The sequence below is a fragment of the Staurois parvus genome, unplaced genomic scaffold (assembly GCF_062004578.1).
Source record: "Staurois parvus isolate SC_StPar_1 unplaced genomic scaffold, SC_StPar_1.0 ptg000407l, whole genome shotgun sequence".
Lineage (NCBI taxonomy): Eukaryota > Metazoa > Chordata > Amphibia > Anura > Ranidae > Staurois > Staurois parvus.
In genome coordinates this window covers 576,392-648,480 of record NW_028318203.1, presented here as the reverse complement: position 1 = coordinate 648,480, position 72,089 = coordinate 576,392, and the positions used below count along the sequence as shown (strand labels likewise).

The following is a 72,089-nucleotide window of genomic DNA, read 5'->3' as shown; positions in this document are numbered from 1 at the left end:
TTTCTGGTTCCCCATTATTGGTTCACATTTCACAATTTGTATGTATGCAGATGATGTTATGCTTTTCCTTACTAAACTGTTGGTGTCATTGCCTGACTTCTGCTCATTATTGAATGACTTTGTAACAGTATCAGGTCTTACTGTAAATGTTACTAAATCAGTAGTTCTGCCTATTAATGTTCCTGATTCCCTGGGTGCATCTCTCCGCAATTCTTTTCCATTTCGTTGGGCCACAGATCAGATTTCATACCTAGGTATAAACCTCACCCCCAGATACTCAAAATTATTTGCTGCTAATTGGCCACCATGTGTGTCACGCCTCTCACCTCTATTGAAGATCTGGCATGGATCCCCTATCTCATTCTTGGCAGAGTCACGGCAGTAACAATGAATGTCTTCCCTAAATTACTTTATTTAGATCACTCCCAATCCCTGTCTCAAAAACGTTCTTAGATCACTTTCACAGGATTATTAATAATTTTATTTGGCGTAACAAACGCCCTCGTTTTACTTCATCGGTCCTCTACCGGTCACAATGGGCGGGAGGCCTAGGTCTCCCCAATTTCTGGCTTTACTACCTGTCAGCCCGTTTCGCACAGCTATCACAATGGGTGACTATTACTTCCCAGGTCCCATGGATCAGATTTGAATCTCAGTCTATACATCCATTCTATTTACCAGGTGTATTATGGTCCAAAATTCCCCCCCCCCCTCGTTATTGCTCTATAACTCCATTGTTGCCCAATCATTGATGTTTTGGTCCCGTTATAAACTTAAATTGAATCTTGTCTCCTCTGTCTCACCAGGTTCATCATTTTTTGGTGACCAAAATTTTATTACAGCATTCTCATCTTCACAGGTATTCCGTTGGTGGTATGATAGGTCCTTTATTAGGTCATCTGACTTTCAGAGAGGAGGATCTTGTATCACTTTTGAGATGCTACGCATACTTTTTGATATTCCGCTTCGTGAATATTATCATTATCGACAGATTAGACATTTTTTTAATTCACATTTTGTTCTTACACCTTCATCTCCAATTTCATTTTTTGAACGTATTAGCCGTGACTCTCCTAGGGGCAGGGGTCTTATTTCAGATTTGTATCGCCAATTTGTGGTTACTTTCTTTCCTTCACCCCCTCTTTATAGACAGAAATGGGAGGCTGATAGCGATGTCACTTTTTCTGATGAGGATTGGGATTCCATGGTGGATAATGTGTGTAAGAGCTCTAGATCTTTCTGTCCATGAGACGGCCCTCAAAGTAATAACCAGATGGTATCATACCCCATCTAGACTACACGCCATGTATCCAGGGACGTCCCACCTATGTTTCCGGGGCTGTGGCCTTGCTGGTACTCTAGTGCATATATTTTGGGCCTGCCCAAGCCTCTCATTGATGTGGCACAAAATTTCTGAAGTTGCCTCTGCAGTGGCAGGTGCTCCGGTGCATCTGTCTATGCAGTCCTGCCTACTGGGAGCCCCTATCTCGGGAGTTCAGACTGAGGTTATGAGGCTAATCCATAGCATTTGTATATCCACCCTATGGGCTATTGCCCTACATTGGAAATCCCTCACAGTACCATTGACCACAGTTCTGCAGAGTTGATGCGGTGATGCTCATGGAGAGAATTCATTATACTCTATTGGATAAGATGCATTTATTTGACAGAAAATGGGAACTTTGGAGAACTCACAGGCATTTACTAGATCAATAAGGACCATTTATGCTTTGATTGATTGAGTTACTTTGTTGGTCGTTTTATAACTCTGCCTCCCTCTCTACCTATATTGCTCATGTACTTCATTTCTTTTCTCTTTTCCCCTTTATTCTACATAATTTCACCTTTGAAATGAATACTGCAGTTGTTCCTTGTTTCTCTTGTATATTCTATTTGAAGCTGTAATACCATTTTGAAGTCTATTTCTTAAAAAATAAAAACGTTTGTAAACAAAAAAATATATATTTAGTATAATTCCACAATTTTTGCAACTAACAGCTCAATGCTGTTAGCTAAACCTTCTACCAATAGCTGGACAACAAAATAACAAACGGATCACCCTTTCATCCAGCTGTGGTCTAATGCTGTTTAATGCCCATGATACCCAGCCAAGCATAGCCTCTTTGAACAATGCATACACTTACCAACTGCTTATATCTGCAGGCTGACATCTTATTCCCAATAGTCTATCCTTGGCCTGACTCCTCTATACAACAGATGTTTAATATCCTGTTTTTTGGCCTCTGTGGCTTCTGAAGATGTTCACTGCTCCCCCACATTTTCCTTGGTAGCCTGAGTTGGGCCTGCCCAGGACTGTTTTTTTCCCGTCCATTTATATCCCAGTGACATAGACAGATGGACAACCTACCTGTTTTCACATCATGGCCTTTTGGCCTCCTGACCTGTTTTGTCAGACATTTCTCTCTCTTTACTAACCTTGCTTCCCCCACTTCTCTCCTCTTTCTTTCTTTTATTCCTGTCCCAGGAGTGATGATGTCGCCATGATGCGACACCTACAATCAGCTCTGCATCTGTCCTTTATCATGGCTCCAATAAATATACTTACCCTGAATGTTCGGGGAATAAAAAAATTAAGGCCTTCAAATCCTTTGCCCATGCCAAAGCACATGTGGTGTGCCTGCAAGAGACTCATTTCACTGCTAGCCATATGCAGAAATATCTCAGCTCTTCCTACCCACAGGTTTATATGGCTTCTGCCGCAACTAAACACACAGGTGTACTCAAAGCTTTCCACTGCTCTACTCCATTTACACCCAAGGCAGGGATCTGGGACCCAGAGGGCCATTATATTTTCTAGTGGGTCACCTCCTTGACTCAGAGGTCACTATAGCTTCATACTATGCCCCAATTGCAGTCCTAACTCCCATTTGCTACAAGTAATAGATTCCCATAAATTAGGTACACTTTTACTATGTGGCAATTCCAGCCAGCTAGTTTATCCCTTTTTAGACAAATCCCCCATAACCTCTTATCCATCCACATCCTCCTTCCAGCAACAACTCCAACAACACTCTCTCATAGACACATGGCAAGAAGCTAACCCAGCTAGAAGACACTATACATACTACTCATATCCACATAAAACTTTCTCCCACATTGACCATATATTTCTGACTAGAGGTATGTCCCCAGCCCTCCTATCCTGAACCATCATACCTTACCCCTGAACTGGTCACAAAGCTGTCCTCTTCACCCTCTCCTCCTTAGTACCCCAACAAACTAGCACTACATGGAGTCTAAATGGCCCACCCATCCCACAGACTGGACATTGAACTAGCCATCAAAGAATACCTGACACATAACACAACTGATGACATCTCTCTCCTGACCTTTTGGGAAGCCCATAAGTCTGTAATTAGAGGAGCCTGTATCAGCCAAGCCTCACATCTCAAGAAAGGACAGCGAGCAATCCATCACCGCTTAGAAACCTCATTTCATCAGGCCAACAAAGCCTTCCAATCAGACCCCTCACCTTCTCATAGATTGTCCTGGACAAGACCAGGCTAGAAATAGATGTTTTCTTGACAGAATCAGATGAAAAAGTTCTACGCCAATCCAGGCATGAACATTATATGAACGCAAACAAACCTGACACTTTTCTAGCCCTGGGACTGCGAACCTCAGACCACACACACAGACTTGTCCATTTAAAGATTACAAAAACTTCACACACCAGCCATCCTAATAAAATATTACAGGTCTTCCACAAACATCTAGCAGAATTATACTCTGAGACCGGCTCCTATGATGAATCGCAGGCCACTGGACTTTTCTCAAGCCTATCTCTACCAACACTCTCAGCTTCTCAATGTTCTTCCCTGGAAACACCTATTACAGAACTTGAGGTCCCGAACTCCATCAAGTCCCTAAAGTCTAATAAGCGGCCTGGCCCAGACAGCTTACAGCCCTATATTCCAAAATATTTACTAACCTCCTTCCACCTTTATTGGTTAATGCATTTAATGCCTTACTCAAAGGTTATTCTTTCTGCTCAGACTCCCTAACAGCAGTCATTTCTATGCTACCTGAACCCCAATCAGATCACACCACATGGCTTCATTACACACCAATCTCCCTTCTTAACTTGGATGTTAAAATCCTAGAAAAATCCTATCTGCATGGCTGAACTCTATCATAGGCACCTTGATACACAAGGATCAGATGGGTTTTACCCTCCCCCCTGCCAAGCCGAGACCACAGAGTGATTTTTCTAGAACATGCAGCTTGCATACGCCGCATACCCGGCGGTTTCCTTTCCTTAGACATAAAAAAAGCCTTTGACTCCAATGGATATCACCCCTTTACACCTCCCCAAGGGCTTACTTGAGTTATGCGGGTTACAAGTCAGACTTTTTTTCCATACAAAGGGGAATGAGGCAAGGCTGCCCCTTCCCCCCCCCCCCCCCTCCTTTTCTAGCGAATGAACCTTTAGCACAGCTGATAAGAACTAACACAAATATTAAAGGATTAGAACTTGGCGGTCATCATCATAAGTTATGCTTTTTCTCTGATGACAATCTCCTCTTCATGTCTTCTCCTTTGATCTCAGCACCCAACCTTCTCCAATGCCTGGATCAATGATTTTGGACCTGGTTGTGAATCCCAAAAAGTCTACAGCTCTTAATATCTCTCTACCCTCCTTAACTGTGTCACATCTACAACGTCCTCCACCCTTCTCTTGGTCCAGTCAATATATTCCTGATTTAGGACCCAAGCTGATGGCAGACCTCAATATTCTATATTCTGCTAACTACCCTCCTATGTTAACACACCTTACTAATCTTATGACCTCCTGGTCCAAACTACCCCTCTCATGGATGGGTTGTATCACGGTTGTAAAAAATGACAATTCTGCCCAAAATATTATACCTTTATTGGGTCCTACCCATATATATACCTTTTTGTTTCCTCTGCATATTAGTGTCGCGGCACCACTTATGTATGGGGCACCATTAAACTGCATCTGCCCAGGTCCATCCGTACCTCACCGAAACTTAGAGTGGTCTGGGGCTTCTGAACTTTGCAAAATATTTCCAAGCTGCACATCTTGCTCAACTCCCTAATTATCATGCAGTAAAAGTGAATCCCCCCCCCATGGGTCACTATAGAGTCAGTAGATTGTGACTCCTTATCAGTTGCCAATTTACTATGGCTACACTCCAGAGACCATCGCTCACCCCAATACCCAATTACTCAACACTACCTGTCACAGCTGCCCCCCCCCCCCCCCCCCAGCCCCTTCTCTGTCCCTGCTCTCTCTCTGCCGTCTCTCATCCATGCCCCTCCCCCTGTCTTGGAAATTTGCTTTGAACGAATTTCTCCTTACCGTGAGTACTCGCAGTTGGATGCACAGAAATCCCCCATAAAGCTGTGCGAATCTCGCTGCAGCCGTATTACGCCTTCCACTTACCACAACTGCAGCTAAACTCCACGATTCCTGCGCCTCCAACTGGTTTAGCTCTTTTGAGATGTGGAGAGAAAAGGAGCTCCTGTTACCTAAGAATAATCGGGCGACACTCTCGGGTTGCTGTTGGAATTCACATAGAGGCGGATCCAACCCCAGCCTCCGATTTTTATTTAAAAGCAGACACACGCCCCCCACATGAATAAGGTCAATCCTCTCCCACAGAACAATGCAATGGGGAGTGCCTATACACAGGATGTACATTCCGATTGGAGCGTAGCCTTTCCTCTTATCTATCACCTGTCCTCCCCCCATGAGCTCTCTGAGGTCAGCAGACTTCCTCCTCTCCCCCCATGAGCCCTCTATGGAGAGCATACTTCCTGTCCTAGCTCCTAGTGGTATGTTCATTCTCTGTACAAGCATCCCCTAGATTAAACATCAGTCTGTACCTGGATGGGCCCGATACGATCTATATTAAAACACATCCATCCAGATAAAGTTCAGGTCGGTAGTAGTTGTAGAGATATCCATGTGCCTACACGCGGAGTTCACATTGCCTGGTGCCTAGACATATGAAGTCCATGTGGTACTATGCTGCTGATATGTGGATACAGGCCCGTGGCCTACCGCCGTGGTGGTATACACGCCGGTCTATAAGCGCAGATCTGCCATCTCATCCATTACCGAGCTGAGTACTGTAATACATACATTGTACATGTGCATGGCCCAATTGCAGCCTTCAGAGCTTTAATTATACACACGAGAGACATATGAATAACAAGAATATATGACACATTTAAAGTTCAACCAACAATACAAAATTTCCATGACATTCCCTCCTGCAAATATGAAAGGAATTCCTAAGGCAAGCTTGAGCCACTCTAGCTCTGCCCCCCCCCCGGTTGCCTAGGTGACTAGGGGGTCCGACCAGTTTTAAGAAGCTGATGCAGAGCTCCCGAGGTATTCACCGCTGGGTAGCTGACGGAAGGAGCCCGAGAGCTGTGGCCTGGACCTTTCGTGGCCAGGCTTGGCAGAGACCCAAGGCTTCCTAGGACCCCCCTTCTCCCAGAGCTGGGGAAGTGTGTTGGTCCTTCCGTGTCATCCTGGACTGGCGTATTCACCCTCCCTTCGAACTCCCCTAGTCGGTGACTGCCGTCTGTTTGTCTCAATAAAGCTTTGTGCGTTTGCCATCTACTCTGTGTGTTCTGTCCTGCCTACGCTCGTCACACTACCCATCTATCTGGGACAGTCTAGAGTTCTGATACACCTTACAGTCACCCCATAACCCACTCATGGCATACCTCCTCATTCCAGGCTTTTATCCGGCATGGATGCCTCCATCTTCTTTTCATGCTTGTCCTAGAGCTAGTCTAGTTCAAACTTACAATTTCACAGCACCAGACTCCTTTATACCCTTCCAAACCCTATGTGACTCCCACAAAATATCTAGACCTGAACTTTTTAGATATCTTCAGATCAATCACTTTTGTTCCTCCCACTTACATACCAACCCCCTCCCTCCTAGACATGACAAGGTTTGAACACTGTAACGGGGTTCGCTCGGCAGTGGGTGTGTGTGACCCCCTGGATGGGTGCACAACACAAAACACAGGCACAGCACAACAGTGGAGGTGAAAAAAACAAAAAGGTGCAGTTTATTTACAATATTTACAGAAAAACGTAAAAAAAATAAGAAACATCAAATCCTGGCCAACTTGGATACTTACTGTACAACATAGCTTCCCTAGCTACCCACCAGGTATAGCCTGATGCTATACCTAGCCCCTGTTAGTTGGAGGCTTAGCCACACAGGCTTTTGTCTCACTGCACACAGATAGGATGTTGCTCCCCAGTCAGTTCAGGCACAGATCTGGTTCCAGGTTGGAGCAACTCACAAAGCAGGCTGGGGAGTTTTATAAAGGCCTTAATGAGCCCACTATCTTCAGCTGGGCTCATTACCTCAGTGCTGAAGGACTCAGCACTTCCCCCCTAGTGGAGCAAATCCCCATATAGTCTAAACCTTGGACAGATGTATCGTCCATCCAGGACACAACCAGGTGATTTCACCTGCCTACTGTCACATAACATATGTACATGTGACCCCCATGTCAGAGGTTTGATTTCCACCTTTATATACACAGCTACCAGCTCCACCACCTTACACTTCATCCCATATACAGTTGTGTTCAAAATAATAGAAGTGTGTTGGAAACAGTGACTAAAGCTGAAAATCCTTCTAATAGCTTTTATTTCCATCCACACAAATGCATTGGGAACACGACACATTCTATTCCAAATCACAACATGAAGAAAATACATCAAATTTGTGTTGTTCCTCTAAAAACTATATAAACTGAGAAATGTTTGAAGATTTTGCTTTCCTTTGAATGACTTCATGAATATTTGGTTGTAGTCGCACTGTTTCTGAGAACTGCTGTACATCTGTGTTGCATGGAGTCACCCAACTTCTGGCCCCTGTGATCAGGTATTCCAGCCCAGGATGATTGGACCACATTCCACAGTTCTTCTCTATTTCTTGGTTTGGCCTCAGAAACGGCATTTTTGATGTCACCCCACAAGTTTTCTATTGGATGAAGATCCGGGGATTGGGCTGGCCACTCCATAACGTCCATCTTGTTGGTCTGGAACCAAGATGTTGCATGTTTACTGGTGTGTTTGGGGTCGTTGTCTTGTTGGAACACCCATTTCAAGGGCATTTCCTCTTCAGCATAAGGCAGCATGACCTCTTCAAGTATTCTGATGTATTCAAACTGATCCATGATCCCTGGTATGCGATAAATAGGCCCAACACCGCAGTATGAGAAACATCCCCATATCATGATGCTTGCACCACCATGCTTCACTGTCTTCACAGTGTACTGTGGCTTGAATTCAGTGTTTGGGGGTCGTCTGACAAACAGTCTCCGCCCACTAGACCCAAAAAGAACAATCTTACTGTCATCAGTCCACAAAATGTTGCGCCATTTCTCTTTAGGCCAGTCAATGTGCTCTTTGGCAGATTGTAACCTCTTCAGCACACGTCTTTTTCCCAACAGTGGGACTTTGCGGGGACTTCTTGCAGATAGCTTGGCTTCACATCGGCGTCTTCTAATTGTAACAGTCCTCACAGAGAACGTCACACCTTCTTTCATCTTCCTGGAGCTGATTGTTGGCTGAGTCCTCACAGGGAACGTCACACCTTCTTTCATCTTCCTGGAGCTGATTGTTGGCTGAGTCCACGCCATTTTGGCTATTCTTCTATCCATTCCAATGGTAGTTTTTTCGCTTTCTTCCACGTCTTTCAGGTTTTGGTTGCCATTTTAAAGCATTTGCCATCATTTTAGCTGAGCAGCCGATCATTTTCTGCACTTCTTTATATGTTTTCCCCTCTCCAATCAACTTTTTAATCAAGGTACGCTGTTCTTCTGAACAATGTCTGGAACGACCCATTTTCCTCAGAATTTCAGAGAGAAATGCACTGTAACCAGCATGTCCAACATTTGCTGCCTTCCTTCCTTAAATAAGGGCAATCATTGCCACCTGTTTTTCAAAGAATGAATGACCTCACTAATAGAACTCCACACTGCTATTATTTTGAACACGCCCCTCAATGAGTGATTCAATGACACAGAATCAGCAGCATGCATGTCATGACTGTTGGGTCTGTTGGATTTCTATGACTCTACTACACCTGCTAGGAAATTATTTGCCATGTAGAAATCTCATATGATGTCCTCCCAGAATGCGCTCTCCTGCATGCCCCCGGGGCATGAACCTGGCGATCTCCATGATCGCTGTGTCCTATGACACGCTGGTCATCGGGAATTGCAGTTGCCGGTTCTAGACTGCACTTTCCTCACGCTGTCAGAGCATGAGGAAGGTACTGCCAGCAGTTGTCAGAGGAGGGATCATCAGGGCACTGAGGATCCGTGCCCTGAGGATCGGTGCCCAGCAGCGCCACCCACCAGTTCTGCCCACAAGTGCCCAGCAGTGCCACCCTCCTTTGCCCAGCAGTGCTGCCAGTCACTGCCCACCAGTGCCACCCAGCAGTGCCGCCTGTCAGTGCCCAGCAGTGCTGCCAATCAGTGACAACTATCAGTACCCATCATCAGTGCCTCCTATCAGTACCGCCTATCAGTGCCCATCAGTGCTGCCTTTCCGTGCTGCCTATCAGTGCAGCCTCATCAACGCACATCAGTGAAGGAGAAAAATGACCTGTTTCCTAAATGTTATAATAGAAACAAAGAAATTTTTTTTTTAAATTTTTTGCTCTTTTTTTGTTTATAGCACAAAAAATAAAACACCCAGCGGGGAGTAAAGACCACCAAAAGGAAGTTCTATTTGTGTAAAAAAAAATGATAAAAATGAGTACAATGTTGCATGACCGCACAATTGTCATTTAAAGTGTGGCAACGTTGAAAGTTGAAAATTGGCCTGGTAAGGAAGGGGGTATAAGTGCCTGGTAGGCAAGTGGTTAAGGACCCCACTGGCACATTTTGGGGGGGTAACCGAAATTGACAGGTACCCGCTCCCACTTCTACTGCAATCACCTACATGATCAGAAGCGGAAGTTGTCCTCCCCCCTCCCTCCCTGTAGTCTTCTGGGACACATGAAAGGTCCTAGAAGACTACAGGACCATTCACAAAGCACAGAGATACTCGCACATGCTCAGTGGGCACCCGGATGTGAAGCTGCAAGCGGTCACAGCTGGGTGCCCACACTGAAGATGCCGGCACTGGAAACACAGGGCGGCCAGTGAAACGGGCTGTGGGGAGGACACCACGAGATCGAGGGACAGGTAAGTGCCCGTCTTTTAAAAGTCAGCAGCTACAGTTTTTGCAGCTGCTGACTTTTATTTTTTTTTATTTTTCACTGGAACTCCACTTTAATGTATGAAGATATTATTTGTACTGTACAAATTACAACCTGTACGTTACCTCTAAGGGTTGTACCCCTTCTGACTTACTGTTGGTGAGTCCTGCAATCACATTGTTATCAGCTCCTTGTAAAACTATTATCTCTTTCCAATAAAATCTATGAACAAGAGAAGATATGGACCCCACAATTCCTCTATATACTCCACAATTCTCCCATGTGGACACCTCGTAAGTGGTTCTCCAGTATAGACTCCCAGTTTGGGGAACTCATTTAGAAGAAGCTGTCAGCTAGAATCAAACTCACTACTCTACAGTATGGTGAAGACCAAGGAGGCCTAGCAATACCAAATGTTAGACTTTATATTATAGCTGCCCAACTTCAACATCTTACCAGGTGGGACTTAGTAGACACATTAGATCCCATCCATCGGTTGCTACTTCCATCAGATACAGATTTCACATCACTCTATGTCAGGGCTCCAGGTATGACCAGAGATGTGTGGACTGACACAGGGAAACGCAGGCTCAAGGATGGTGTAAAAGTAATATAATTTATTTAAGGTTACACAATACACAGAACACAGTGCAAAACCAAACCTTAAGCTAGTCCCAATATGTGTGGGAACACAAGCATAGTCAGGCAGGCCGGGTCGGTAACTATCAGGCAGGTAGGTACAGGAGGAGCAGGCAGAGAGTAGTCATGTAAAGAGCCATGGGTCAGTGCAGGAGACAGTCAGCAGGATCAGGATCAAAGCCGGGTCGGCAACAAAGGGTACTTCACAGAACAGATGATCAGGCACAGATAACAAGATACAGGGGCTCATGGGAAACATACATCAAGGCACTGATCACAGGCCCGGCCATTCCTTAAATACACCTCCTGCAATCAGCCTCAGGTGATGGCCGATTACCGGAGTGAGCCTCTGGTTGCTGAGAGCACCCGCTGGCCAGCCCTGGTACTGCAGCCCACAAGGCAGGTGAGCCCCACCACCATTGGCAAGTCCATTCCTGACACTCTCACACTTGTTAATGGGCTTCAGATGGCACCAGTGGAAAAGGCATGATCTCTCATATATTTATTCCAGTCTTTTGACTCTTGCCGAAGAATTATAGAAAGAAATGGGAAACAGAAAAAATAAGAGAGAGTGGTGGGAGGTGATTGTGACCTCCATACCTCTCATCTCTCTGTCCTCTTCACAGAAACTCTGTCATTTCTTTTGCATAGAGCTTTCTGGACTCCAGCTCAATTGTTCAGCTAGGACAGGAGGGATTTCCCCTTATGACCCCAATTGTAGCGGTGATGTCGGGGATTTGATACATGTTTTGGAGATGTCAAAAAAATAATTCAAAAAGTGGAACAATATGACCAGTATTGTAATGTTGGTATTCAATATTCCTCGGGTGTGCCTCTTGGTCTCAATAGAGGAGGAATTATTTACACCTCCTCCTATTACAAGTCATAGAGCAATAGTGAGGCTGCTTAACCATAAAAAATATCCCGATCTTGGCTATCATCTCAAACTCCTAGCAGACAACAGTGGATTGAGCAGGTGATCTCCACATTAACATCATAGGTTTTAAAAATTTTAGCTTTTTTAGCCCCGTAGAAGGAGAACGGCCAGTTGTATCCTACTGAATGGTGACTACATTGGACACCCATACTTGGGGTATGATCCTGGAGACACAGGCCTCATTGATCGGTGTCAGCTATCTATGTATGTACTGGGGGGAGTTACTTGCCGTGTACAGCTGAATTGTTCTAGGTTGTTTCTTCTTTTCTCTGTTCATTTGTTTATAAAAGGTAAAAGTGACACCATAGACAAAGCAAGTTATTGTTCTGTATGATCTGTAACAGTGCCACAACTGCCTATACGTGAGAATGTATGACTCCATTGTCTGGGCTGAATGTTGGGAATACTGTGCGCACTTAGAAACTTTCTTAATAAACTCTATTTGATTAAAAAAAATACTGTAGATAATGCTGTACATATTCTTTCTATTCATAAGATATATTTAGTAATGAACATTAAAAATAGAAAGCAACTTTATGTAGCCCTTTATATAGAATTTTAATTTTTTTTTTTTTGTACAGGTGAATTGATGAACCAAGTTTTCGGTCATGTTGGTCTTCATGAATACAGCTGAGTCACATGGAAAACAAGACATATGGTTGTCTTAATTGACTGAAAGTCTTTATTGCAGCTCACTGGAGGATTCACACGGGATACAAGTCATATCTGTGTTCTAAAAGTCATGGTTTGGATCCTCTTCCACATTGATCCAGCCTCAGAGGACAACAGGAGAAAAGGAATTTCTGTGTTCTGGAAGTGACAAAGGCTTTACAATAAAGTTCAAACCCCAGTATACATAAGAGGAGTCATTTCAAACTACTTCTTGTTTGGAGATATTACAATGGAGAGAAAATATATCAATCACCAGAAGGTTCACAATGGAGGGAAGTCATATCATTGTTCTGAATGTGGCAAAACTTTTTCAAGCGAGAGAGACCTTATAGTACACCAAAGAGTTCACACTGGAGAGAAGCCATATCAGTGTTCTGAATGTGATAAAGCTTTTACACAGAAGTCACATCTTATCACACACCAGATTGTTCACACTGGAGAGAAGTCATATCAGTGTTCTGAATGTGATAAAGCTTTTACACGGAAGTCACATCTTATCACACACCAGAGGATTCACACTGGAGAGAAGTCATATCAGTGTTCTGAATGTGTTAAAGCTTTTACAGTGAAGTCAAGTCTTATCACACACCAGAGGATTCACACTGGAGAGAAGCCATATCAGTGTTCTGAATGTGATAAAGCTTTTACAGTGAAGTCAGATCTTAACACACACCAGAGGATTCACACTGGAGAGAAGTCATATCAGTGTTCTGAATGTGTTAAAGCTTTTACACGGAAGTCACATCTTATCACACACCAGAGGATTCACACTGGAGAGAAGTCATATCAGTGTTCTGAATGTGATAAAGCTTTTACAGCGAAGTCAAGTCTTCTCACACACCAGAGCATTCACACTGGAGAGAAGTCATATCAGTGTTCTGAATGTGATAAAGCTTTTACTCATAAGTCACGTCTTATCACACACCAGAGGATTCACACTGGAGAGAAGCCATATCAGTGTTCTCAATGTGATAAAGGTTTTACAGTGAAGTCAAATCTTATCAGACACCAGAGGATTCACACTGGAGAGAAGTCATATCAGTGTTCTGAATGTGTTAAAGCTTTTACACGGAAGTCACATCTTATCAGACACCAGAGTATTCACACTGGAGAGAAGCCATATCAGTGTTCTGAATGTGTTACAGCTTTTACAATGAATTCAAGTCTTATCACACACCAGAAGATTCACACTGGAGAGAAGCCATATCAGTGTTCTGAATGTGATAAAGCTTTTACAGTGAAGTCAAGTCTTATCACACACCAGAGGAGTCACACTGGAGAGAAGTCATATCAGTGTTCTGAATGTGATAAAGCTTTTACAAAGAAGTCATGTCTTATCAGACACCAGAGGATTCACACTGGAGAGAAGTCATATCAGTGTTCTGAATGTGATAAAGCTTTTACACAGAAGTCACATCTTATCACACACCAGGGGATTCACACTGGAGAGAAGCCATATCAGTGTTCTGAATGTGATAAAGATTTTACACAGAAGTCACATCTTATCACACACCAGGGGATTCACACTGGAGAGAAGCCATATCAGTGTTCTGAATGTGATAAAGCTTTTACAGTGAAGTCACATCTTATCACACACCAGAGGATTCACACTGGAGAGAAGTCATATCAGTATTCTGAATGTGATAAAGCTTTTACATTGAAGTCATATCTTATCAGACACCAGAGGATTCACATTGGAGAGAAGCCATATCAGTGTTCTGAATGTGATAAAGATTTTACAGTGAAGTCACATCTTATCAGACACCAGAGGATTCACACTGGAGAGAAGCCAATTTAATGCTATCAATGTGACAAAACTTTTACAGTTAATGCCTGTCTAAATATTTTATCGTTTGACAATCTTTTTAAGATAAGCATCAATAACCAAACAGCTTCCCTCATGATTCTCATCTTTATCTTTTTTTATGGAGCTTTGAATGAACATGTAATGCATTTTCATGATTCACCAACTGAGTTGTGTTTCCAAGCATTTTCTTCATTTCTGGATCCTGAGGTAATACATGACCAACACTGCCTCAGTACCAGAGACTAGGATGGGGTCTATTGTCATCTTAACAGGTCTCTGAAGCCTCAGTGGGAGAGTCCATTCCAGGTTTTTCTGACTATTGATACATGATCAGCCAGGCTTGAGGTCTCCAGCTAAGCCCACCTTGCCCATTCCTCCCATTACATGTTCCATCTCCTCTCCCATTATCAATGCCTTCTTTCCACATTTTATCTCCTCTCATTATTATTATTATACAGGATTTATATAGCGCCAACAGTTTGCTCAGCGCTTTACAATATAACGGGAGACAATACAGTAACCATAAAGTTTAATACAAGAGGGATAGGAGGACCCTTCTCCTCGGAGCTTACAATCTAGGAGGGAGGGGCTAGTGGTACAAAAGGTAGTAACTGTGGGGGATGGACTGGTTGGAAGAGTAGAAGATTCCATTATTAGCTGAGGGCAGGATAGGCTTCCCTGAAGAGAGAGGTTTTCAGAGATCGCCTAAAAGTGAGCAGAGTAGGCGATAGTCTGATAAATTGGGGTAGAGCATTCCAGAGGATGGGGGAAGCTCTGGAGAAGTCCTGGAGATGAGCATGGGAGGAGGAGACAAGGGAGCTAGAGAGCAGGAGGTTGTGCGAGGAGCGGAGAGTATGGTTTGGGTGATATTTGGAGACAATATTGGTGATGTAATTTGGGGCAGAGTTATAAATGACTTTATATGTTATTGTTAATGTTTTGAATTTTATCCGTTGGGCAATGGGAAGCCAGTGGAGGGATTGGCAGAGGGGGGTGGAGGACACTGAGTGGAGGCCAGTGGAGGGATTGATAGAGGGGGGTGGAGGATACTGAATGGAGGCCAGTGGAGGGATTGGCAGAGAGGGGTGGAGGACACTGAGTGAAGGCCAGTGGAGGGATTGGCAGTGAAGGGTGGCTGATACAGAATGGTTAGTAAGGTGGATGAGTCTGGCAGCAGCATTCATGATAGACTGAAGAGGGGATAGCCTGCGATGAGGTTGGCCAATGAGGAGGGAGTTACAATAGTCAAGGCAAGATATAACCAGGGAGTGAATAAGTTGCTTAGTGGTTTCCGAGGTTAAGAACGGCCATATCTTGGAGATGTTGCGGAGGTGAAGTCTACAAAATTTGGACAGTGATTGGATTTGGGACTGAAAGGACAGATGGGAGTCTAGGATTACACCTAACACCCTGGCATGAGGGGAGGGACTGATGGTTGTGTTATTGATCTTGATGGAGAAGTCAGGGGGGGGGCACAGACTGGGGGGAATACTAAGAGCTCAGTTTTGGAAAGATTGAGTTTGAGGAAGTGGAGTGACATCCATGCCGATATGTCGCTTAGTAGGTTAGTAATGTGAGAGGAGACTGAAGGGGTGAGGTGAGGAGGAGACTGAAGGGGTGAGGTGAGGGATAGAAAGATAGATTTGTGTGTCATTAGCATAGAGATGGTACTTAAAGCCATGGGAGTTTATCAAGTGAGAAAGGGAGGAGGTGTAGATGGAGAAGAGTAGTGGTCCAAGGACGGAACCTTGAGGGACCCCTACAGAAAGAGGGAGTGGAGAGAAGGAGGCAGAGTTATGGTTAATGCTGATGGAGTGCTGCGATAGGTATGAGGAGAACCATGAGAGAGCAGAGTCTTGGAGGCCAAAGGAGTTGAGTTTTTTGAGGAGTTGGTTGGGATGAGTACTGAGTAGTGGCCATTGGTTGGAATGAGTACGGGGTAGTGGCCATTGGTTGGGATGAGTACGGAGTAGTGGCCATTGGTTGGGATGAGTATGGAGTAGTGGCCATTGGTTGGGATGAGTACGGAGTAGTGGCCATTGGTTGGGAGGAGTACGGAGTAGTGGCCATTGGTTGGGAGGAGTATGGAGTAGTGGCCATTGGTTGGGAGGAGTACGGAGTAGTGGCCATGGGTTGGGATGAGTTCAGAGTAGTGGCCATTGGTTGGGAGGAGTACAGAGTAGTGGCCATTGGCTGGGAGGAGTACAGAGTAGTGGCCATTGGTTGGGATGAGTACGGAGTAGTGGCCATTGGTTTTAGCAGTTAGTAGATCATTAGTGAGGTTTAGTAGGTCAGTTTCAGAGGAGTGTAGTGAGCGAAAGCCAGACTGTAAAGGGTCAAGAAGGTTGTTGTCGGTGAGGTGGGAGGAGCTCAGGCGATTGTAGACTAAGCGTTCTATGAGTTTAGAGGTAAATGGCAGCAGTGAGATAGGTCTTAAGTTGTTCAGGTTGGTGGGGTCCAGGGAGGGCTTGTTAAGTATGGGAGTTATGTGTGCATGCTTTAGAGGGGAAGGGCAGGTAGTGAGACGGGCTTCTGAGAAACCTTAGTGACCTCTTTGGTAGTAGCAAGGTCAGAAGAGGAAAGTGTTGAGGGAGGTTTAGTATAAGGTATGCTAAGTGGGATGGATGTCTGTGCAGTGGAGATGCCCCTATGAATTGCATCAATCTTGTTTTTGAAATGATTTGCAATCTCGTGAGCAGTGAGTGAGGTACTGGGTGGAGGTGGAGAAAGTAGAGAGTTAGAAGTAGAGAAGAGACGACGAGGACTGGATGACAAGCTATTGATGAGAGTGACAAAGTAGGCTTGTCTGGCAGCATGGAGGGAGGAATTGTATGTGAAGAAAGCAGATTTATATCGCGTGAATGCTTGGTGAGATTTGGTTTTACGCCACATTCGCTCCAGCACACGACTATGTCATTTAGGATCTCTGGTGTTGTCAGTCTGCCAAGGTTGTAATGGTCGGGGCCTGATGCTTCATGTTGTTAGAGGAGCAAGTGAGTCTAATGTGGATGAAAGTGAACTGTTGTATACAGCAGTGGCCAGGTCAGGGCAGGACAGGGGAGAGATTCTGTCATAGAGTTGGTCAGTTGCAGAGTGGAAGGGAGAAGGGTTCAAGTTGTGAAGGTTTCTGCAGGTGATTGCTGATTGGAGGGATAAGTGTTTGAAGATGAGGAGACTGTGAAGGTGATGAGATTGTGATCATAGAGAGGAAAGGGGGTGTTTGTGAGGTTGTAGGATATCATCTCATGGGTGACAACCTTTCAGGCAGGTCTGTCTCTGTGACACCAGCTAGAAAGAAGTCTGTTCAGTGAGAAAACAACATCCCAAGCTGATGCAGGCCTTCCAATACTGAGTTACTGCTGATTTAGGGGATGTATTCAGCAGTAAAACGTAAGCCCAGCTGGCCACTTGTGTTCCATGTGGTTCTGCCAAATGGGATTCCATCAGGTGAAGATCAGAAATCCTTGTTCCATGTTTTCTCTTTCCAGCTATTACTCCTCTCCATAGACTAATCACACAATACAACTGCCAGAGATCTGAACTTACAAAGTGCTGAGTGTGCGGTCATATTCCTACCACTTCTTCCGGGGGACTGACATTCCTCTGATTGGGGTTCACAATAATCACTCTGAGTGCACACATCTCTTTTTGGTGGAAAGTTTGTAAAGAAAACTTCTTCTCCCTGGAAATATTACAACGTTGGCACCAAAGTGTAACTATGGGCAACATCACTAATGACATTAATAATGAAATCTGTCATTAGCAGAGCAGGCTTTGTTTTTCCGAGTCTCCTATTGTTTTATGTTTTGTTGTCACTCCCAGTAGATTGTTTTTTTTTTGTACTTCCTGTAGAAGACCAAGTCTTTTGGGAAAAATGGCAGTTGGAGGGGTTGGGGCAAATCCTATAACACTGCTGGGGGTGCTCACAACTGTCAGTTGTCATTCATATGGGGGGTTGGACCTTATAGAGAACCTGTTGCTGTAACTGCTGTAGAAGCGTTAGCTGAAGTTGGGTTTTACTTGTTGTGTGTCTTACTTATAATCTATCTAAGACTTCCCTGTACAGGGTGACAACGCTGCTGTGTAATGTTCCTGCAGAATGATCAGGGTTGTCACCCTGTTACAGAAGGTGGGAAAATAACAGATCTACAGACAGGACCAACAGCTGATACAACTATGTTGCAGAGGGAACTCTGGGAATGCTAATGACAGATTGCATTACACATTCAGTTAGCAGACTTCCTGCTGTTGGTCTGATGTTTGAATTGTGTTCTGATATTTACTGTCCTGCTGTAAAAGGTGTAAATGATCGCCCGCATGTTTCCTGTAGTAGCAGGGACTACAAACTCATATCAGGAATAGTAGGATGATAAAATGTAAGTTAATAGATAGGGCCGCGCCCCTACAATAAGGTATATCTATATAAATTATATATTAGATTGTTATTAATAAACACTGGCTGGATTTTATCATGAATAATTCACATATGAAAATATAAGAGAAATCCTTATAAAGTACAGCAAAAAGATTTTCTGGATATTTAAGTGTGAATTTTTTTTTTTTTTAAATAAGAAATAAATAATAATTATGCATAATAGAAAAATATATAAAAAATAATAACAAAAAAATAAATAAAAATAAAAAATATAAATGAAATATAATCACAAAATTTTGAAAATGAAAAGATGAAAAAGAATGTAAAAATGAAATGGTGTCCAAAGTCTATGAATAATAGCGGAGTATTCTATTTGTGTCCACAATAGTAATTGCTGTATATAAGGAACTGTAGAAATAAATCCTTGCTTGAATATTGACCCTTTTATGGGCTCACCTTCTTGTTAGCCTATTGCTGGGCTGACACAGCTTTTAAGAGGTTTGTATTGATGAGATCCTTTGGACCTCCCCTGGGTTTTCCTGGATTGGTCACTTCTAATGTGCTTGTATGGACATGATGATCTCTGCTTCCTTCTGATGCTGGATGTGGCTCCATCTCCCTATTTTTCTCCTCGTTAGTATAGTGGAAGAAAGAAGAGATATTTGGTGCCTTATCGTTTTAATAAAAAGATTTATTTAATGCCCTCTATATGCCCTCACATGTCAATAATTTCAATGCGCTTTGTAATAGATAAAACCGCTAAATGCGGATGTGACAGGCTTCCTCCGTGTGTCTACACACACTGTCTATACCTGCCGTTACTGAAGTTGGGTTGTCATGGTGACGTCAAAGCCCCTCCCCAACTTGTGCGCCACAGGGTCACGTGGCTTCGTCCGGGGGATGTGATAGGACAATCACCGTGCCTGGACTTCTTTTATAATAGTTTGGCGCCATTTTCTTGAAGTATGTATGGTCGCAGCCATCTTTTTGGGGCCAAACCTTTATAGCTATCATTACGGACAGCTGTATTGATCAAATTGAGACAATGTTGCTAATTGTGATGTTGTTTGTGTGAAAACATGTAACTGTTATATCCACTGTTTAACAACCCTGTATACGTCGGCTATATAGACTGCATGTAATTGGCAACAGGGAAGTCGGTCACATTTACTTTTAACAATAAGGTTTAATCCAAAATTTATTACAAAATGCATATACAAAAATAGAAAATAGAAAAAATACGTACATATATATATAATCAATTAAAAACAGTATAAAGTGCTTTATATTGACTCCTAACTAGTAGTTTTTTAGTTTTTAGGAATAGTAGGATAGATACCTACCCATGGGGGGGTCACCTTTTTGGTTTTGGGGGAAACATTTCACATGGTTTCTTTCCATTAATGACATCGACAAGGAGAGTCTCACTTCACTAACAATAGGAGAGCCAATCACAGGCCAGTAACATTTCATGGTGTCTCAATGTATTGGAGAATGTTTAATCCCCATTGGTCCAATGGATTCCTAGTCCTTCCAGATACATTGCTTCTTGTGTGGAAGGAGCGCCCTATAATGGCTTCCTTTCAATTCCACCCATAGCTGTACTTTAGGTGATGTTGCCCCTCCCCCATATCTGTAAGGGAAAGCCTCAATTTCTCCCAATACTCCCCTGGCCTTCCAGTGAGAAGAAACATTTTCTCTGGAGTGGAGATGTTTTATGCAGTGAGCCCTTCATAGACGGGATGGGGAATCTAAGTAATCTAAGATAAGTAAGATGAACCGGTGTACTGGAGTCATGGATCAGATAACCAATGACACCATTGATGGTATAGCAGAGCTGACAGCATAAGTGGCTCCATCACCTAAGGTGGTGTCACAGAACTGCATGGTGGCTGACTATCTCTCGGAAGATCAAGGTGGAGTCTACAAACTGGTGTCAGAGAGTGTTGTACATTTATATTAGATCATGAGGATCTCAGAAGGAGATATCTACACAAGGTAAAGGAGTTCAAACAGTCACCTGGGTGGGGGGAAGTGGGATCCATTTTCTTGGATGGGTTTAGTTGGAACTTGGTTGAGTAATATGGTGGCTTTGCTTCTTAGGCCATTAGTTGCTACTATAGATTTGATGATAATTTTATACATTGTTGCTGTTGTGTCTCTTGCTGAGTTGATTTTGCTTTTTTATGCACATGATTACATTCACATTTTAGAACCGAAGATTACTTGAAACCCGCAAACATGTTTTGTTTTCTGAAGCAGAGACCCTGGAGAATATAATGGTGGTGGTTGCCATTTTCTATGTTACAGGATATTATCTCAGCTGTTTGTCAAATGCATATTTTTTGTAAAAAACCCACTAAGATCATTTTAATACAAAATATATGACCCAATTTGTTTGGTTAAATATACAATATTGGTTCGGCATCAAGTATATAGATACCAAACATGTAAAACTTTAAAAATTGTAATAACATATTGCTGGTCACAGATCCTCTTTAAAGAAACACAGGAGGTCTATCTAACCCCTAATGTCACCTCTGGACCCCAGAAAAGATGGTCAAGCACAGATCATGTTTGACCAACTCCCTGAAGACACGAATGTACATCTGCCAAATCTGTATCTGAGTAGACCATAGAAGCAGCATTAGAAAGAAATGTGAGCATGGCTTCAGTCAGGCGATGGTCCTGGTGGTCATGGTCTTGTTCTCCTTCAGGTCCTCTCACCTTGTAGATGGTGACATGGACTTGTGTGGGAATGAGCAGGAGGGGCTCGGGGTTCTCTTGTACCCTATCAGCTTGTTATGGATAAAAGATGAAAGTGTCTTCTGGGAAGTTACAGGGATTTGGAGGTTTAGAGGGTTACATAAGTGGGCGGGGCTGGTATTAATGAGGGGTGTGTCATATGTTAATCAGTGTCTTAGCATAGATGATATAAATGGTATAAGTAGATCCTTGAAATGTAAACAATCTATCTCTTTCCTTCTGTTGTTAAAGTGTCACATATATATGATGAATAAAGTTGGATGATATTTTCACCGCACAATACCATGGTCTGGGTTCTTCTACAACACCCCCCAAAAAATGTCCTCTTCCAGTTCTAGGAGTCTGGTGGAATGGGACACAAGCTGATGGTATCTCTTAGGCCCCTTGTATATGGGGAGTGGGGTGACTCCTTTTAGCAAAGTAGACCCCACAAGGTATTTGCAGAGAGGCGTGTTGAGTGCATGGAAGATTTTATTTTGTGACAAAAAATTTTTTTTACACAAAGTTGTCAGAGACGAGATATTTCTCACACAAGCCATGGATATATGTGGAATTACACCCCCAACACACATTCTGCTACTTCTGGGGATACCACATATGAGAGCATTTTTGGAAGTCTAGCCACGTAAGAGGGTCCAAAATCTAATGACCACGTTCAGGCTTTCAAAGGTCATATTTAGTTTCCATACTACCTATCCCAGTTTCAGAGGTCCTGAATTGCCAGGAAAGTGCAAACACCTCCCAAATGACCCGTTTTTAGAAAGTAAACACCCCGAAGTATTTGATCAGAGGCACGGTATTTTGCAGATCTAATTCTTATCACAAGGTTTTGAAAAATGTAAAAATGAAATAAAAAATCCATGCGTCGGCCTGCCTGGGTTATATAGCTGCAGCTGCTGCTCCTCCAATTAGGCATCCACCGGTCCAGCACAGTGCAGAGGGATCATCACATCCAAAGAGGGATCTCCATACAGGTGCACATTAAAGATTAAGATGTGGGATTGGTGAGCCTTTAACCACTTGGTGACCACGCTATACCCCTGGTTACCCAGTTCTGGAAGGGCATCATATGACGTCCTTCCAGAACATGCCCTCCAGCGCACCCCCAAGGGCAAGCACCTGGCGATATCCATGATCACTGTGCCCTACGGAGACAGCTGATCATGCGATGAGGTAAAAGGCCAATCACAGTGACCTTTTACCACGTGATCAGCTGGGTCCAATGACAGAGCACATCAAACAGTAAATACAGTTCCTGGTTATCGGTAACCAGCAGCTATCAAAGGGCAGATCGACACTGATCATCAGGGCCCTGATCAGTGCCCTGCAGTGCTGCCCAGCAGTACCACCCAGCAGTACCTCCCACCAGGGCCCTAGCAGTGCCACCTATCAGTGCCCCCCAGCAGTGCCACCCATCAGTGCTGTCCAGAAGTTGCGCCCATCAGTGCTGCCAGTCATGACTGTCAGTCAGTGCCGCCCATAAGTGCCCCTATCAGTGACCATCATTGCTGCATATCATCAATACTCATCAGTGAAGGAGAAAAAATACCTGTTTGCAAAATTTTATAATAGAAACAAAGAAAATGTTTTTTTTTCAAATATTTTGCTTATTTTTGTTGATAACTCCCCCCCACCCCCCACCCCCAGCGGGCAGTAAATACCACCAAAGAAAGCTCGATTTGTGTGAAAAAATTACAAACATTTCATATGGCTACAATGTTACATGACCGCCCAATTGTCATTCAAAGTGCAAGAGCTCTGAAAGATGAAAATTGTCCCGGACAGGAAGGGGGTAAGTGCAGACTTATACTCATCTGATCCTGTGCACAAAGATAGAAGCTCTCCGGGGTCTGTGACTCCTCATTGGCTCCCACTGCTATCAATCACAGCCAGTGAGGAGGGAGCGGGGGTGGGTCAAACCATGCTCTGTGTTTCATAGAGGCGGCTGAGGAGCGAGAACATATGAGTGCCCCAGAGAAAGCATCTTGCCTGGAGCGCTGGGGGGGATCTGAGAAGATGAGGATCCTGGCGGCTCTGTGCAAACACATTACACAGAGCAGTTAAATTTGACACGTTTGTTATTTAAAAATTGTGAAACTTGACAACCACTTTAACCCCTTCACGCCGGCGCCTCTCATTTCAGAAGCCGGGAGGCGGGGTGGGGTTTAGGGTCATGTGACGCGACGTGTCACGGCGGTCACAGGATCGGGAAAGGTCCTGATCAAAAAAGGAGATCGGGACCTTTCCATGAGTCCTGGACATGTGTGCTGGGAGTGCGCAGGGTGCGCGCTCTCAGCACATATGTTCTTTCTTAATAGAACGCAAATGTGTGGCTGCTTGGCGTCAAGGCCCAAAGGCCCGGAGGGCGCACATTTGCATTCGGCCAGTGTGAAGAGGTTAATCATCTGATTTTGTGAGCGCATAAATGCATGTAAATGTGAGTAAACGCAACGCACAAAAACAAGTTTGGCCCCTCTGATCACCCGTCCTTCCCGATGATAAAAATGTCCTGCGAACGCATGTAACCGCACATGTGGGAAGTCATGAGAAACGTGCAGTTCCTGGTGTGACCGGAGCCTGACCGGGAAAATGTTTATCTGGGGTGACGTTTGGGGACAATGTGATCAGTGACACCCACTTATGTCTGATCTCACTATTACTTTTCTATCCGAGTTTTCACTTCAATACAGGAAATAATGTGAAATCTGAGGGAAATCTGAGAGCCATATGAAGACTTTGGGCCGTTCTATTGTCTGTTCATATGTCTGTGTGTACATCACACCGAAAAGAGGGACATTTACAGGGCAAAGAGGGACAGAGAAATATGGTGTCACACAAGGGAGAGTGATGGGAGATATGATCAAATACAATCTCATTACCTCCTCTGCTCACACTTCCAGCACCGTCTCCTCTATAATTCCTCCCACATGGAGCTTCCTGTCTGTGCCTGACCTCACTTCCTGTCTGTGCCTGACATCACTTCCTGTCTGTGCCTGACATCACATCCTGTCTGTGCCTGACATCACATCCTGTCTGTGCCTGACATCATTTCCTGTCTGTGCCTGACATCATTTCCTGTCTTCCATATAGACTTCCTGTCTCTGCCTGATATCACTTCCTGTCTTCCATATAGACTCCCTGCCTGTGCCTGACCTCACTTCCCGTCTGTGCCTGACATCACTTCCTGTCTTCCATAGAGACCTCCTTTCTCTATATATGTGTGATCACCACCTTGTGGAGCTCAGAAGAACTGCAGCCCAAGAAATGTCACAAGAAAATGAAACCAAACTGTATGATGACAGCAAGATTTATTACCTATTTCAGCTCCGGAACGTTTTACTCCCTTCATGACTGGGGATTTTTTTGCTATTCAGCACTGGCAATTGTGCGGTCATGCAACACTGCACCCAAATTGAATTGAATTATTTTTCTCACAAATAGAGCTTTCTTTGGTGGTATTTGATCAGCACTGGGGTTTTATTTTTTAATACAAATGATATTTTTGATGGAATCCTTTTGCTTGGTTGACCTATATTAGTTTATAGGTCCATACTATGAGGTGAGCGGCCATCCTTATCCATAGGTGGAGGTGCAGATTTCACGGGGGAGCACTGCAGTCTTTCTGGAGCACATTCTATATCAAACACCTTTATTCTAGCACAATATTTGATTGAACTGTTCCAATTATAAGGACTTTTATTGTATATTTTATATGTATATATGTACATGAATATGGCGTGTATGAGATAGAGCAACACTGATTTTCAGATTGGATTAAATGATATCTTCTACTTTGTTATAAAACATATCCCATAAAATCAGATTTCTTCATACATGTAGTACAACGTGTATTCTGCTCCGTGTCTTTGGTAGAAGCACAGCTGAATCCGTGGATATTGATTGGTCTGTGTGAAGTTATGGCGTCTACAAACTATGGGATATAGAATGGAATTTATGCAGCTTTTACGTCGCTGTTACTTTCTGACTGCCGATCACATTTCTTGAGGCAGTAAAATGCCCGGACCTTACAAACACCCCCAAATGTCCCCTTTATGTGTCATGGGAAATTTTGTATTGTTGGTTGAACTTTAAATGTGTCATATATGAGTGTTATTCATATGTCTCTCGTGTGGCTTAATTAAAGCTCTGAAGGCTGCAATTGGGCCATGCGCATGTACAATGTATGTATTACAGTACTCAGCTCAGTAATGGATGAGATGGCAGATCTGCGCTTATAGACCGGCGTGTATACCATCATTCGATGCGAATGCCGCCGGCGGTAGGCCGCGGGTCTGTATCCACATATCAGCAGCATAGTACCACATGGACTTCATAACGCAAGGCGCCAAGCAGTGTGAACTCCGCGTGTAGGCTTATGCATATCTTACAACCCATTACCGACCTGAAACTGTATCTGGATGAATGTGTTTTAATAAAGATCGTATCGGGCCCATCCAGATACAGACTGATGTTCCTAGGGGATGCTTGTACAGAGAATTTACATACCACTAGGAGCTAGGACAGGAAATATGCTCTCCATAGAGCTCATGGGGGGAGGGGAGGAAGTCTGCTGACCTCAGAGGGCTCATGGGGGAGGACCAGTGATAGATAATAGGAAAGGCTACGCTCCAATCGGAATGTACATCCTCTGTATAGGCACTCCCCATGCATTGTTCTGTGGGAGGGGATTGACCTTATTCATGTGGGGGGGGGCGTGTGTCTACTTGTAAATAAAAATCGGAGGCTGGGGTTAGACCCTGTCATGGAAATTTTGTATTGTTGGTCGAACTTTAAATGTGTCAGATATGAGTGTTATTCATATGTCTCTCGTGTGGCTTAATTAAAGCTCTGAAGGCTGCAATTGGGCCATGCGCATGTACAATGTATGTATTACAGTACTCAGCTCAGTAATGGATGAGATGGCGGATCTGCGCTTATAGACCGGCGTGTATACCACCACGGCATTCGATGCGAATGCCGCTGGCAGTAGACCGCAGGCCTGTATCCACATATCAGCAGCATAGTACCACATGGACTCCGTGCCGCAAGGCGCCAAGCGGTACGAACTCCGCGTGTAGGCTTATGCATATCTTACAACCCATTACCAATCTGAACTGTATCTTGGATGGATGTGTTTTAATAAAGATTGTATCGGGCCCATCCAGGTACAGACTGATATTTCTAGGGAATGCTTGTACAGAGAATGAACATACTGCTAGGAGCTGGAACAAGAGATATGCTCTCCATAGAGGGCTCATGGGGGGAAAGGGGAGGAAGTCTGCTGACCTCAGAAGGCTCATGGGGGAGGACCAGTGACAGATAATAGGAAAGGCTATGCTCCAATCGGAATGTACATCCTGTGTATAGGCACTCCCCATTGCATTGTTCTGTGGGAGGGATTTGACCTTATTCATGTGGGGGGGCGTGTGTGTATTTGTAATAAAACCAAAGGGAGAATGAAAACTTTCCTTATGTGAATTCCAACACTAGCCTTAGAGTGTCGTGTGATCATTCTAGGGTAACGGAGCTCCACCCCCCACATTTCAACAGAAGCTAACCCATTTGGATGGGCAGGAATCGTGTAGTTTAGCTGCAGTCGTGGTAAGCGAGATTCGCACAGCTTTATGGGGGATTTCTGCGCATCCAACTGCGAGTACTCACGGTAAGGAGAAATTCGTTAAAGCGAATTTCCAAGACAGTTTGGCGAGCCTGGTGGATAATAAAGCGTATTCTGGGATAGCTAACCGAGCACGAGGGGGGAATGAGCCATCATGAACTAGCAAAAAGTATGCCGGCACATTTCAGGTCTCCCTGCCATTAAGAGGATCGCTTTTTGCGCGTTCGTGTGGCTGATTTCGCTCTCTGTTAGCTAACAAGAATTACCGCTTAGCAAGGACCTAGTTTTGTCCTAAAATCTTGATTTGTGGGTGAAAGACAAGGGTTTGTCTCTGCGGAGAGCAGCAGAGGGGTGGGTTTGGTTGGCTGGATTTGGTCAAGTTTAAAAATCTTCCAACCAAAAATTAAACGGGTATATGTTTTAGCGGGTAAAAGTTGTTGCATAGTGTTAGGTAAGTATTTGTGGGTTGTAGGTACTGTGGTAATTGCTTTACCCCCCCTCCACGTGAGGTAATTATTACCTCACGTGGAGTAGTACCACAAAACACTGCACATGTAGTCTGTGCAGTGTTTTGTGGTACTACTGCTCCCAGCAAGCATGCAGCAGGGGGTCCTTTCTGTTACATGTGCATGTTAGTGTGATATGTTGGTGTTTTATGTCTGTTCTGTGATTATACCAAATTGTGTTGTATGTGTGCTGTATATTGTTGTGTAATTGTTCAGTGTATGTTCTGTCCAAAAGTCTGTTTTATGTAAGAGGTTAGAGGCAATTTTGAGGCTAGTGTTCCCATGTGCTTCCCCTGTTGGTGGCCATTTTGTTGACTACCACATGTGCTTTACCTGTTGGTGGCCATTTTGTTGACTACCACATGTGCTTTACCTGTTGGTGGCCAATTTGTTGACTACCACATGTGTTCCCTGTTGGTGGCCATTTTGTTGACTACCACATGTGTTCCCTGTTGGTGGCCATTTTGTTGACTACCACATGTGCAGTAATCTCTATGCAATGTGCATGAAGTTTCCTATATGCATTTGACCCATATTGTGTTTTTAATCCAAATTTTTACAGTTTAAGTTGTTTGCTTTTAGCTTTAAATTTGCGTATTGCCAGCCAATTTAAAGTATGTTAAGCGAGTTTTTCCCTCACGTGTTCCACATTTAGTGAGCGCGGTGAAGTCGGGGTTTTTGCACATAGATTTCTTGTATACTGATTATGTTTTTCTTGTGTTTTTCTTGTTAAAAGTAGTTCCTTATTGTAAAGCGGGTTTGTTTTAAGCTGCTGCGTCACGTGTTTCACGTCCAGCAGACTTTTTGTGTAAACGGTTTTAGGTGGTTGCAGTGAAGATTGCGTGTGTAGCGCAGATCGTTTAGCGGCGCTGATAGGATTGATTTTCGCGTCAGCAACGGGTTATTCTTGGAGCAGTTTTTCGGTTTACCTCTGTGTAATTGTTTTACTGCTAAATATCCCGTGTTTTTCATAAGGATCCACTTTGTCCTTTTTAACGGTTTTTCAGGTTGAAAAGGGGATTTTCTGTGTGTATTAGGAAAGATTTTTCTTTACACAAATTTCCTAAAGGTCAGTTAGCAGCTTTCCGGCCAACCAGTGACCCCTAAGTAACATCCAAGAACCCCTCCTTTTGTTTTGACTTGTGTTAGCTACTGTGTGCAGGGAGAGAAAAGCCACTTTCATCATTGTGCGGTGTGGCCTGCCAAACACAGTGGGTGATGAGAACCACATAAATTGCGCTGTGCGAGTGGGCGGTCCAGGGAAGTGTAACGCTTAGCCTGGTTACTAGAGATGAGCGAATCGAACCAGGCGAAGTGGAATTCGATACGAATTTCAGGAAAAATTTGATTCGCGTCGAATCCGAATATTTGCCTACTTCGGGTGCGCAAATCGGATTTTTCCCGATCAGCCGGCAAAAGTGTCCCTGCAGAGAGCTCCGCTATTTCTGACAGTTCTCTGACAGAAGGAACACATGTACAGCGGTTGAAACATTGTATCTATTTGTTTCCATTTAGGATACAGATGTTTTTATTCGGAAACAGATACAATGTTTCAACCGCTGTACATGTGAAGGAACTGTCAGAGAACTGTCAGAAATAGAGGAGCTCTGCAGATATACTTAGCGGAGCTCTGCAGATACACTTTTTGCCGGTTTGGAATTCTTATTTTCATCCTACTTCTTCTTCTTCTTCATCCTCATCCTCATCCTCAGAAGAAGAAGAAGAGGATGAGGATGAAGAAGAAGAAGAAGAAGTAGGATGAAAATAAGAATAATTCCAAGCCGGCAAAAAGTGTATCTGCAGAGCTCCTCTAAGTGTATCTGCAGAATAGAGGAGCTCTGCAGATACACTTTTTGCCGGCTTGGAATTCTTCTTATTTTCATCCTACTTCTTCTTCTTCTTCTTCTTCCTCTTCATCCTCATCCTCTTCTTCTTCTTCTGAGGATGAGGATGAAGAAGAAGAAGAAGTAGGATGAAAATAAGAAGAATTCCAAGCCGGCAAAAAGTGTATCTGCAGAGCTCCTCTATTCTGCAGATACACTTAGAGGAGCTATTTCTGACAGTTCTGTGACATTCACTCCATACAGCGGTTGAAACATAGCCTATGTTTCAACCGCTGTATCTATCTGCAGAGCTTCGCTAAGTGTATCTGCAGAGCTCCGCTATTTCTGACAGTTCTGTGACATTCCCTCCATACAGCGGTTGAAACATTGTATCTATTTGTTTCCATTTATGGAAACAAATAGATACAATGTTTCAACCGCTGTATGGAGGGAATGTCACAGAACTGTCAGAAATAGCGGAGCTCTGCAGATACACTTAGCGGAGCTCTGCAGATACACTTTTTGCCGGCTTGGAATTCTTCTTATTTTCATCCTACTTCTTCTTCTTCTTCTTCTTCATCCTCATCCTCAGAAGAAGAAGAAGAGGATGAGGATGAAGAAGAAGTAGGATGAAAATAAGAAGAATTCCAAGCCGGCAAAAAGTGTATCTGCAGAGCTCCGCTAAGTGTATCTGCAGAGCTCCGCTAAGAAATAGCGGAGCTCTGCAGATACACTTTTTGCCGGCTTGGAATTCTCCTTCTTCTCATCCTTCTTCTTCTTCTCATCCTTCTCCTTCTTCTCATCCTTCTCCTTCTTCTCATCCTTCTCCTTCTTCTCATCCTTCTTCTTCTCATCCTTCTCCTTCTTCTCATCCTTCTTCTCATCCTTCTCCTTCTTCTCATCCTTCTCCTTCTTCTCATCCTTCTCCTTCTTCTCATCCTTCTCCTTCTTCTCATCCTTCTCCTTCTTCTCATCCTTCTCCTTCTCATCCTTCTCATCCTTCTCCTTCTTCTCATCCTTCTCCTTCTTCTCATCCTTCTCATCCTTCTCCTTCTTCTCATCCTTCTTCTCATCCTTTTCCTTCTTCTCATCCTTCTCCTTCTTCTCATCCTTCTCCTTCTTCTCATCCTTCTTCTCATCCTTCTTCTCCTTCTTCTCATCCTTCTCCTTCTTCTCATCCTTCTTCTCATCCTTCTCCTTCTTCTCATCCTTCTTCTCATCCTTCTCCTTCTTCTCATCCTTCTTCTCATCCTTCTCCTTCTTCTCATCCTTCTTCTCATCCTTCTTCTCATCCTTCTCCTTCTTCTCATCCTTCTCCTTCTTCTCATCCTTCTCCTTCTTCTCATCCTTCTCCTTCTCCTTCTTCTCATCCTTCTCCTTCTTCTCATCCTTCTCCTTCTCCTTCTTCTCATCCTTCTCCTTCTCCTTCTTCTCATCCTTCTCCTTCTCATCCTTCTCCTTCTTCTCATCCTTCTCCTTCTTCTCATCCTTCTCCTTCTTCTCATCCTTCTTCTCATCCTTCTCCTTCTTCTCATCCTTCTCCTTCTTCTCATCCTTCTTCTCATCCTTCTTCTCATCCTTCTCCTTCTTCTCATCCTTCTCCTTCTTCTCATCCTTCTCCTTCTCCTTCTTCTCATCCTTCTCCTTCTTCTCATCCTTCTCCTCCTTCTTCTCATCCTTCTCCTTCTTCTCATCCTTCTCCTTCTCCTTCTTCTCATCCTTCTCCTTCTCCATCTTCTCATCCTTCTCCTTCTCCATCTTCTCATCCTTCTCCTTCTTCTCATCCTTCTCCTTCTTCTCATCCTTCTCCTTCTCCTTCTTCTCATCCTTCTCCTTCTCCTTCTTCTCATCCTTCTCCTTCTCCTCATCCTTCTCCTTCTTCTCATCCTTCTCCTTCTCCTTCTTCTCATCCTTCTCCTTCTCCTTCTTCTCATCCTTCTCCTTCTTCTCATCCTTCTCCTTCTTCTCATCCTTCTCCTTCTCCTTCCTCATCTCCAAGGGCATTTAAATTAAAGGTACAGTGTTCTGCACTAATTTAAAGGCTCTCTGAAGCCTAGAAACCCTTTTTATAAGTTAACTTCGTAGCGAATAAATTCGCATCAAATCAAATTTCTTCCTGAAATTCGGCGAATCAGCCGAATCGAATTTTTGAATAATTCGCTAATCTCTACTGGTTACCACAAACACTTCGGGTGGTCAGGATCACATAAATTGCGCTGTGGGAGTGGGAGGGGTACTCTCAGTCTGACCGCCACTTGATGCGCTTCGGGTGATCGATAAGTATCACATAAATTACGCTGTGCTGGGAAAGTGGTGGAATCAGGCCTCTCGGTAGGATCCCACCGAGTGCTCCAGGGGGTAAACAGGTACCCAGACGCGGGATATATACCAGTGACTAGTCACGATGGGCAGTAGTCAGTCCATGAAGAGAGAGGGGGAACCAGCCCTCTTCAGGGTAAGGACAGCTGCACAACTGATGAAGGTGAGTTTGGGGGGGAAGTCTACAGAACCCCTCAAAAGGTGGAATAAATGGTCGAAGGGTACCAGATGGGAAATTCCCCGGGAAGGTACATTTGACGCATGGAGGTGGGAAAAATTCATCTCTGAATTTGAACCACGGATGCAGGCGTCAGAACTAGAGATCGCACAGCTATGGCTTCACAGGTCAATCCGATTAGGGAAGCAGGGCATACATAAACTGGTGTCTGTCCGGAAGAACCAGGTGATGTATACCTGGCCTCCAGAGGGAATAAAACAGGAGGATCCAGTGTCAGAGGTGGAGGAAGCTCTTTCAGGGCTGACTCTACTAAGGCAGGCAGGATCAGGGTCTGCTGGGGTTCCCCAACAACCAACAGTGGCTGAGAGAAGTATAACTGCACCTGTCTCTTCTGTTAGTGACGTCACTCTTGATGTACCTTCCGTGTCTTCTGTATCTATGCCTCAGCCTCTACCTCTACCTCTCCCCTCTCCCTGCTTCACCCCAGCTCCTTCTGTTTCCAACTATGAAGCCTTCTCAACAACCGATTTTCAGACTATCTGTGAATCAAGGGGAATAGACACCCGGTTAAGAAACAGGGCGGATTGTATCAAAGCGCTACGAACCACTGATCAGACCCCTGCCCCCCAGCTATACCCTGATCTGAGGGACCTCAAACCTGAAGGTGCAGTAAGCGAGGTGGTTAATCTAAGCCCACCGATGAAGCTGGGCCAGCCCTTGCACTCTTCCCGGACCGAGGCCTATCCAGTCAGGGTGCAGCAATTTGAAGGTCCTCCCAATGCACAGGGGGGGACGGACTTTAGGGGAACGGGTAGTTTGGCATGTCCCCTTCACCCCGGTAGAGATCCGCACTATTCTGGCTGAGCTCCCGGACTATTGAGTCAATCCGAGAGGATTTGCTCGAATGTTTGGACAAAACCAGTTCAGCTATGGTATGAGCGGGTCAGATTGTGCACAGATCCTGCGGGCGAAGGTGGGCATGGAAGTGGCCAGTACAGTGATTGCAGGGTGCTCTATAACCACCCATGAGGAGATGACTTCAGGGGGCAAAGAGTTCTGTGCACAGCTAAAGGCAAAGCTTCCAGAAATGTATGGTGCTACCTCTACTACGGACATGATGAAGCTCACCCAGGGTCCTAATGAGGAAAGCGCCTGCTTCTGGCGCCGTCTCAAGCAGACGGCACTGGATGCGGATCTGGATGTTGGACCTGATGCTCCAACTGAAGGGGTAAAGGTGACCGCGACGCACATTCTGTTGCGGGCCAAATTTTTGGAAGGCATCGATACTAAAATTCGGGAAAGGCTGGTTCTGGCCCGACCCGAATATAATGAGATGTCTATCCCTGCTATCCTCTCCACTCTTGCAGCAATAGAGAGGGAAATGGATAGAAGAAAACAGGACAAGGCCAAAGTTCTTATGTCCCAGACCCCACACAAAAAACCAAGGGATCTGGGTCACAGGAAGGATAGGCCCCCACCCAGGTGCTTCCAGTGCCACCAAACGGGGCACATGAGGAGGAGCTGTCCCCAATTACCTAAAGGTCGGTGGCAGTTCATTCCTGATGAGTCCTCCGCCCCTGTGACCACCATGGTAAGTAACTCCTATGAATTCTCATAGGAAGTTGGCAAATCGGTGTCGGCCCAGATCCATCTTTTTCTAGAGGAATTAAAACATCCCCTCCCTTGCCTCACCGACACCAGTGCAGCAAGAACGGTCTTGCGAAAACAGGACATCCAAGGCAAGGTACCCCTCTAAGGGGAAAGCCCTCCTAACCCCTACTAACCTCACCATCAAATGATGCACTATTCTTAACCCAGCTTCTCTTCTTCCTGTGTTGGAAGATAAGAAGGGGGGGGAGGACAGCAACGACAGTGCTGAATTTTGCAACCCGACTAACGATACTAACACCTCTTCTGCTAACATGAGTTCTTTGTCCACTACTAATCTCTCTTCCAAAGGACATGACTGCATTTCTCTGATGGAACTGGAGTCAGCGGCGATCAGCCCAGTGAAGGAAGCGCCACTACCGGAAGCGAAAAATCTTTTTGTCGATGGTTCCAGGTACTACACCCAAGGTGTTAAGCCACACACTAGTTGTGGAAAAGGGCTCTTTGAATGCACATATGTCAGCTCAGGAAGCTGAGCTGTGGGCACTGGCCAGGGCATGTGAGTTGACGTGTGCCAACGCTAGTACCATGGCGAAGAAATACCTGTCTGAGGTTGTGTGCCGCTGGGGTCTACCTGAAACCATTGAGTCCGATAGGGGGTCACACTTCACTGGACAGATCTTTGCAGAGGTATGTAAAGCCTTTCACATCAACCAATGGCTACACACCCCGTATCACCCCGAGAGTAGCGGTAAGGTTGAACGTCTCAACAGAATCCTTAAAAACAGGATCTCCAAAATCATGGCCGATACCAAAAAACCTTGGCCTGAGTGTCTCCCCATTGCCCTCTATTCCATCCGGAATGCCCCTCGGCAACCACATGGGCTGTCACCCTACGATGTGTTGTTTGGGGGACCTCCCAAAACAGGGTTGTACATTCCTCAACAGTTGTCATCTTTGCATTCACAGCTTACAGGTTATGTGCAATCTCTGCAACGGGAGCTGCAGAAGATACACCACCGGGTTTGCAAATCACTCCCCGATCCAAATGCAATAACAGGTGTTCTTTCTATTGAGCCAGGTGATTGGGTCGTCCTAAAGAAACATCAAAGAACCGGACTCGAGCCACGGTTCACCGGACCATACCAAGTCCAGCTGATGACACCTACCTCACTCAAGCTCGAGGGACGAGACAACTGGGTGCACGCAAGCCACTGCAAGAAGCTTTTCAGCTACACCAGAGAATGAAGGGTGTCATTTTCCTTTTTCTTGTTGTTTGTATGTCTTACATGTGTGTGAACAAAGGAAAAGACGGCAGATACCCCAACCTTTTATTTAAAATGCATCTGCGTTTAGCCAGAACCGCCAACAAAACCAACTGTTGGGTATGCTCTAAGCCCCCACCCAGTCATCACATGTCCGCAATGGCCGCTGTTCATGCCCTATATGACATCCACGTCGGCATGAAAAAGCAAGGGACCCCTGGTCAGCCCCCACGTAGACATTTGTCGGTAGAACTCAATGACACATTTTTAGCAGGTAACATCAGTTTTAGCACCAATATTAGCTCTAGCTCCTGTAGGGCCCTCACCAGTCCATTATGAGTAACTGGACAGCTAGGCAGCCCTCAGGTGTGCTTTAACATCAGCTTTGGCACAGGTAACAAGTTTGTTGGGACTACCACCTGCGAGGGAGGTATAACTGTCAATCTGACTAACCAGACTTCCTTTCTGAGTAACCACACTGACCGACCAGACCACGTGTGTTGGAAGGACGGATGTGATGTGCAGACTGAGGGAGCAATCCCCCAGTCTGTGCAACTGTTGTTCAGTGCCAGAGGCCGAATGAAGAACTCCTCCTGCTCTGCTCTGACAGGTCCATACTATTTTCTGTGTGGTTCGGCAGCCTATTTGTTCAGCAGAACATTTCCCCAGAACACGAAAGGTTTGTGTGCCCTCATAAAGCTAGTCCCCGCATCCTATGTAGTGATGGATCATGAAGAGTTGATGGTCCACAAGAAGGTAAGGATGGCAGGGAGAGTACGCAGGGAGCTGTTCTCTGAGGGCAACCAAGCATGGGCTTGGTTCCCCTCATGGACAGGTTGGGGAATAGAACTTATGAAGCACCTTAACAATTTTTCTGTCATCGTGGATAGTATGTTTAATGAGACCGTAGAGGCTGTCAGAGAAATTGCCCAAGAACAACGGCAGATGGGAATTTTAGTGCTTCAGGAGAAGATGGCCCTTGATTACCTTTTAGCCGCCAAAGGGGGGTTCTGTGAGTTCATCTGAGAGGATTGTTGTACTTGGATAGAAGACACCGATGACAAGGTCCAGGCCCATATGGACAAAGTTAGTGAACTACAGGGAAAAGCTAGAGCTATATGCTGTGTGTCACAACGAATGTCGCATCGAATGCCGTGGTGGTATACACGCCGGTCTATAAGCGCAGATCTGCCATCTCATCCATTACCGAGCTGAGTACTGTAATACATACATTGTACATGTGCATGGCCCAATTGCAGCCTTCAGAGCTTTAATTAAGCCACACGAGAGACATATGAATAACACTCATATATGACACATTTAAAGTTCAACCTGTAAATACAAAATTTCCATGACACTGGCAATGACAAGCAGGCTGTGATAGTCTCTCCCCCTTCTGTGGGGTCTCTGGCAATAGCAGGCAGGCTATGATTGACTCTCCCCCTTCTGTGGGGTCTCTGGCAATGGCAGGCAGGCTATGATTGTCTCTCCCCCTTCTGTGGGGTCTCTGGCAATGGCAGGCAGTCTGTGATAGTCTATCCCTTTCTGTGGGGTGTCTGGGAATGACAGGCAGGCTGTGATAGTCTCTCCCCCTTTTGTAGGGTCTCTGGCAATAGCAGGCAGGCTATGATTGTCTCTCCCCCTTTTGTAGGGTCTCTGACAATGACAGGCAGGCTGTGATAGTCTCTCCCCCTTCTGAGGGGTTTATGCAATGACAGGAAGGCTGTGATGGTCTCTCCCCCTTCTGAGGGGTTTCTGGCAATGACAGGCAGGCTGTGATGGTCTCTCCCCTTCTGTAGGGTCTCTGACAATGACAGGCAGGCTGTGATAGTCTCTCCCCCTTCTGAGGGGTTTCTGGCAATGACAGGCAGGCTGTGATAGTCTCTCCCCTTCTGTAGGGTCTCTGACAATGACAGGCAGGCTGTGATAGTCTCTCCCCCTTCTGAGGGGTTTCTGGCAATGACAGGCAGGCTGTGATAGTCTCTCCCCCTTCTGTAGGGTCTCTGGCAATGACAGGCAGGCTGTGATAGTCTCTCCCCCTTCTGAGGCATTTCTGGCAATGACAGGCAGGCTGTGATAGTCTCTCCCCCTTCTGTGGGGTCTTTGGCAATGACAGGCAGGCTGTGATAGTCTCTCCCCTTCTGTGGGGTCTCCGGCAATAGCAGGCAGGCTGTGATGTCTCTCCCCCTTCTGTGGGGTCTCTGGCAATGACAGGCAGTCTGTGATAGTCTCTCCCCTTCTGAGGTGTCTCTGGCAATGACAGGCAGGCTATGATAGTCTCTCCCTCTTCTCTAGGGTCTCTGACAATGACAGGCAGGCTTTGATAGTCTCTCCCCTTCTGTGGGGTCTCTGGCAATGGCAGGCAGGCTTTGATAGTCTCTCCCCCTTCTGAGGGGTTTCTGGCAATGACAGGCAGGCTGTGATAGTCTCTCCCTCTTCTCTAGGGTATCTGACAATGACAGGCAGGCTGTGATAGTCTCTCCCCTTCTGTGGGGTCTCTGGCAATAGCAGGCAGGCTGTCTCTCCCCTCCTGTGGGGTCTCTGTGAGGCTGAGGGGTGGGCTGGCAAAGTCTAGTAACAAAGGTCCCTCCATAGCTGGGGATCCTTTGATGACTGCACAACGGAATGCGCCCGGCACCAGCCTCTTAAACTCGTGTGGGACGCTTCCCGGCCGCCTTGGCAACAGGGGCCGGTGCTGGCGTGCCTCATTGCCCGGCAATGAGGCATGCCCCCTGGGCAGGGGTTGTGCTCTCATGAGCGTGACCTTTGTTCCATGTCATCTGCGTGCGCGGGAATTTTGTGTGCCCGTTCTGCGGATGTCAGGGCTGAGATGGTGTCAGCTAGATGCTGGAGCCAGGGCCATCCCTGTGGGAGGTTCACACCTCTCCATGGAGAGGTGTGAATCTCGCCACCTCTCCACTGCCAGAGAGGAAGAGACAGGATGGGGTGGTGGAAGTCTCACCTCTCATCCCAGGGCTGCAGGATGAGAGGGGGAGGGGTGAACACTAGACCCCAGGGATGAATCAGGCTGGTAGCAGGGACATCCTGGGGGCAGGGATGATGTCTGCCTCGATGAAAGGCAATTTGGGAGGTGTGCGGCGAGTTGGCAGGGCAGCTGGCCGGGAGGGAGGGGGGCCCACAGTAATTGAGTTAGGCCATTTGGCTGAGTGACACAGAGGACAATTGGAACTATACAGAGCAGGATGCTGAGGTCATGTGATACAAGGCATTAATGGCATTAATAAGGGGATTAGTAATTGGCAGGCCCCTATACCACGACACACCGACTTATGTCTGTTCTCACTAGTACTTTTCTTTTCTATCCGAGTTTTCACTTCAATCCGAGAAATAATGTGAAATCTGAGAGCCATATGAAGACTTTGGGCCGTTCTATTGTCTGTTCATATGTCTGTGTGTACATCACACCGAAAAGAGGAACATTTACAGGACAAAGAGGGACAGAGAAATATGGTGTCACACAAGGGAGAGTGATGGGAGATATGATCAAATACAATCTCTTACCTCCTCAGCTCACACTTCCAGCAAAGTCTCCTCTATAATTCCTCCCACATGGAGCTTCCTGTCTGTGCCTGACCTCACTTCCTGTCTTTGCCCAACATCACTTCCTGTCTGTCCCCGACATCACTTCCCGTCTTTGCCCGACATCACTTCCCGTCTGTGCCCGACATCACTTTCTGTCTGTGCCCGACATCACTTCCTATCTGTGCCTGACATCACTTCCCGTCTTTGCCCGACATCACTTCCCATCTGTGCCCGACATCACTTCCTGTCTGTGCCTGACATCCCCTCCTGTCTTCCATATAGACTTCCTGTCTCTGTATATGTGTGATCACCACCACCAGCCCAAGAAATGTCACAAGAAAATGAAACCAAACTGTACGATGACAGCAAGATTTATTACCTACTTCAGCTCCGGAACGTTTTACTCCCTTTATGACCGAAGTATTTTTTGCCATTCAACACTGGCAATTGTGAGGTCATGCAACACTGCACACAAATTAAATTGATATCATTTTGCACACAAATAGAGCTTTCTTTGGTGGTATTTGATCAGCACTGGGATTTATTTTTTAATACAAATTATATTTTTCATGGAATCCTTTTGCTTGGTTGACCTATATTAGTTTATAGGTCCATACTATGAGGTGAGCGGCCATCCTTATCCATAGGTGGAGGTGCAGATTTCACGGGGGAGCACTGCAGTCTTTCTGGAGCACATTCTATATCAAACACCTTTATTCTAGCACAATATTTGATTGAACTGTTCCAATTATAAGGACTTTTATTGTATATTTTATATGTATATATGTACATGAATATGGCGTGTATGAGATAGAGCAACACTGATTTTCAGATTGGATTAAATGATATCTTCTACTTTGTTATAAAACATATCCCATAAAATCAGATTTCTTCATACATGTAGTACAATGTGTATTCTGCTCCGTGTCTTTGGTAGAAGCACAGCTGAATCCGTGGATATTGATTGGTCTGTGTGAAGTTATGGCGTCTACAAACTATGGGATATAGAATGGAATTTATGCAGCTTTTACGTCGCTGTTACTTTCTGACTGCCGATCACATTTCTTGAGGCACTAAAATGCCCGGACCTTACAAACATCCCCACATGTCCCCTTTATGGGAAGGATACATCCCAAGGTATGTGCTGAGAGGCATGTTGTGTCCATGGAACATTTACAGTGTTTGCCATAAGTTATTGGAAAATGAAAAACAAAATGTAATTTAATGAGCTTTTTCTGGCACACGCCTTGGGAATATGTGGAATTACACCCCAAAACACATTCTGCTACTTCTCCCCAGTATGAGGACACCCCAAGTGAGCGACTTTCTGGCAGCCTTGCCACATGCAGCTCCCAAAATCCAATGACCACCATAAGGAGGCTTAGGCAACCATGTAGTGTAGACTTTGACAGGCTGCAGGCAGCAGGGCTGGACGCTGTACCTGTGCCTACCAGGTGTATTATAATGCCAGCATTGCACCCACAGGGGCCGGACCCCCCATGTACAAGGGGCCTAAGAGATACCATCAGCTTGTGTACCATTCCACCAGACTCCTAGAACTGGAAGAGGACATTTTTGGGGGGATCTGTTGTAGAAGAACCCAGACCACAGTATTGTGCTGTGAAAATATCACCCAACTTTATTCATCATATACATGTGATACTTTAACAACAGAAGGAAAGAGATAGATTGTTTACATTTCAAGGATCTATTTATACCATTTATATCATCTATGCTAAGAAACTGATTAACATATGACACACCCCTCATTAATACCAGCCCCGTCCACTTATGTAACCCTACAAGGTGAGAGGACCTGAAGGAGAACAAGACCATGACCACCAGGACCATCGCCTGACTAAAGCCATGCTCACATTTCTTTCTAATGCTGCTTCTATGGTCTACTCAGATACAGATTTGGCAGATGTACATTCGTGTCTTCAAGGAGCTGATCAAACATGATCTGTGCTTGACCATCTTTTTTGGGGTCCAGAGGTGACATTAGGGGTCTGATAGACCTCTTGTGTTTCTTTAAAGAGGATCTGTGACCAGCAATATGTTATCACATGCGAGGCTATTAACCCCCTATATGGCAATAATAAAGTTCAGAGAAAGAAAAGTGTAAAGTAACACACTGTAAATGAAAAAACACACAAAACACATTTTAAAGCCCCCAGTTCCCGTATACATGAGCAATTGCAAGGGTTGGGTGCGGTTATGTAGGAAAACATCAATCACACTACACATTGTACATATCTCTGCACACACCAGAGGGAGAGGAATAACTCTAGGGCCATCATTCATGGTTCACTATATAAACTGATGACCTGTAAAGGCTTTGAAAGCGTCACCTATGGACAATTTCTGGTACTGAAGTTTGTCACCATTTCACAAGCACATGACATTTTTAAAGTTTGCATGTTTGGTATCTATATACTTGATGCCAACCTCATCTTACATATTTCATCAAATTGGGTCATATATTGTGTTTGTCTGCACTGGAATTATCGGTATTGAGGTTTTTTTTACTGAAAATATGCATTTCATAGACAGCTGTGCTAATATTGTGTGATAAAAACCACCACCATTTTATTCTCCAGGGTCTCTGCTTTCAGAAAATAAGAAAAAGTTTTTGGGGTTTTAAATAATCTTCTGGCCTAACAATGTGAATGTAATCATGTGCATAAACAAGCAAAATTAACTGGCAGCAAAACACACAACAGCAACAATGTATACAATTATCATCAAATCTATAGTAGCAACTAATGGCCTAAGAAGCAAAGCCACCATATTACTCAACCAAGTTCCAGCTAAACCCATCCAAGAAAATGGATCCCACTTCCCCCCACCCAGGTGACTGTTGGAACTCCTTTACCTTGTGTAGATATCTCCTTCTGAGATCCTCATGATCTAATATAAATGTACAACACTCTCTGACACCAGTTTGTAGACTCTGCATTGATCTTCTGAGAGATAGTCAGCCGCCATGCAGTTCTGTGACACCACCTTAGGTGATGGAGCCACTTCTGCTGTCAGCTCTGCTATACCATCAATGGTGTCATTGGTTATCTGATCCATGACTCCAGTACACCGGTTCATCTTACTCATCTTAGATTACTTAGATTCCCATCCCGTCTATGAAGGGCTCACTGCATAAAACATCTCCACTCCAGAGAAAATGTTTCTTCTCACTGGAAGGCCAGGGGAGTATTGGGAGAAATTGAGGCTTTCCCTTACAGATATGGGGGAGGGGCAACATGACCTAAAGTACAGCTATGGGTGGAATAGAAGGGAAGCCATTTTAGGGTGCTCCTTCCACACAAGAAGCAATGCATCTGGAAGGACTAGGAATCCATTGGACCAATGGGGATTAAACATTCTGCAATACATTGAGACAACATGAAATGTTACTGGCCTGTGATTGGCTCTCCTATTGTTAGTGAAGTGAGACTCCCCTTGTCGGTGTCATTAATGGAAAGAAACCATGTGAAATGTTTCCCCCCAAATCCAAAAAGGTGACCCTCTTGGGTAGGTAGCCATCCTACTATTCCTGATATGAGTTTGTAGTCCCTGCTACTACAGGAAACATGCGGGCGATCATTTACACCTTTTACAGGAGGACAGTAAATATCAGAACACAATTCAAACATCAGACCAACAGCAGGAAGTCTGCTAACTGAATGTGTAATGCAATCTGTCATTAGCATTCCCAGAGTTCCCTCTGCAACATAGTTGTATCAGCTGTTGGTCCTGTCTGTACATCTGTTATTTTCCCACCTTCTGTAACAGGGTGACAACCCTGATCATTCTGCAGGAACATTACACAGCAGTGTTGTCACCCTGTACAGGGAAGTCTTAGATAGATTATAAGTAAGACACACAACAAGTAAAGCCCAACTTCAGCTAACGCTTCTGCAGCAGTTACAGCAACAGGTTCTCTATAAGGTCCAACCCCCCATATGAATGACAACTGACAGTTGTGAGCACCTCCAGCAGTGTTATAGGATTTGCCCCGACCCCTCCAACTGCCATTTTTCCCAAAAGACTTAGTCTTCTACAGGAAGTACAAAAAAAAAACCAATCTACTGCGAGGTACAACAAAAAAAAAAATACAATAGGAGAATCAGAAAAGCAAAACCTGCTCTGCTAATGACAGATTTCATTATTAATGTCATTATTGATTTTGCCCATAGTTACACTTTGGTGCCAACGTTGTAATATTTCCAGGGAGAAGAAGTTTTCTTTACAAACTTTACACCAAAAAGAGATGTGTGCACTCAGAGTGATTATTGTGAACCCCAATCAGAGGAATGTCAGTCCCCCGGGAGAAGTGGTAGGAATATGACCGCACACTCAGCACTTTGTAAGTTCAGATCTCTGGCAGTTGTATTGTGTGATTAGTCTATGGAGAGGAGTAATAGCTGGAAAGAGAAAACATGGAACAAGGATTTCTGATCTTCACCTGATGGAATCCCATTTGGCAGAACCACATGGAACACAAGTGGCCAGCTGGGCTTACGTTTTACTGCTGAATACATCCCCTAAATCAGCAGTAACTCAGTACTGGAAGGCCTGCATCAGCTTGGGATGTTGTTTTCTCACTGAACAGAGACTTCTTTCTAGCTGGTGTCACAGCTGCAGACCTGCCTGAAAGGTTGTCACCCATGAGATGACATCCTACAACCTCACAAACACCCCCTTTCCTCTCTGTGATCACAATCTCATCACCTTCAGTCTCCTCATCTTCAAACACCTATCCCTCCAATCAGCAATCACCTGCAGAAACCTTCACAACTTGAACCCTTCTCCCTTCCACTCTGCAACTGACCAACTCTATGACGGAATCTCTCCCCTGTCCTGCCCTGACCTGGCCACTGCTGTCTACAACAGTTCACTTTCATCCACATTAGACTCACTTGATCCTCTAACAACACGAAGCATCAGGCCCCGACCATTACAACCTTGGCAGACTGACAACTCCAGAAATCTTAAACAACATAGTCGTGTGCTGGAGCGAATGTGGCGTAAAACCAAATCTCACCAAGCATTCACCCGATATAAATCTGCTTTCTTCACATACAATTCCCCCCTCCATGCTGCCAAACAAGCCTACTTTGTCACTCTCATCAATACCTTGTCATCAAGTCCTTGTTGTCTCTTCTCTACTTCTAACTCTCAACTTTCTCCACCTCCACCCAGTACCTCACTCACTGCTCACGAGATTGCAAATCATTTCAAAAACAAGATTGATGCAATTCGTAGGGGCATCTCCACTGCACATACATCCATCCCAGTTAGCATACCCTATACTAAATCTCCCTCAACACTTTCCTCTTTTGACCTTGCTACCACTGAAGAGGTCATTAAGGTTTCTCAGAAGCCCGTCTCACTACCTGCCCCCTGGATCCTGTCCCCTCACAACTACTACGGTCATCCTCTTCTTCCATCCTATGCTCCCTCACATCTTCAATCTTTCCCTCTCTACTGGTGCCTTCCCCTCCCCTCTAAAGCACGCGCACATCACACCCATACTTAAAAAGCCCTCCCTGGACCCCACCAACCTGAACAACTTAAGACCCATCTCCCTGCTGCCATTTACCTCTAAACTCCTAGAACGCTTAGTCTACAATCGCCTGAGCTCCTACCTCACCGACAACAACCTTCTTGACCCTTTACAGTCTGGCTTTCGCTCACTACACTCCACTGACACTGCCCTACTAAAACTCACTAATGATCTACTAACTGCTAAAACCAATGGCCACTGCTTTGTACTCATCCCAACCAATGGTCACTGCTCCGTACTCATCCCAACCAATGGTCACTGCTCCGTACTCATCCCAACCAATGGCCACTGCTCCGTACTCATCCCAACCAATGGCCACTGCTCCGCACTCATCCCAACCAATGGCCACTGCTCCGCACTCATCCCAACCAATGGCCACTGCTCCGCACTCATCCCAACCAATGGCCACTACTCAGTACTCATCCCAACCAATGGCCACTACTCCGTACTCATCCCAACCAATGGCCACTACTCAGTACTCATCCCAACCAATGGCCACTACTCTGTACTCATCCCAACCAATGGCCACTACTCAGTACTCATCCCAACCAATGGCCACTACTCAGTACTCTTACTGCTTGACCTCTCTGCAGCTTTTGATACAGTTGACTATCCCCTCCTCAAAAAAAAAAAACAACTCTTTTTGCCTCCAAGACTCTGCTCTCTCCTGGTTCTCCTCCTACCTATCGCAGCGCTCCATCAGCATTACCTATAACTCTGCCTCCTCCTCTCTACTCCCTCTTTCTGTAGCGGGTCCCTCAAGGTTCCGTCCTTGGACCCCTACTCTTCTCCATCTACTCCTCCTCCCTTTGTCACTGAATAAACTCCCATGGCTTTAAGTACCACCTCTATGCTAATGACACACAAATCTATCTACCCCTCACCTCACCCCTTCAATCTCCTCCTCACCTCGCCCCTTCAGTCTTCTCTCGCTTTACTAACCTACTAAGCGACATATTGGCATGGATGTCACTCCACTTCCTCAAACTCAATCTTTCCAAAACTGAACTCTTAGTATTCCCTCCAGCCTGTGCCCCCTCCCCCGACTTCTCCATCAAGATCAATAACAAAATCATCAGTTCCTCCCCTCATGCCAGGGTACTTGGTGTAATTCTAGACTCCCATCTGTCTTTTCATTCCCAAATCCAATCACTGTCCAAATCTTGTAGACTTCTCCTCCACAACAGCTCCAAGATATGGCCGTTCTTAAGCTTGGAAACCACTAAGCAACTTATTCACTCCCTTGTTATATCTCTCCTCATTGGCCGACCACATTGCAGGCTATCCCCTCTTCAGTCTATCATGAATGCTTCTGCCAGACTCATCCACCTTACTAACCATTCTGTATCAGCCACCCCTCGCTGCCAATCCCTCCACTGGCCTCCATTCAGTGTCCTCCACCCCCCTCTGCCAATCCCTCCACTGGCTTCCCATTGCCCAACGGAGAAAATTCAAAACATTAACAATAACATATAAAGTAATTTATAACTCTGCCCCAAATTACATCACCAATGGAATCTTCTACTCTTCCAACCAGTCCATCCCCCAGTTACTACCTTCTGTACCACTAGCCCCTCCCTCCTAGACTGTAAGCTCCGAAGAGAAGGATCCTCCTATTCCGCTTGTATTTAACTGTATTGTTGCTGTATTGTCTCCCGTTATATTGTAAAGCGTTGAGCAAACTGTTGGCGCTATATAAATCCTGTATAATAATAATAATGAGAGGAGATGAAATGTGGAAAGAAGGCATTGATAATGGGAGAGGAGATGGAACATGTAATGGGAGGATTGGACAAGGTGGGCTTAGCTGGAGACCTCAAGCCTGGCTGATGATGTATCAATAGTCAGAAGAACCTGGAATGGACTCTCCCACTGAGGCTTCAGAGACTTGGTAAGATAATAGACCCCATCCTAGTCTCTGGTACTGAGGCAGTGTTGGTCATGTATTACCTCAGGATCCAGAAATGAAGAAAATGCTTGGAAACACAACTCAGTTGGTATATCATGAAAATGCGTTACATGTTCATTCAAAGCTCCATAAAAAAGATAAGGATGAGAATCATGAGGGAATCTGTTCAGTTATTGATGCTTATCTTAAAAAAGATTGTCAAAGATAAAATATTCAAATCCCTTCTAGTTGTGTATTGATGGACATAAGCACTAAACTCAGTTCATTCGATTACATTCCAGTTTGCTCAGATTTTAGTTTGTTTCTTTTAAGGTAACATTTTATCTTATCCCTTCTTCTCTAGCTTGTGGGATGACATTGGGGATGTGAAACTAACTTGTGACACCTGAAACTTATTTAATATCTCTTTTCTTCCAGAATTTAATCAATGCTGAAATTTGTGAATCCTCCGGTGATAGATTAGACCGGCATTAACTGTAAAAGTTTTGTCACATGGAGAGCATTAAAAGGACTTCTCTCCAGTGTGAATCCTCTGGTGTCTGATAAGATGTGACTTATGAGTAAAAGCTTTATCACATTTAGAACACTGATATGGCTTCTCTCCAGTGTGAATCCTCTGGTGTGTGATAAGATGTGATTTCTGAGTAAAAGCTTTATCACATTCAGAACACTGATATAGCTCTCCAGTGTGAATCCTCTGGTGTCTGATAAAACTTGACTTCTGAGTAAAAGCTTTATCACACTCAGAACACTGATATATCTCTCCAGTGTGAACCCTCTGGTGTGTGATAAGACTTGACTTCTGAGTAAAAGCTTTATCACATTCAGAACACTGATATGACTTCTCTCCAGTGTGAATCCTCTGGTGTGTGATAAGATGTGACTTCACTGTAAAAGCTTTATCACATTCAGAACACTGATATGGCTTCTCTCCAGTGTGAACTCTTTGGTGTACCATAAGGTCTCTCTTGCGTGTAAAAGTTTTGTCACATTTAGAACAATGATATGGCTTCTCTCCCTTGTGAACCTTCTGGTGTGTGATATATTTTCTCTCCAAACAAGAAGTAGTATGAAATGACTCCTCTTATGTATATGTGGTTTGGACTTTAGTGTAAAGCCATTGTCACTTCCAAAACACTGAAATTCCTTTTCTCCTGTTGTCATCTGAGGCTGGATCAATGTGGAAGAGGATCCAAACCATGACTTTTAGAACACAGATATGACTTGTATCCCGTGTAAATCCTCCAGTGAGCTGCAATAAAGACTTTCAGTCAATTAAGACACCCATATGTCTTGTTTTCCATGTGAGCTGTATTCATGAAGACCAACATGACCGAAAACTTGGTTCATCAATCCACCTGTACCAAAAAAAAAAAAGTTAAAATTCTATATAAAGGGCTACATAAAGTTGCTTTCTATTTTTAATGTTCATTACTAAATATATCTTATGAATAGAAAGAATATGTACAGCATTATCTACAGTATTTTTTTTAATCAAATAGATTTTATTAAGAAAGTTTCTAAGTGCGCACAGTATTCCCAACATTCAGCCCAGACAATGGAGTCATACATTCTCACGTATAGGCGGTTGTGGCACTGTTACAGATCATACAGAACAATAACTTGCTTTGTCTATGGTGTCACTTTTACAGGATCATACCCCAAGTATGGGTCCCCCATGTAGTTACCATTCAGTAGGATACAACTGGCTCGTTTTCCTTCTATGGGGCTAAAAAAGCTAAAATTTTAAAAACCTATGATGTTAATGTGGAGTTCACCTGCTCAATCCACTGTTGTCTGCTGGGAGTTTGAGATGATAGCCAAGATCGGGATATTTTTTATGGTCAAGCAGCCTCACTATTGCTATATGACTTGTAATAGGAGGAGGTGTAAATAATTCCTCCTCTATTGAGACCAAGAGGCACACCCGAGGAATATTGAACACCAACGTTATAATACTGGTCACATTGTTCCACTTGTTGACTAATTTTGGACATCTCCAAAACATGTATCAAATCCCCGACATCACCACTACAATTGGGGTCATAAGGGGAAATCCCTCCTGTCCTAGCTGAACAATTGAGCTGGAGTCCAGAAAGCTCTATGCAAAAGAAATGACTGAGTTTCTGTGAAGAGGACAGAGAGATGAGAGGTATGGAGGTCACAATCACCTCCCACCACTCTCTATTATTTTCTCTGTTTCCCATTTCTTTCTAATAGGTCTTCGGCAAGAGTCAAAAGACTGGAATAAATAGATGAGAGATCATGCCTTTCCCACTGGTGCCATCTGAAGCCCATTAACAAGTGTAAGAGTGATGTGAAATCTGTATCTGATGGAAGTAACAATCAACGGATGGGATCTAATGTGTCTACTAAGTCCCACCTGGTAAGATGTTGAAGTTGGGCAGCTATAATATAAAGTCTAGCATTTGGTATTGCTAGGCCTCCTTGGTCTTCACCATACTGTAGAGTAGTGAGTTTGATTCTAGCTGCTTCTTCTAAATTGTCATGGAAATTTTGTATTTACAGGTTGAACTTTAAATGTGTCATATATTAGTGTTATTCATATGTCTCTCGTGTGGCTTAATTAAAGCTCTGAAGGCTGCAATTGAACCATGCGCATGTACAATGTATGTATTACAGTACTCAGCTCGGTAACGGATGAGATGGCAGATCTGCGCTTATAGACCGGCGTGTATACCACCACGGCATTCGATGCGAATGCCGCCGGCGGTAGGCTGCGGGCCTGTATCCACATATCAACAGAATAGTACCATATGGACTCCGTACCGCAAGGCGCCAAGCAGTGCAAACTCCGTGTGTAGGCTCATGTAAATCTTACAAGCCATTACCGACCTGAAACTGTATCTGGATGGATGTGTTTTAATAAAGATCTTATCGGCCCATTCAGATACAGACTGGCACTGTTTAATCTAGGGGATGCTTGTACAGAGAATTTACATACCACTAGGAGCTAATAGGATGGGAAGTTTGCTCTCCTCAGAGAGTTCATGGGGGGGAGGGGAGGATTGGTGTAAAGGGGGAAGGTTGCTTCCCTCAGAGAGCTCATGGAGGGAGGGGAGGACTGGTGATAGATAAGAGGAAAGGCTACGCTCCAATTGGAATGTACATCCTGTGTATAGGCACTCCCCATGCATTGTTCTGTGGGAGGGGATTGACCTGACTCATGTGGGGGGCATGTGTGTTGTGTGTGTGTGTAATAAAACCGGGGGCTGAGTCTGAAGCCAGCCTCTATGTGAATTCCAACAGCAACCTGAGAGTGTCATGTGATCATTCCTAGGTACCTGGAGCTCCATTTCCCCACATCTCAAGATAGCTAACCCAGTTGGAGGCGCAGGAATCGTGGAGCTAAGCTGCAGTCACAGTAAGCGAAGTTCGCACAGCTTTATGGGGGATTTCTGCACATCCAACCGTGGGTACTCACGGTAAGGAAAAATTTGTGAATTTCCAAGACAAAATGAGCTCCCCAAACTGGGAGTCTATACTGGAGAACCACTTACGAGGTGTCCACATGGGAGAATTGTGGAGTATATAGAGGAATTGTGGGGTCCATATCTTCTCTTGTTCATAGATTTTATTGGAAAGAGATAATAGTTTTACAAGGAGCTCATAACAATGTGATTGCAGGACTCACCAACAGTAAGTCAGAAGGGGTACAACCCTTAGAGGTAACGTACAGGTTGTAATTTGTACAGTACAAATAAAATCTTCATACATTAAAGTGGAGTTCCAGTGAAAATAAAAAAAAATAAAAGTCAGCGGCTACAAAAACTGTAGCTGCTTACTTTTAAAAGACGGGCACTTACCTGTCCCTCGATCTCGTGGTGTCCTCCCAAAAGCCCGTTTCACCGGCCACCCTGTGTTTCCAGTGTGGCATCTTCAGTGTGGGCACCCAGCTGTGACAGTTTGCGGCTTCACATCCGGGTGCCCACTGAGCATGCGCGAGTATCTCTGTGCTTTGTGAATGGTCCCGTAGTCTTCTAGGACCTTTCATGTGTCCCAGAAGACTACAGGGAGGGAGGGGGGAGGACAACTTCCACTTCTGATCACCTAGGTGATTGCAGCAGAAGTGGGAGCGGATACCTGTCAATTTCGGTTACTACGGTGTTGGGCCTATTTATCGCATACCAGGGATCATGGATCAGTTTGAATACATCAGAATACTTGAAGAGGTCATGCTGCCTTATGCTGAAGAGGAAATGCCCTTGAAATGGGTGTTCCAACAAGACAACGACCCCAAACACACCAGTAAACGTGCAACCTCTTGGTTCCAGACCAACAAGATGGACGTTATGGAGTGGTCAGCCCAATCCCCGGATCTTCATCCAATAGAAAACTTGTGGGGTGACATCAAAAATGCAGTTTCTGAGGCCAAACCAAGAAATAGAGAAGAACTGTGGAATGTGGTCCAATCATCCTGGGCTGGAATACCTGATCACAGGGGCCAGAAGTTGGGTGACTCCATGCAACACAGATGTACAGCAGTTCTCAGAAACAGTGCGACTACAACCAAATATTCATGAAGTCATTCAAAGGAAAGCAAAATCTTCAAACACTTCTCAGTTTATATATTTTTTTAGAGGAACAACACAAATTTGATGTATTTTCTTCATGTTGTGATTTGGAATAGAATGTGTCGTGTTCCCAATGCATTTGTGTGGATGGAAATAAAAGCTATTAGAAGGATTTTCAGCTTTAGTCACTTTTTCCAACACACTGCTATTATTTTGAACACAACTGTATATGGTATGAAGTGTAAGGTGGTGGAGCTGGTAGCTGTGTATATAAAGGTGGAAATCAAACCTCTGACATGGGGGTCACATTTACATATGTTATGTGACAGTAGGCAGGTGAAATCACCTGGTTGTGTCCTGGATGGACGATACATTTGTCCAAGGTTTAGACTATATGGGGATTTGTTCCACTAGGGGGGGAAGTGCTGAGTCCTTCAGCACTGAGGTAATGAGCCCAGCTGAAGATAGTGGGCTCATTAAGGCCTTCATAAAACTCCCCAGCCTGCTTAGGGAGTTGCTCCAACCTGGAACCAGATCTGTGCCTGAACTGACTGGGGAGCAACATACTATCTGTGTGCAATGAGACAAAAGCCTGTGTGGCTAAGCCTCCAACTAACAGGGGCTAGGTATAGCATCAGGCTATACCTGGTGGATAGCTAGGGAAGCTATGTTGTACAGTAAGTATCCAAGTTGGCCAGGATTTGATGTTTCTTTTTTTTTTTTTTACGTTTTTCTGTAAATATTGTAAATAAACTGCACCTTTTTGTTTTTTTCACCTCCATTGTTGTGCTGTGCCTGTGTTTTGTGTTGTGCACCCATCCAGGGGGTCACACACACCCACTGCTGAGCGAACCCCGTTACAGTGTTCAAACCTGGTCATGTCTAGGAGGGAGGGGGTTGGTGTGTAAGTGGGAGGAACAAAAGTGATTGATCTGAAGATATCTAAAAAGTTCAGGTCTAGATATTTTGTGGGAGTCACATAGGGTTTGGAAGGGTATAAAGGAGTCTGGTGCTGTGAAATTGTAAGTTTGAACTAGACTAGCTCTAGGACAAGCATGAAAAGAAGATGGAGGCATCCATGCCGGATAAAAGCCTGGATTGAGGAGGTATGCCATGAGTGGGTTATGGGGTGACTGTAAGGTGTATCAGAACTTTAGACTGTCCCAGATAGATGGGTAGTGTGACGGAGCGTAGGCAGGACAGAACACACAGAGTAGATGGCAAACGCACAAAGCTTTATTGAGACAAACAGACGGCAGTCACCGAATAGGGGAGTTCGCAGGGAGGGTGAATACGCCAGTCCAGGATGACACGGAAGGACCAACACACTTAAAGTCCAGCACCGAGAGCCAAGGAAGAGTCTCTGTAGCAAGTAAAGTCTCCCCCAGCTCTGGGAGAAGGGGGGTCCTAGGCAGCCTTGGGTCTCTGCCAAGCCTGGCCACAAAAGGTCCCGGCCACAGCTCTTGGGCTCCTTCCGTCAGCTACCCAGCAGTGAATACCTTGGGAGCGCTGCATGAGCTTATTAAAACTGGTCGGACCCCCCTAGTCACCTAGGCAAACGGGGGGGCCAGAGCTAGGGTGGCTCAAGCTTGCCTTAGGAATTAGTTTCATATTTGCAGGAGGGGGGGATGAGGGGCATGGATGAGAGATGGCAGAGAGAGAGAAGGGACAGAGAAGGGGCTGAGAGGGGGGGCAGCTGTGACAGGTAGTGTTGAGTAATTAGGTCTTGCAGTGAGCGATGGTCTCTGGAGTGTAGCCATAGTAAATTGGCAACTGATATGATATTTAGGGAGTTGAGCAAGGTGTGCAGCTTGGAAATATTTTGCAAAGTTCGGAAGCCCCAGACCACTCTAAGTTTCGGTAAGGTACGGATGGACCTGGGTAGATGCAGTTTAATAGTGCCCCATACATAAGTGGTGCCGCGACACTAATATGCAGAGGAAACAAAAAGGTATATATATGGGTAGGACCCAATAAAGGTATAATATTTTGGGCAGAATTGTCATTTTTTACAACTGTGATACAACCCATCCATGAGAGGGGTAGTCTGGACCAGGATGTCATAAGATTAGTAAGGTGTGTTAACATAGGAGGGTAGTTAGCAGAATATAGAATATTGAGGTCTGCCATCAGCTTGGGTCCTAAATCAGGAATATATTGACTGGACCAAGAGAAGGGTGGAGGACGTTGTAGTTGTGACACAGTTAAGGAGGGTAGAGAGATATTAAGAGCTGTAGACTTTTTGGGATTCGCAACCAGGTCCAAAATCACTGCAAATTGGTCAACGCATTGGAGAAGGTTGGGTGCTGAGATCAAAGGAGAAGATTTGAAGAGGAGATTGTCATCAGAGAAAAAGCATAACTTATGATGATGACCACCAAGTTCTAATCCTTTAATATTTGTGTTAGTTCTTATCAGCTGTGCTAAAGGTTCATTCGCTAGAAAAGGAGGGGGGGGGAGGGGCAGCCTTGCCTCATTCCACTTTGTATAGAAAAAAAGTCTGACTTGTTACCCACGTACCTCAAGTAAGCCCTTGGGGAGGTGTAAAGGGGCGATATCCATTGGAGTCAAAGGCTTTTTTTATGTCTAAGGAAAGGAAACAGCCGGGTATGCGGCGTATGCAAGCTGCATGTTCTAGCAAAATCACTCTGTGGTCTCGGCTTGGCAGAGGGGGGTTAAAACCCATCTGATCCTTGTGTATCAAGGTGCCTATGAGAGTTCAGCCATGCAGATAGGATTTTTCTAGGATTTTATCATCCAAGTTAAGAAGGGAGATTGGTGTGTAATGAAGCCATGTGGTGTGATCTGATTGGGGTTCAGGTAGCATAGAAATGACTGCTGTTAGGGAGTCTGAGCAGAAAGAATAACCTTTGAGTAAGGCATTAAATGCATTAACCAATAAAGGTGGAAGGAGGTTAGTAAATATTTGGAATATAGGACTGTAAGCTGTCTGGGCCAGGCCGCTTATTAGACTTTAGGGACTTGATGGAGTTCGGGACCTCAAGTTCTGTAATAGGTGTTTCCAGGGAAGAACATTGAGAAGCTGAGAGTGTTGGTAGAGATAGGCTTGAGAAAAGTTCAGTGGCCTGCGATTCATCATAGGAGCCGGTCTCAGAGTATAATTCTGCTAGAGGTTTGTGGAAGACCTGTAATATTTTATTAGGATGGCTGGTGTGTGAAGTTTTTGTAATCTTTAAATAGACAAGTCTGTGTGTGTGGTCTGAGGTTCGCAGTCCCAGGGCTAGAAAAGTGTCAGGTTTGTTTGCTTTCATATAATGTTCATGTCTGGATTGGCGTAGAACTTTTTCATCTGATTCTGTCAAGAAAACATCTATTTCTAGCCTTGTCTTGTCCAGGACAATCTATGAGAAGGTGAGGGGTCTGATTGGAAGGCTTTGTTGGCCTGATGAAATGAGGTTTCTAAGCGGTGATGGATTGCTCGCTGTCCTTTCTTGAGATGTGAGGCTTGGCTGATACAGGCTCCCCTAATTACAGATTTATGGGCTTCCCAAAAGGTCAGGAGAGAGATGTCATCAGTTGTGTTATGTGTCAGGTATTCTTTGATGGCTAGTTCAATGTCCAGTCTGTGGGATGGGTGGGCCATTTAGACTCCATGTAGTGCTAGTTTGTTGGGGTACTAAGGAGGAGAGGGTGAAGAGGACAGCTTTGTGACCAGTTCAGGGGTAAGGTATGATGGTTCAGGATAGGAGGGCTGGGGACATACCTCTAGTCAGAAATATATGGTCAATGTGGGAGAAAGTTTTATGTGGATATGAGTAGTATGTATAGTGTCTTCTAGCTGGGTTAGCTTCTTGCCATGTGTCTATGAGAGAGTGTTGTTGGAGTTGTCGCTGGAAGGAGGATGTGGATGGATAAGAGGTTATGGGGGATTTGTATAGAAAGAGATAAACTAGCTGGCTGAAATTGCCACATAGGGAATCTATTACTTGTAGCAAATGGGAGTTAAGACTGCAATTGGGACATAGTATGAAGCTATAGTGACCTCTGAGTCAAGGTGACCCACTAGAAAATATAACGGCTCTCTGGGTCCCAGATCCCTGCCTTGGGTGTAAAGGGAGTAGAGCAGTGGAAAGCTTTGAGTACACCTGTGTGTTTAGTTGCGGCAGAAGCCATATAAACCTGTGGGTAGGAAGAGCGGAGATATTTCTGCATATGGCTGGCAGTGAAATGAGTCTCCTGCAGGCACACCACATGTGCTTTGGCATGGGCAAAGGTTTGAAGGCCTTAATTTTTTTATTCCCCGAACATTCAGGGTAAGTATATTTATTGGAGCCATGATAAAGGACAGATGCAAAGCTGATTGTAGGTGTTGCATCATGGCGACATCATCACCCCTGGGACAGGAATAAGAGAAAGAAAGGAGGAGAGAAGTGGGGGAAGCAAGGTTAGTAAAGAGAGAAATGTCTGACAAAACAGGTCAGGAGGCCAAAAGGCCATGATGTGAAAACAGGTAGGTTGTCCATCTGTCTATGTCACTGGGATATAAATGGATGGAAAACAAAAGTCCTGGGCAGGCCCAACTCAGGGCTACCAAGGAAAATGTGGGGGAGCAGTGAACATCTTCAGAAGTCACAGAGGCCAAAAACAAGATATTAAACATCCGTTTGGTAGTGGAGTCAGGCCAAGGATAGACTATTGGGAATAAGATGTTAGCCTGCAGATATAAGCAGTTGGTAAGTGTATGCATTGTTCAAAGAGGCTATGCTTGGCTGGGTATCATGGGCATTAAACAACATTAGACCTCAGCTGGATGAAAGGGTGATCCGTTTGTTATTTTGTTGTCCAGCTATTAGTAGAAGGTTTAGCTAACAGCATTGAGCTGTTAGTTGCAAAAATTGTAGAATTATACTAAATATATATTTTTTTGTTTACAAACGTTTTTATTTTTTAAGAAATAGACTTCAAAATGGCATTACAGCTTCAAATAGAATATACAAGAGAAACAAGGAACAACTGCAGTATTCATTTCAAAGGTGAAATTATGTAGAATAAAGGGAAAAAGAGAAAAGAAAAAAAAGAGAAAAGAAATTTAGTACATGAGCAATATAAGTAGAGAGGGAGGCAGAGTTATAAAACGACCAACAAAGTAACTCAATCAATCAAAGCATAAATGGTCCTTATTGATCTAGTAAATGCCTGTGAGTTCTCCAAAGTTCCCATTTTCTGTCAAATAAATGCATCTTATCCAATAGAGTATAATGAATTCTCTCCATGAGCATCACCGCATCAACTCTGCAGAACTGTGGTCAATGGTACTGTGAGGGATTTCCAATGTAGGGCAATAGCCCATAGGGTGGATATACAAATGCTATGGATTAGCCTCATAACCTCAGTCTGAACTCCCGAGATAGGGGCTCCCAGTAGGCAGGACTGCATAGACAGATGCACCGGAGCACCTGCCATTGTAAAGGCAACTTCAGAACCTTTGTGCCACACCAATGAGAGGCTTGGGCAGGCCCAAAATATATGCACTAGAGTACCAGCAAGGCCACAGCCCCGAAAACAAAGGTGGGACGTCCCTGGATACATGGGGTGTAGTCTAGATGGGGTATGATACCATCTGGTTATTACTTTGAGGGCCGTCTCATGGACAGAAAGATCTAGAGCTCTTACACACATTATCCACCATGGAATCCCAATCCTCATCAGAAAAAGTGACATCACGATCAGCCTCCCATTTCTGTCTATAAAGAGGGGGTGAGGGAAAGAAAGTAACCAAAAATTGGCGATACAAATCTGAAATAAGACCCCTGCCCCTAGGAGAGTCACGGCTAATACATTCAAAAAATGAAATCGGAGATGAAGGCGTAAGACCAAAATGTGAATTATAAAAATGTCTAATCTGTCGATAATGATAATATTCACGAAGCGGAATATCAAAAAGTATGCGTAGCATCTCAAAAGTGATACAAGATCCTCCTCTCTGAAAGTCAGATGACCTAATAAAGGACCTATCATACCACCAACGGAATACCTGTGAAGAGGAGAATGCTGTAATAAAATTTGGGTCACCAAAAAATGATGAACCTGGTGAGACAGAGGAGACAAGATTCAATTTAAGTTTATAACGGGACCAAAACATCAATGATTGGGCAACAATGGAATTATAGAGCAATAACGAGGGGGGAGGAAATTTTGGACCATAATACACCTGGTAAATAGAACGGATGTATAGACTGAGATTCAAATCTGATCCATGGGACCTGGGAAGCAATAGTCGCCCATTGTGATAGCTCTGCGAAATGGGCTGACAGGTAGTAAAGCCAGAAATTGGGGAGACCTAGGCCTCCCGCCCATTGTGACCGGTAGAGGACCGATGAAGTAAAACGAGGGCGTTTGTTACGCCAAATAAAATGATTAATAATCCGTTGAAAGCGATCTAAGAACGTTTATGAGACAGGGATTGGGAGTGATCTAAATAAAGTAATCTAGAGAAGACATTCATTGTTACTGCCGTGACTCTGCCAAGAATGAGATAGGGGATCCATGCCAGATCTTCAATAGAGGTGAGAGGCGTGACACACATGGTGGCCAATTAGCAGCAAATAATTTTGAGTATCTGGGGGTGAGGTTTATACCTAGGTATGAAATCTGATCTGTGGCCCAACGAAATGGAAAAGAATTGCGGAGAGATGCACCCAGGGAATCAGGAACATTAATAGGCAGAACTACTGATTTAGTAAAATTTACAGTAAGACCTGATACTGTTACAAAGTCATTCAATAATGAGCAGAAGTCAGGCAATGACACCAACAGTTTAGTAAGGAAAAGCATAACATCATCTGCATACATACAAATTGTGAAATGTGAACCAATAATGGGGAACCAGAAATGTCTGAGTGTGATTATTGCAACTGCCAAGGGTTCCAAAACAAGCGCCAATAATAATGGTGAAAGAGGACAACCCTGACGGGTACCTCCGCCTAGTGTACAAAATACAGAATTGCAGCCTGGAAGTCTTATTCTTGTTTTGGGGGGAGTCATACAAAGCATGTACACCAGACAGAAATTCATCACTAAAGCCCATCTTCTGCAGTAATGAAAACAAGTATGGCCAGAGGACACCATCAAAGGCCTTGTTAATGTCCCGGCTCAGCAACAAAACTTCTTTAGAATGCAAATTGGCGTCCTGAATAACATTTAATGTGAGAGGAATATTGTCCGTGATAAGTCTGCCTGGGATAAATCCGGATTGGTCCAGTGAGACCAAAGAGGAGATAATGGGGCCAACCTATCTGCCAGAATGCGGCTAAATATTTTCAGATCATTGTTCATCACTGAGGTTGGTCTATAGTTTTGAGGTAAACGATGGTCTTTCAGGGGTTTAGGTAATAGAGACAGGTTAGCCAAGAGTATCTCCTCAGGAAACCTACCGCCCTGCAAAACATCATTGAATAATGACATCAAAGAGGGAGCCAATGTAGGAGCAAAATGTGTATAATAACTGGCCGTGAACCCATCAGGGCCGGTGCTGTGGAAGTTCTGAGTGCGCTAATCACACAGGATATTTCCTTCAAAGTGCATGGGGCATTGAGAGAGGATATCTGAGAGGGTGAGAGAACAGGGAGGGGTATAGAATCAAGCCATGAGCCATTTGAGGAAGCAGAAGTTGGTTGTGGGGGAGCTAATAGGGTGGAATAAAATTTTTCAAAAATACCCAGGACTTCACGAGGAAGAGAGGAGATACTGCCGGATTTAGTACGTAACTTGTAGATATGTGGGGGTCGTATTGAAAGGTTTAATTTCCATGCGAACATAGTAGACCCTGAATTACTATGTAATAAAAAGGAGGCCTTCGACCAGCGTAGAGCTTTTTAAATTTTCTGGGATAGTAAAATATTCAGTTCTAGACACTTTTGCGATATCATGGTTTGTTACGGAGAGATGGATTGCATCATGAGCCCTATAATGTGATTCTAATTCTCGGGTAAGTTTCTGAATTTGTTTCCACCGCTCTCTATTTCTAGAAGAAGCCATAGAAATAAGGTGGAAATAAAAACCCTACTAGAGTAAAACCTTTTCTTACTCTCTGGGAATGTCCTCTTGTTATGGGCTGTACATTCCAGAGCCTCCTCTAGACCTGGACCAAAAAGATTATCACCAATAAAGGGTAAGGCACAAAGGTGCAGTTTGAATGCGGAGTTCCCTGCCCAGGTTTTTAACCAAAATGCCCTTTTAGCTGAATTCACTAGGGCAGAGGTTCAAGCCGCTAGCTTAACTGATTTGGCCGAGGCATCCACAAGGAAATCAACTGCTTTAAACAGCAAAGGAAATTATTTATTTATTTCAGGTACTTATATAGTGCTGTCAGTTTACGCCGCGCTTTACATATATATTGTACATTCACATCAGTCCCTAACCCTCAAGGGGTGTACAATCTAAGGTCCCTAACTCACATTCATACATACACATACTAGGGACAATTTTGAAATCAGCCAATTAACCTACCAGCATGTCTTTGGAGTGTGGGAGGAAACCGGAGTACCCAGAGGAAACCCATGCAGGCACAGGGAGAACATGCAAACTCCAAGCAGGTGGTGCCGTGGCTGGAATTCGAACCAACAACCCGAGTACTGCCAGGTGGAAGTGCTAACCATTTAGCCACTGTGCTGCCCTATATTTCAGAATTTGCTGCCTGAAGGTTCCTGCCAAAAGATGCGACTAACTAGGTAAGCCAGCATTCCAGATTTCTGGTGACACCGGTAGACGATAAAGCTGGCCTAAAGCTGATGGAAGTGGAATCCCAGGCCCTGCGGAGTAAGACTTCATCCCTCTTATACATAGGGTCCTTCATGGCCCCCATATCTTCAAATGCTAAGTCTATCCTTTTAGAGACTTTAGATAAGGGGGTGTCTAATTTCTGAACCTTGTTCCATTGCTGGGACCTGTTATCCTAAAAAGAAAACCTTGTTTCAAGGTTACTTGAGAAAAAGGGTTTCCTGTCAGGGCTTTCCCATTCCTGCTTAATGGTATCAACCAGGGAACTATGGACTAGAAAGACCCTAGTCTTTCTAGCATGCAAACCTTGATACATGAGGTCATGCTTACATAGGCAAACATCCTCCTCCTCGATTTCTAAGGTTTTGTAGATAACTTTAAGGAGGTCGTCCACATCTTCCAGGGGCAATTTGTTCCTGGAACCTCTGGAGGAGCAAACTTCACCGTCCTCCTCTTATGAGCCTGAATCTAACCGTGAGGAAGCAAGAGACCTAGGATCCTCCTCCGGGTCCTCCTTCCCTCTTAATGCATCTGCTAACGACAAACCCACCGATTGGGTCCAAGGACCCAGTGGCGACTGCATTTTTCCAATATGGATCTAAAGGATACACTACCACCTCCCCCCCTCTTCTCCATCTACACCTCCTCCCTTGGCCAACTGGCCACTCACACGGCTTCAACTACCACCTCTATGCCGACAACACGCAAATCTATCTCTCGACCCCTCGCCTCACCCCTTCAGTCTCCGCCCGAATCACCAGCCTACTGAACAACTTATCAGATTGGATGTCACTCCACTTCCTTAAACTGAACCTCTCCAAAACCGAGCTCCTAGTCTCCCCCCAGCCCGCACACACCCCCCCACTGACTTCTCCATCACGTCCAACAATGCCACTATCAGGCCCACCCCGCAGGCCAGAGTACTTGGTGTCATACTAGACTCCAATCTGTCCTTCCAGCCCCAAGTCCAATTGCTAACAAACTCATGCAGGTTCATCCTCCGCAACATCACCAAAATCCGCTCGTTCCTAACCCCAGCAAACCACTAAACAGCTCATCCACTCCCTCATCATATCACGACTCGACTACTGCAACTCCCTCCTCACTGGCCTGCCTCTTAACAGGCTATCCCCACTTCAGTCGATCCTGAATACGGCAGCCAGACTCATCCACCTTTCCAACCGATCCATCTCCGCCACCCCCCTCTGCCAATCCCTCCACTGGCTTCCGATTGCCCAAATTCAAAATGCTAACACTGACATACAAACCTCTCAATAGCTCTGCCCAAAACTACATCACCAACCTAATATCCATCTACCACCGAAAAGATATGTTTCGCTCCTCACAAGACCTCCTTCTCTCTCGTTCCCTGATCTCCTCCTCCCATGCTCGCCTCCAGGCCATCAGACTATCACCCACTCTCCTCTAGTTTAGGCGCACCCTAAAAACCCACCTCTTCAGGGAAGCCTACCCCACCCTCTGCTAACTGCCGATCTCCTCCACTCCTCCTACCACTCCAACCCACAGCTTTTCCTCCCATACTACTATCCCCTCCCTCCTAGATTGAAAGCTCCAAGGAGCAGGGCCCTCGAACCCCTCGTGTATCACATTGTATTGTTATTGTACTGTCTCATGTATTGTCTTCCATTGTAATGTACAGCACTGAGCGAACTGTTGGCACTTTATAAATACGGTATAATAATAATAATAATAATAACAATAAAAGAGTTGAAATGTAGACAACATGTCATCCTTAATGGAGGTGAGCACTTTATGGCAGGCTGTAAATGACTTATCCTTAATTAGGCTAGCCACACAATTGCAGCATAAGGGTTTTTCCCAAGCTGAACCCAATTTAGCTGCACAAACTGCACACTTCTTCTTGGGGATCTGACTCTGCACCTTGTCCTGGACTTTAACATACAATGAGCAAGAAAAGACACAATACAGAAAATAATCAGCACAGGGCCCCTCATACAAAACCACTGTGCTGGGGGAGCAAGAAAAGGTAGTGTGCCCACCAGGGTCAGCAAGAGGGATCAGAGTCCCCAAGCTTAACTTAGAGGAGCCAGTGCTTGAAGGACCAGGGTATGCCTGAGAAGTGCCAGCGCCTTCCATCCATCCCTCTTGGTGTGGAGCCACAGGCTCTGCTGGGTCTGTACTCCAGACTGGCTGCAGTGCTAATATGGAGACTGGAACCACGAGTCTCCGGCGCCTTCAATGACGTCACCGCAGCCGTAACTTCCGGTTCCTGAACAGCACCCAGAAGTTACGGGTACTTGCACGCCTGCTTGGCAGTCACTCTGCCCCATTGTGCATCGGATGCTGGAGCCCCCCCCCCTCGGGAAGGACAACGACAGGCATCAAAGGTCCTGGACCCCTCAGGACACCCCCGATGATGGTTATCATCCACTGAGGCATGGAAGGACATCAGGAGAGCAGCCCCACTTCCCCTGAAGGGATCGCGTCGGGCATGAGGAAGTAAGCCAGACCAGGAGCCACCAGCAAACTCTAGGGCCCAGGACTTCCAGACAATCAGTTCCTTGATGACTGCACCCATCCTTGCAGAGGAAACACTAAAAACTCAGGAGGGAGGTCTGGTGGTCCGCCTTTTATAGTACTGTGCTTACGTGTTTCCTGTCCCAGAGGGAGGAGCTCTGTCTCAGGAAGGATGTCCTGGAGGACGTTTGGAGAAATGAACATTAGAATGTCTGAGAGACAAAAGCCAGAAATAGATCAGTGGCTGCATGCACGCCTCATTGTTAGGCTGCAGGTAGAGAGGCAGAGATGAGGCAGGATTTATCATGAAATACAAATTAAAGTGTATTATTTTCAGAACAGCCAAGAATATTTCACAAGGTCTGAAAAGTATGTAAGTCATCGAGTTATTCCCCAATTTAAGAAGAAGAGCATAACTGCAGGTAGTAAATGTAAGAGAGAAGCTGCAGATGATAAGATGGTGGGTAGTATGTACAGGAGAGGAGTGCGGGGGGTATGACGGTGGGTAGTATGTACAGGAGAGGAGTACGGAGGTATGACAGTGATATGTATGTACAAGAGAGGAGTAGGGGGGTACGACAGTGATGGGTACGTACAGGAGAGGAGTAGGGGGGTACGACAGTGATGGGTACGTACAGGAGAGGAGTACGGAGGTATGACAGTGATGGGTACGTACAGGAGAGGAGTACGGAGGTATGACAGTGATGGGTACGTACAGGAGAGGAGTACGGAGGTATGACAGTGATGGGTACGTACAGGAGAGGAGTACGGAGGTATGACAGTGATGGGTACGTACAGGAGAGGAGTACGGAGGTATGACAGTGATGGGTACGTACAGGAGAGGAGTACGGAGGTATGACAGTGATGGGTACGTACAGGAGAGGAGTACGGAGGTATGACAGTGATGGGTACGTACAGGAGAGGAGTACGGAGGTATGACAGTGATGGGTACGTACAGGAGAGGAGTACGGAGGTATGACAGTGATGGGTACGTACAGGAGAGGAGTACGGAGGTATGACAGTGATGGGTACGTACAGGAGAGGAGTACGGAGGTATGACAGTGATGGGTACGTACAGGAGAGGAGTACGGAGGTATGACAGTGATGGGTACGTACAGGAGAGGAGTACGGAGGTATGACAGTGATGGGTACGTACAGGAGAGGAGTACGGAGGGTATGACAGTGATGGGTACGTACAGGAGAGGAGTACGGAGGGTATGACAGTGATGGGTACGTACAGGAGAGGAGTACGGAGGTATGACAGTGATGGGTACGTACAGGAGAGGAGTACGGAGGTATGACAGTGATGGGTACGTACAGGAGAGGAGTACGGAGGTATGACAGTGATATGTATGTACAGGAGAGGAGTAGGGGGGTATGACAGTGATGGGTACGTACAGGAGAGGAGTACGGAGGTATGACAGTGATGGGTACGTACAGGAGAGGAGTACGGAGGTATGACAGTGATGGGTACGTACAGGAGAGGAGTACGGAGGTATGACAGTGATGGGTACGTACAGGAGAGGAGTACGGAGGTATGACAGTGATGGGTACGTACAGGAGAGGAGTACGGAGGTATGACAGTGATGGGTACGTACAGGAGAGGAGTACGGAGGTATGACAGTGATGGGTACGTACAGGAGAGGAGTACGGAGGTATGACAGTGATGGGTACGTACAGGAGAGGAGTACGGAGGTATGACAGTGATGGGTACGTACAGGAGAGGAGTACGGAGGTATGACAGTGATGGGTACGTACAGGAGAGGAGTACGGAGGTATGACAGTGATGGGTACGTACAGGAGAGGAGTACGGAGGTATGACAGTGATGGGTACGTACAGTAGAGGAGTACGGAGGTATGACAGTGATGGGTACGTACAGGAGAGGAGTACGGAGGTATGACAGTGATGGGTACGTACAGGAGAGGAGTACGGAGGTATGACAGTGATGGGTACGTACAGGAGAGGAGTACGGAGGTATGACAGTGATGGGTACGTACAGGAGAGGAGTACGGAGGTATGACAGTGATGGGTACGTACAGGAGAGGAGTACGGAGGTATGACAGTGATGGGTACGTACAGGAGAGGAGTACGGAGGTATGACAGTGATGGGTACGTACAGGAGAGGAGTACGGAGGTATGACAGTGATGGGTACGTACAGGAGAGGAGTACGGAGGTATGACAGTGATGGGTACGTACAGGAGAGGAGTACGGAGGTATGACAGTGATGGGTACGTACAGGAGAGGAGTACGGAGGGTATGACAGTGATGGGTACGTACAGGAGAGGAGTACGGAGGGTATGACAGTGATGGGTACGTACAGGAGAGGAGTACGGAGGTATGACAGTGATGGGTACGTACAGGAGAGGAGTACGGTGGTATGACAGTGATGGGTACGTACAGGAGAGGAGTACGGAGGTATGACAGTGATGGGTACGTACAGGAGAGGAGTACGGAGGTATGACAGTGATGGGTACGTACAGGAGAGGAGTACGGAGGTATGACAGTGATGGGTACGTACAGGAGAGGAGTACGGAGGTATGACAGTGATGGGTACGTACAGGAGAGGAGTACGGAGGTATGACAGTGATGGGTACGTACAGGAGAGGAGTACGGAGGTATGACAGTGATGGGTACGTACAGGAGAGGAGTACGGAGGTATGACAGTGATGGGTACGTACAGGAGAGGAGTACGGAGGGTATGACAGTGATGGGTACGTACAAGAGAGGAGTACGGAGGTATGACAGTGATGGGTACGTACAGGAGAGGAGTAAGGTGGTATGACAGTGATGGGTACGTACAGGAGAGGAGTACGGAGGTATGACAGTGATGGGTATGTACAGGAGAGGAGTGTAGAGGTATGACAGTGATCGGTATGTACAGGAGAGGAGTACGGAGGTATGACAGTGATGGGTACGTACAGGAGAGGAGTACGGAGGTATGACAGTGATGGGTACGTACAGGAGAGGAGTACGGAGGTATGACAGTGATCGGTACGTACAGGAGAGGAGTACGGAGGTATGACAGTGATCGGTACGTACAGGAGAGGAGTACGGAGGTATGACAGTGATGGGTACGTACAGGAGAGGAGTACGGAGGTATGACATTGATGGGTACGTACAGGAGAGGAGTACGGAGGTATGACAGTGATGGGTATGTACAGGAGAGGAGTACGGAGGTATGACAGTGATCGGTGTGTACAGGAGAGGAGTACGGAGGTATGACAGTGATGGGTACGTACAGGAGAGGAGTACGGTGGTATGACAGTGATCGGTATGTACAGGAGAGGAGTACGGAGGTATGACAGTGATGGGTATGTACAGGAGAGGAGTACGGAGGTATGACGTTCCCAGGGAGGAGTATCTCAGGAAGGGTCTATACTCCACCATAACTCTGGTTCTCGGAGTGTCAGGTCCCAGCGGGTTCTCCTGGTGTCTCTCCTGTTATTCTGTCTCGGACACATCAGAGGAACATGGTGGGAGATCGGCCTGAATGTCCTTCCTAGGAGGGAATACCGGAGCCATTCTGAGGCCCATTTAATGGCCGGCAATGAGGAGGAAACCAACACTGAGAAGTAGATGCTGAGATATATACAGCACGGGGCAGCACAGTGGCTGAGTGGTTAGCACTTCCTCCTGGCAGTACTCGGGTTGTTGGTTCAAATTCCAACCATGGCACCACCTGCCTGGAGTTTGCATGTTCTCCGTGTGGCTGTGTTGATTTCCTCCGGGTACTCCGGTTTCCTCCTACACTACAAAGACATGCTGGGAGGTGAATTGTCTCCGGTCTAAGTTGTCCCTAGTATGTGTATGTATGAATGGGAGTTAGGGCCCTTAGATTGTACGCTCCTCGGGGGCGGGGACTGATGGGAATGTACAATATAGATGCAAACTGATGGCGCTATATAAGTACCTGGAATAAATAATAATAATACACCCAGATCATCGATGACGAGGAGGAAGGTTCGGTCAGAGATGATTGGTCCGTCTATAGCAGGGACAGGAGCCGGGACCAGGAATAGGAGATCCACCTGACTTACCCGTGTGCTCTGACATGGAGAAGATCCCATGCTGGCCCTATGGTGGCCGTGTGTTCAGGATGGAGACCGATTCTGTTGCCGAAGCAGATCTAAAATGGCTGAGAGGAAGAAAGTGTTCCAGGGACAGGAAGTGACTCCAGACAGGAAGTGACACAAACAGGAAAAGACTCCAGACAGGAAGTGACTCCAGACAGATTTATACAGAGGGTGCAGTATGGAGAGCAGACAGTAGATGGTGAAAAAGCAGAATAGTATAAAACAACAGGGAAAAAACCTGAAAAACAAAAGATGATGGCGGCTCGTAAACTTCCTATTTAGCAGCTTGACGTCATTGTCCCACTCTACAGGTTACATCACATCACGTGACTTCCTCTGGAGTTGGCCATCGGACGTACAGCTGCCTATATATAAAGTAATAATCCTTAATAGACTAATCAGGCGCCATTAAGTTGTAGCCTGTCTGTCCCTTATTTGGCAGCCATTTTCCCTTGGTCTAATATAGTGTTTTTACATTACAGTGGATTAGATCTCCCTCCTCCATTTTGTTGTAGCCCTCCTGTCCCTCCTCCGGCGGCCATTTTCCCTTAGTCTGATATGAATGCTGGCACATTTTGTCCCCTGATATTAGACATTAGCCGGGTGATTGTATACACACAGCGGGCAGATCTCAATCAATGTCACCCACTAGTCTATACTGTCACGGGGTTGGCCAGCCAATCATGTGGCTCCTATTCTGTCCTTCCAATGACCATTCCTAGTACATAGGACTCATCTTCCATACTACATTCATGATACAACAAGATGGAAACTGTTATAGAGTCATTGTACAAATCCTGTGACCCGACTTGTATCCGGGAATATTGCATGGTCTTCTACTTCCTGCTTCCTGTTCTATGCTGACCTGGATGCAGTTCTGTTGTACAACATGATTCCTCACACCAGCAGCTTGTGTTGTCTTCATTCCTGTACATGAAACATGGTGTCAGAAGTGACTGGAATCAGGACTGAGCCTCTTGTTTGGAGCGCAGCAGCTTTGGGAAACACAGGTTTGTGAACTACAGCCTGAGACTGAGGATTGTCTGAGATTTGATAGCTCAGAGGCTTCCTGACAATATGGCTGCCATGAATGGCATACCTCCCCCAGAGGGGATGACAATGAGTGGGGATTGGAGCAGCAATTGGGAATCTTTCAGAGCTGAATGTGAAGATTATTGTCTGGCTACAGGCTGGAATGAGAAATGTGCAGGAGTGCCGGCAGCAACTCTGAGAAGAGTCATGGGCAGTGAATGCAGGCATGTGTATAAACACAATGTGACCCTCACAGCAGATCAGCAACACAATGTTACAGCCATTGTAAATGTACTGGAAGATGATCTCATACCTGCTACAAATGTCATTTATGAAAGGGATGTGTTTGGATGCTGCAAACAAGAAGAGGGACAATCTTTGGATCACTTTGTTACACACTGGAGAGAAAAGGCAGCAACTTGTGAATATGGCACTCAGAGACCAATTGATAAGGGACACAATTGTTGGTATAGCTAGCGAGAGAGCACACGCAGGCGCCTCCTAAGAGAACATGACTTCACTCTACACACAGCCATTGAGACGTGCCGTACAGCAGAGCTCACTGACAGACGTCTGAAAGTTATGGAACAGGACAGACAGCAGACCGACAGCATAAACATTGCAATGCAGCATGGCAACAGGAACAAAGTGCAGCAACGCCGCCTGATGAGCACAAATACTGCCAACCCTACAGCTTGCAGATACTGTGGGACTGTGCATGAAAGAATTAAAGAGCCATGTCCAGCTTATGGGGAGTCCTGGAAGTCTTGTGGAAGAACAAACCATTTTACTAACGTTTGTTTGTCAAGTAAACGACGGCCATCAATAGGCAAATGACACAACGTGGAGAACACATCCGCATATGAGGAGGAGACACACCACTGAAGTTATAGACAGCAGTGATGGGCCTACCTCCCCCCACACAGATCACCTACCTCCCCCCACACAGATCACCTACCTCCCCCCACAGATCACCTACCTCCCCCACACAGATCACCTACCTCCCCACACAGATCACCTACCTCCCCCACATTGTAAGAAGGCCAAGTTTGATGGTACTGATCCGTGGAAGGCCATTCTACATTGGAGGAACACCCCATCTGAAGGCATGGACAGTAGTCCTGCACAGCGCTTGATGTCTAGGAGACTGAAGACTTCATTGTCTGTGGCCAACAAATTACTTGATCCTTGTGTGGTTACAGGTGTCCCGGCGAAACTGCAGCGGAGGAAACAGATTGCCAAACTGTCATACGATGTGTCTGCTAAAGACTTACCTGAACTAAGCATTGGAGAGCCAATCCGTATGAAGCCGCTTCCAGGTGACAGGGCCGCTCGCTGGAGACTGGGTTCCTGTGTTCAGAGGGTTGCTCCTCGATCATATCTTGTGGATGTAGAAGGCAGTCTTTACCGCCGCAATCGAGTGGACCTGCGAAGGGCAGAACGATTCACCACACAAGCCTATTGGCTGGCCAACCCCGTGACAGTATAGACTAGTGGGTGACATTGATTGAGATCTGCCCGCTGTGTGTATACAATCACCCGGCTAATGTCTAATATCAGGGGACAAAATGTGCCAGCATTCATATCAGACTAAGGGAAAATGGCCGCCGGAGGAGGGACAGGCGGGCTACAAAAAAATGGAGGAGGGAGATCTAATCCACTGCACTGTAATGTGATAAATGTACAAACATAGATAAAAGACCAAAGGAAAATGGCCGCCAGAGGAGAAAAGTGCGGGCTACAATAAAATGGAGGACGAATATCTACTCCACTGCACTGTATTTTGAAAACTGTGTTTCATTCATCCTAGAAGTTTACGAGCCGCCATCATCTTTTGTTTTTCAGGTTTTTCCCTGTTTTATGCTATTCAGCTTTTTTTGGACCAGCACCATCTACTGTCTGCTCTCCATACTGCAGCCTCTGTATAAATCTGTCTGGAGTCACTTCCTATCCGGAGTCACTTCCTGTCTGTCTCACTTCCTGTCCCGGGAACACTTTCCTCCTGTCAGCCATTTTAGATTGGCTTCTAGAAGGTCCTGTGATTGTCGGTCTCCATCCTGAACACACGGCCACCATAGGGCCAGCATGGGATCTTCTCCATGTCAGAGCACACGGGTAAGTCAGGTGGATCTCCTATTCCTGGTCCCGGCTCCTGTCCCTGCTATAGATGGACCAATCATCTGTGACCGAACCTTCCTCCTCGTCATCGATGATCTGGGTGTATTATTATTATTTATTCCAGGTACTTATATAGCGCCGTCAGTTTACATCTATATTGTACGTTCCCATCAGTCCCCGCCCCCGAGGAGCGTACAATCTAAGGGCCCTAACTCACATTCATACATACACATACTAGGGACAACTTAGAAAGGAGTGAACTCATTTCCCAGCATGTCTTTGTAGTGTGGGAGGAAACAGGAGTACCCGGAGGAAACCCGCGCAGGCACAGGGAGAACATGCAAACTCCAGGCAGGTGGTGCCATGGTTGGGATTTGAACCAACAACCCGAGTACTGCCAGGTGGAAGTGCTAACCACTCAGCCACTGTGCTGCCCCGTGCTATATATATCTCAGCATCTACTTCTCAGTGTTGGTTTCCTCCTCATTGCCGGCCATTAAATGGGCCTCAGAATGGCTCCGGTATTCCCTCCCAGGAAGGACATTCAGGCCGATCTCCCACCATGTTCCTCTGATGTGTCCGAGACAGAATAACAGGAGAGACACCAGGAGAACCCGCTGGGACCTGACACTCCGAGAACCAGAGTTATGGTGGAGTATAGACCCTTCCTGAGATACTCCTCCCTGGGAACGGTCATACCTCCGTACTCCTCTCCTGTACATACCCATCACTGTCATACCTCCGTACTCCTCTCCTGTACATACCCATCACTGTCATACCTCCGTACTCCTCTCCTGTACATACCCATCACTGTCATACCTCCGTACTCCTCTCCTGTACATACCCATCACTGTCATACCTCCACACTCCTCTCCTGTACATACCCATCACTGTCATACCTCCGTACTCCTCTCCTGTACATACCCATCACTGTCATACCTCCGTACTCCTCTCCTGTACATACCGATCACTGTCATACCTCCGTACTCCTCTCCTGTACATACCGATCACTGTCATACCTCCGTACTCCTCTCCTGTACGTACCCATCACTGTCATACCTCCGTACTCCTCTCCTGTACATACCGATCACTGTCATACCTCCGTACTCCTCTCCTGTACATACCCATCACTGTCATACCTCCGTACTTCTCTCCTGTACATACCCATCACTGTCATACCTCCACACTCCTCTCCTGTACATACCCATCACTGTCATACCTCCGTACTCCTCTCCTGTACATACCCATCACTGTCATACTTCCGTACTCCTCTCCTGTACATACCCATCACTGTCATACCTCCGTAACTCCTCAACTGTAAATACCCATCACTGTCATACCCTCCGTACTCCTCACCTGTACATACCCATCACTGTCATACATCCGTACTCCTCTCCTGTACATACCCATCACTGTCATACCTCCGTACTCCTCTCCTGTACATACCCATCACTGTCATACCTCCGTACTCCTCACCTGTACATACCCATCACTGTCATACCTCCGTACTCCTCTCCTGTACATACCCATCACTGTCATACCTCCGTACTCCTCTCCTGTACATACCCATCACTTTCATACCTCCGTACTCCTCTCCTGTACGTACCCATCACTGTCATACCTCCGTACTCCTCTCCTGTACGTACCCATCACTGTCATACCTCCACACTCCTCTCCTGTACGTACCCATCACTGTCACACCTCCGTACTCCTCTCCTGTACGTACCCATCACTGTCACACCTCCGTACTCCTCCCCTGTACGTACCCATCACTGTCACACCTCCGTACTCCTCCCCTGTACGTACCGATCACTGTCACACCTCCGTACTCCTCTCCTGTATGTACCGATCACTGTCACACCTCCGTACTCCTCTCCTGTACATACCGATCACTGTCACACCTCCGTACTCCTCTCCTGTACATACCGATCACTGTCATACCCCCCACACTCCTCTCCTGTACATACCCATCGCTGTCATACCTCCATACTCCTCTCCTGTACATACCGATCACTGTCATACCTCCGTACTCCTCTCCTGTACGTACCCATCACTGTCATACCTCCATACTCCTCTCCTGTACATACCAATCACTGTCATACCCCCCACACTCCTCTCCTGTATGTACCCATCACTGTCATACATCCGTACTCCTCTCCTCTACATACCGATCACTGTCATTCCCTGTTTATCACCTCTGCCTGTGACAGCATGGCTATTGAGAGCCAAGTTCTGAAGGACAGAGAGTTGTCTAGCTCTGTGATTCCTATGATGTTGCAGCTGGAAAGCAAATCTAGTGTCCCCGATCACCTCCACACTGGTTACAGTGTCCCCGATCACCTCCACACTGGTTACAGTGTCCCCGATCACCTCCACACTGGTTACAGTGTCCCCGATCACCTCCACACTGGTTACAGTGTCCCCGATCACCCCCACACCGGTTACAGTGTCCCCGATCATCCCCACATGGGTTACAGTGTCCCCGATCACCCCCACACCGGTTACAGCGTCCCCGATCACCCCCACACCGGTTACAGCGTCCCCGATCACCCCCACACCGGTTACAGCCTCCCTGATCACCTCCACACCGGTTACAGCGTCCCCGATCACCCCCACACGGGTTACAGTGTCCCCAATCACCTCCACACCTGTTACAGTGTCCCCGATCACCTTCACACCTGTTACAGTGTCCCCGATCACCCCCACACCAGTTACAGTGTCCCTGATCACCCCCACACCGCTTACAGTGTCCCCGATCACCCCCACACCGGTTACGGCATCCCCGATCACCCCCACACCGGTTACGGCGTCCCCGATCACCTCCACACCGGTTACGGCGTCCCCGATCACCTCCACACCGGTTACGGCGTCCCCGATCACCTCCACACCGGTTACGGCGTCCCCGATCAACTCCACATCGGTTACGGTGTCCCCAATCACCGCCACACAAGTTACGGTGTCCCCGATCACCCCCACACCGGTTACAGTGTCCCCGATCACCCCCATACTAGTTAGTGTGGGAGGGATTTGTACCGTCCTGACATTTGGGGACTACTATAGGTAATGATGCACTAAGCTATATTCTCTGAGCACTCATGGAGGCCAACATAAGTCTTCAAAAGACTCACCATGCCAAAATGGGATAATTTTGTGGGTGTTTCCATTGTCGTGGTTTCCCAGGGCCTTCAAAAATGTGATATGTCGTCTAAAAATTTGGTGTGTAATTTATGCCCTCTGAAAGCCTGACTGTGCTCTTTTGATTTTGGTCCCCCTATGTGGCTAGGCTGTTAAAAAGTCTCACATGTGGTGTCCCCATACTCTAAAGG

General features: G+C 45.6%; 1 long non-coding RNA gene across 2 annotated transcripts; it reads right to left on the bottom strand.

The window, feature by feature from the left end:
- Positions 1-39,906: 39,906 nt before the first annotated feature.
- LOC149455067 (uncharacterized) lies at positions 39,907-68,229 on the bottom strand. 2 transcript variants are annotated; one of them, XR_016314111.1, is made up of 2 exons: positions 67,920-68,229; positions 39,907-47,123 (listed from the first exon to the last, which is right to left on the bottom strand). It is a non-coding gene; the product is annotated as an uncharacterized LOC149455067 (long non-coding RNA). The 2 variants fall into 2 exon arrangements; XR_016314110.1 differs by lacking the exon at positions 67,920-68,229 and adding an exon at positions 65,578-65,726.
- Positions 68,230-72,089: the final 3,860 nt, after the last annotated feature.